The sequence below is a fragment of the Macrosteles quadrilineatus genome, unplaced genomic scaffold, assembly GCF_028750875.1.
Source record: "Macrosteles quadrilineatus isolate MER2022 unplaced genomic scaffold, UCM_ALF_1.0 Scaffold_4__1_contigs__length_99947679, whole genome shotgun sequence".
NCBI classification, from domain to species: domain Eukaryota; kingdom Metazoa; phylum Arthropoda; class Insecta; order Hemiptera; family Cicadellidae; genus Macrosteles; species Macrosteles quadrilineatus.
The window spans coordinates 83,520,594-83,581,541 of record NW_026542597.1 but is presented as its reverse complement, the minus strand read 5'-3'; the positions used below and the strand labels follow the sequence as shown (position 1 = coordinate 83,581,541).

Here is a 60,948-nt window from a genome sequence, read left to right as displayed (position 1 = left end):
GAAAAAATAGACCGCAAATTAATATTTTTGGGATAGATTTACATTGACCAAAGAATACTCTTAGAGTGTAGTGATAAAGTTTTCCGAGCAACCCCAGGTACTATTACTTTATCTATGATAGAAGCTTGTTAAAGTTAGGTTTGCACCATATTTGGTCAAACTGGATAAACATTTTGGCACAGGTATTGTTCAAAACAAAAAAGATTTATGAATGCAAATTGTTACTACATTCTATTACTTATACTTTGCTAGGGGTCAACAAAAACCTTTGATGCCATAATGAAAACTACTTTATCTGGGTTATAGACACAGAAAAAAGGAGAATGTGCCAGTTTGTGATACTTGAAACGAAAAAATCAACAGAATACAAAACACATGTGCACACTTTATTGAAATTAAACTAAAAACACATTATTTACATCAGTAAAATTTTAAACATAATATTTATCCAAAGTACAGTAGAGAGTCAAAAATCCGAACCAATTGGGGACCGTAGGAGGTTCAGATTACCGATTTGTTCGAATTTTCGAACATAGCCTAAAAATGCCTAACAGACACAAAATTAGGCCTACAGTATTAAAAATACAGTTCTAGGATACAGTGAATGAAATAAAAATAATGATTTTTGTACTTAGGTATTTTCGTTATATAACTGTAATTCATTTCTTGAAAAAAATATATATATGTAGAGCTTATACATTGGAAACGAAGAAAACACAGACTTGCTCGGCGCGTTCACTCATTTTCCTGCCAGGCGCCACAACATCTGTTGCCTCTGTGCTAATTCAATATTTTAAAACCCCCAGGAGCAGTTCGGATTTTCGACTCTCTACTGTACTGTATAAAATGTATTTACGGTATATCAAAATCCAACAGCTTCATCAAATAACAAGGTTAACTGAGATCTTAGATTTTTCAGCTTGAAGTACTAAAACCATATGAAATATTAATAAATGGTTAGGTATTTAGTTCAAACAGATTAACATGATATATCAAAGCTAAATTAACAATTACTAGTCTAAAGTAAAAGAGTTCTATTGTAAAAGTGAAAGAAATATACAAAATTAGCTCCTGGTAAAGTTTTTGAAGACATCTATGCACAATTTATTGAGATCTAATGAGAATTATAAAGATTTGAAAGGAAAACTTTAGTTTTTTTACCACCCTCCAACCTATTTCATAGCAATAACCATGTACAGTACTTAATACTCAAACATTAAGTATATTTTTTAATGATTCACATAAACTATAAAGTGTACTCTTATCCTTCACTTTTAGCAAAGTACTCGTATATCAAAATAAGTCAATACAAATAAATATTTAATAGAGAATGGTGTATTAATTTTTATATCTACTTTACTATAACTTTTTGCACTAACAAAATACTGTAGCAGTAAAAAATTTATGAGTCCATGTTTGAGTTCATTTTCATTGAATGGAAACAGAATCAAATACATCCAAATCAATATTACAAATCCATCAGCTGTTTGGGTTTAACAGATCTACCTCTGCGTTTTTCATGATTTACAAATTGGTTCATTAGTGGTCTGAGTTGGTCGCAAGTACAAATCCAAACATAGTCGTCATCTAGCTGAACTTTATACTTCAACGGGCCAACTTGCTTACTGATGTATCCTTTCACCCACCCCACCCTTGGTAGTCTATAATTCTTGGCATAAACTATTGTACCAGGAGCGAGCTTAGCAAATGTCTTGTAAAACACTAATTTATTTCCAACATTCTTAGAAGTTATTTTCCTAAACTGTTTGTAACTTTCGTCTGTTTTCTTCATCACTAGTTCAGTAGAATAGGTTATATTAAACACTCTTGGTTTTTGTGAATATCTAACTTCCTTATGACATTGTTTCTCTTTTTCTTTATTCAAGAAGATTTCCTCTTGGGTAAAGTGAAAAACGTCATTTAAAACCACAATTGGTTTCATTTTTAGCTTTTCTTGATTTATCTTTGGAATTGCATTTTTCTTAATTTTTGGCTTGAATTTTTTCTTGATCGGAACGAATTGGTGTAAGTTTTTTCTCGTTATATTGTTATCTATGATGTATTTCAATTTTGTCTCCAATTCCTTCATGTTCCTGTCATGAGGTCTCTTGTCAAGATATCTACACAATTTGAACATGAGCATTGTATTCGCAAAAATCTGTCTTGCTGAGCGATGGTTGGCATGTAGATAATTAACTATGTTAATGAGGTTGGAATGATCTGGATTAATTGGATTTTTTCTAATATTTTCTGTATTAGATTTTGGATCCCAATCCTTGTCAACACGGGATCTACTCTCAGAATATGATAAGTCAGTATCTTCACTGCTCGTAGATAAATGATTGTCAGGCGTTTGCTGACCATTGACAGGGTGTTTCACATCATTATATTCTCCATCTTGCTGACTATTGACAGGGAGTTTCACATCATTATCTTCTATATTACTTTCACACGGGGGAATCGCATCATTAATCATACGTTCTTTGTTCTCAAATTCTGGTTTTATATCTGGATTTTCATCTTGCGGCGGTTCAGGACTTGCTTTCTCTTCCTGACCAATAGATGTATGATTGCTTTCTTCTACACTTTTCTCAATTTCCAGTGACTTATCGACTTGATCTCCAAGGTTAAGTATTTCGCTGAACATCTGACCTTCACTAGTAAACTTACGAATTTTCCCAATCAATATGTAATACGCGTCACTGTGAATGTCAAGATCCAAGTTTATGCATATTAAAGCCAACAATTCATCAGTTATGTCTACCATTGAGAATTTTATCGGCAAAATCACATTCAAAGCTTCTTTCAAATCTCTGTCGCTTATGTTTGTGTAAGGATGATTTGCAAAGTCGACACTTTTTTTGTCTATTGTTTTTGCCCCTTCTATTATAATGTTGAGGTGATCCTTGACAACATTATATATGTCCTCACTATGTTCGTTCAGTTTCATGTAACGGATGACCAAAGAGACTACTTTTTCATTAGGTATCATACGTGAAAAGTCAAACTTTCCTGGCAAAATCACCTTCAAACAACTCAGAACTAGGCTAGTCGAAACTCCTGTTTGTGATACAAGTGATGCAGTTGTAGGCTTGAGATGATTGATCGGGTATTTACATTCTGAAGTTTTCTTGATGGGACATTTCTGCACCTGAGAGTCCACAGGGTTGATGGTGATGGAGGATTTATTTACGAGAGACTTCACAGGATTGATGGAGGATTTATTTACGAGAGACTTTGCAGGATTTCTGGACGATATATTCACGTGAGACTTCACAGAATTTGTGGACGATTTATTTGCGTGAGACTTCATAGGGTTGGCCACAGCTGCAGTCTTTGGTTCCGTTGGGCCTACTTGATTTGCTACTAGAGCAGTAGGTTCAGGTTGTGGTTCCAACAGTTTCTTCATATCCACTACCTTGATGCTTGCTGGGGCTTGTACTTTTTCTTGCTGGGGAGTCGTAAGATCTGTAGGATCTCTAGTGATTGATACTTGCTTTATAGTAGTGTCGTTACCGAGAATACAAGCCATAGTATTGTTGTCTTGTTTGTATTTCTAGAAAAGAAGAAATAGTTGTAAACAAGAAAATGTCAAATTACTGAGACTAAACATTATCTAGTACAGTAAAACCTTTAGCCTATAATCCAGCTTAAACGGGCAGCAGGTAGGTCCGACTTAGAAAAAGGCAAGAGAAAATTTAAATTATTGAGTTTAAGTTACAATTAGTGAATTTGAGACAGCCAATTTAAAGTTCCTGGTTTCATGGAGCAATAATAATAATAATAAATAATGAAATTGCTGTTTTATAGTGATGAGCGTTTTATAAGCAGATGGCGAAAGCATGTATGTGAATTCCGTGTTTAGTCCCCCACAGAGGCAAAGGTGAGTGTTAATACTGTTAATGGTTGAGGTGATACATCTGTTACCAATGGAGATCAGCTGGTTTTTTAATCAGGACGATACTAAAAGCCCAAAGATAAGAACAGATGGGTCCAGTTTTACACGCTCAAATAAACTGGATTACATATATTTTCCAGTATAAGTTTTTGCTGATTTCCAACCAAGGTCAGAGTATTGACAATAGACAAAACTGTTCATGAAAATGGATTTCACATCCATAGGCTACTTTTTTGATAACTGTCACATTATTTATCTAGACACGTTTTAGCCACTATAAAGTTGTAGTTTAAAATATCCAAGCATCATCTTTAACAATCACTTTGTTCTGCAGGCTTACTAGGCCTACATTACCCAAATCAAACAAAACATCTCATTATTCTATACCTTTAGTCTACAAAATGTGTAATTTACACACAAGCCCCCTTTGTAACAATATAAACCAATATTTGTCCATGTTAAAACAGCTTTTATTCAAAACATTTCACTAGGCTACTTACACCCATTGCAGTTAGTTGATTTTTGACGAGGGTTGCAGCTTCTTCCGACAACGACTTTGTTGGAACAGCGCGAGGCGTCAGGAAGCGTCTGTTGCCTTCATTTTTATATGCCTTTTCCGCAAAATGATCACTGCAGACTTTGGAACCATGGGTTGGAATGAAATCTAGTGTCCCAGTGGCTGCCACCCAAACAGTCAGTATTTCGGGATTGTTGGGAAACCTATAACATAATGAAGGATTAACATCACAAAGTAGATAAATACTTTTTGGTCACATTGCAGTAAATTTCGCTGTTTTTAAGAAATGGTAAAAAATAATCAGGTGGAGCCAATTTAGTCAGGTGTGTATTGTATAGTTATCTTTTATCAATGAGTTAAGATGAAGAAAATAGTCCGATTAAAAAATATTACGATAACCGTTATTCAAACTATGTATTTATCTTGTCACAGTTTGTGTCTCATTACAATAAGTGCCTTTTATCAATAGCATATTTAGAGTACATTACAAATGTAAAATAGTTTCAGTAGGTAAGCCTACTGTGACGTAAAATTCTACAAAACGACAGTACAAGGACGTGAGACCGAGGAAGCTCAGTCCCTGTTCGGGCGCCGGAGATGTGACGTAAAATTCTAGGGGGGGAATAAACTAGTATTCACCAAGTCAGGCTAGGCCTACCCCTGGAATTGGCCACACTCAAATTTCTTCCCCGGAGTGCTCAGAAGGAGCCGAGAAAAATCCAGGGGTCGATACGAAGTTGTCACAGCTTTGACTGATCAATTTATTTAAAATTTAATCGAAGGCTCAGAGCTCTAGAAGCGCTCAGGAAATCCTGCAGACGCCCAGTTGGAGCTATATCATCCCAGCCTTCGTAAAAGTGTTTTGGAGAATTTTGCCTAACTTTTAGAATGACTCTGTAGGGCCGACGAGTATTCAATCTGAAGCCAATGTGATTCAATTACTCGTAATGAACTTTAAAATAATTAGCTAAAGGCCTAGGTAAATAATATAATATCGAATATAATGTAAAACCCAATCCCTACAGAGTCGTCGGGGCCTAATTAATATAATTGGACGGATAATTTAACGTGAGTGGTTTAAAATAAATTTAATACTGATTTTCGTAGCTGATTATTCAACTCAGCCTGCTCCCAAGACTCGATTCTTTCACCCGCCAAAGACGGGGTTTAGAACTCAGACGACGAGTCTCGGGGTATTAAAACGTCGAATTAACTGGAATAACTTAAGTAATAATTTAATCGTGAAACGAACTGAATTAACGTAATTTAATAGCCAATTGGTTTAAAAGAGCCGAAAAATATCCACCGCTAGTCACTGGCAGGCAGGAACTGGCGGGTTTTGTACGAGTCGGCAAGAACTAAGTTAATAAAATTTAGAAAATTATAATCGAACGTAAACGGATAAAATAAATGGCAGACGAGTATGCGTATGTTGGAAAAAGAATATTTAAAAGAAAGTAGGAAAGTCTGAAAACGTAGCTAACCTGAATCGATATCGTATGACGAAGTTAGTTTCGTTGTGCGAAGAGGCTTCTCGTTAACGAGTCGACGGTCGAACAGCGAATAATTCTTGTCCGGCTCAAATCCCGATTTCCTCGGCCGCGGCTCAAGCGCTGCGGTGGCGATTTCGGAAACTAGCCAACAGCTGATCGGGGATTCGCCTGTTGAGCCGGTCTAGTTGTCGTCTGTCGTTGGTCAACAAACACCATTTTGAGGTTAAGTGATGTTGTAATCGGCGTTAAATATTCGTAAAATCGGTCGTTTTAACTTTATTATGTGAAACGGAGTGCTATTATGAATAAATATATCGTTGTGGGTGTGTTTGTGTACTTCACTGTTATTAAAAGTAGGCCTACGTTCTTTGGCCCATAGCCCAAGCTAGGGCCAACACATAGGCCTAGGATTAGGATGTTGTGGATAAAAATCGGGTAAGTTATGGTGTTTGTTGACTAGCAATACGTTTTTACCCCCCTTAAAATTTGGTACCTCACACCCCTTACCAACTTCACAAAAAAAAAGAGAAAAAAAAAGATTCCAAACGTAGGGGGGATGGTCCAAAGGCCTCGTAGAAGGGGTAGCTGAAGAAACGGCGACGTGAAGAAGAGGTCGTGTACGAGAGGGAAAAGGAAACGAAAAAAATAAAATCTTCTTGATAACAAAATAAAAAGAACTTCTTAAACGAAAATAAAAACCAACTGGTATAAAAACACCTCTCGTAAAATCGGAAAAAAGATGAACGGTAAAACAAACAAAAAATACTTCTGAATCATTGAACGTAGGGAAATGATTCTTCGGCCCTCAACGTTGGTGGTAGGGCTTCAGGTCCTTCACGTGAACTACGTGCGACGCCCCCGTGCGCACGTCTCTCACCGTGTAGAGGTTGGCCCCACGCCGCTCCTCAACCTCGCAGGGTCCGTCGAACTTCGGCGCGAGCTTCCCGACCACGGCGTCGGCTGCGGAAGACAGCGTGTGAATTCGCCGCATCACGCGATCGCCGTTATGGTACTTCACCTCCCGTCGGCGGAGGTTGTAGTACCTCGCCTGCTGCTCGTAGGCGGTCTTGAGGTTTGCGTGGACCTTCTCGTAGAGGCGTTCGAATTCTCGTGTTCGTCTGTCGTGGACTTCGGCGAGCGTCGGCTGTCCGTCAACGTCGGGTGTCGCCTCCAACGTTTTCCCTCGGACAGCTTTCGGGACTCTGAGTTCGCGGCCTAACGTTAGCATCGCCGGCGTGTAACCCGTCGAATCGTGGACGGCGGTGTTTATGGCGAACTGGAGCTCGGCGATATGGGCGTCCCATGACCTATGATTTTCTTTCACAAACTGAGAAATCATGGTCTTCACAACGCGGTTGACTCGTTCCACCGGGTTCGATTGCGGACTGTAGGGAGCTGTGTTTGTTAAAGCTATGTCCCAATCCGTCGCCAGGTCTCTAAAGAGGTTCGAAACGAACTGAGTCCCGTTGTCGGTGATTATGGACTCAGGTGCTCCGTATCGAAGGAGCATCTCCTTAGTTTTACTGACAACGTTCTTGGCCGTTGCCGACCCGATAGGACATAGCTCAACCCACTTGCTGTACGTGTCCTGGATCACCAGCAGGAAGCGGTGGCCCTTGCCAGACCTGGGTAGCGGACCCACTAGGTCGGCGGACACCGTGTACCACGGACCTTTTGGAGCCCGGAAGTACATCTTCCCTGCCGGTTTCGTCTGCGCCACCTTGTACTTTTGGCATGCATCACAGGATCTCACGTAGGCTTTCGTCTCCCGACGCCATCCAGGCCAAAAATATTCGGGCCCTACACGGCAAAGTGTTTTCTTGACACCAAGGTGTCCTGCCGTAGCGTCATCGTGGTTCTGTCGTAGTACCGCCTCTACTTGCCTTGGAGGAACGCACATTCTCCAGGACAGCCTACCACCACTCCCATGGCGTTGGGAGGTTCGGTAAAGGCGGTTCTCCACGATTTGATATCGCGGATAGCGTCGTGGGTTGGCGGTCACAGCTGCGTACAACCGGTCGTACCAATCAGTCGGAGGGACGTCGTTGGCTTCGTTGGGGCGTTCGTCGGGTTGCATCGCGTCACTCGGTTGGTTTTCCGGTCTCGTCGATTCCCTGCGTCTGGTCGTGCGTCGCTCGCGAGGCGCGTCTGTCACCTCCGATGTGAGGTGACTCACCGCGACCAGGCCCGATTGGCCCTCGTTGGTCACGGGTTGCCTCGACAAAGCGTCAGCGACGCGGTTCAGGGTGCCCTTCCGGTACTTGATCTCGAAGGTGTACTGCTGAAGTTCCATCACCCACCGCGCTAGACGTCCGCTAGGCTCGTGTAGCCTCATTAGCCATTTCAGCGCGACGTGGTCGGTTATGGCGACGAACTTGTAACCCTCGAGGTACGGCTTGAATTTTCGGGTCGCCCAAACCAACGCAAGACACTCTAACTCCGTCGTTGTATAGTTCTTCTCTTGGTCCGTAAGCAGTCGGCTAGCGTAAGCGATTACGACTTCGCCAGATTCTTGGTTCTGCGTGAGAGCGGCTCCAAGACCGATGGTCGACGCGTCGGTCTGGAGGACAAACGGGACCAAGAAGTCGGGACAGGCCAGGACAGGAGCAGAGGTGAGGCGTCGTTTTAGTTCTTCGAACGAGTCCTCCTGTTCAGGGCCCCACAGCCACCGAGCGTTCTTCTTCAACAGTTGTCGCATCGGGGCGGTTACTTGGGCAAACCTGTCCACGAAACGACGGTACCAGGACGCAAGACCGAGAAAGCTTCGAAGGGTTTTGCCGTTCGTAGGTCGTGGGAACTCGTCGATAGCACGGACCTTCTCTGGGTCGGTCGATATCCCCTCGTTGTTGACGACGTGTCCGAGATATCTGAGCTCCTTTTTGCAGAAGTTACACTTCTCTGGGTTTAAACGTAGGCCAGCCTTTCTAAGGCGTTCGAAGACCACCCGGAGGATCTGCAAGTGCTCAGTAAACGTGGCGGACACCACAACGAGGTCGTCGAGGTAGGCGAACACCTTCGGCTCAAGCTCCGGACCGATGACCTTGTCCAGGAGGCGTTGAAAGGTCGCTCCGGCGGAATGGAGTCCGAAGGGCATTACCGTAAACTGAAATAGGCCTAACCCGGGTACGGTGAACGCGGTGATCGGTCGGCTTTCCTTCGCTAACGGCACCTGCCAATAGCCTTGTTTTAAGTCCAGTGTGCTGATGTACCTCGCCGGCCGTAGTTTCTCCAGAATCGCGTTGATTCTGGGCAGCGGATACGCGTCGGGGACAGAGCACTCGTTGACTTTACGCATATCGATGCAAAACCGAAACTTTCCGTTGCTCTTCCTCGTCAGCACGACTGGCGAACTCCAAGGGCTATCCGATGGTTCGATAACACCATCGCGGAGCATCGTCGCCACCTCTTCGTCGATGATAGCTTGCATCGCGGGATTTCTGGGGTAATACCGCTGCTTGACGGGGGCGGCGTTTTCTTTGAGCCGTATCGTGTGCTCAGCCAACGCCGTCTTCCCCGAAACGTCGTCAAACAGTGGTAGTTCGCGTTCCAGGAATTCCGCGAGTCGCGTGTCTTCGTTGGAGGTCAATGTCTGGATAGCGTTGACCGAACAGGACGGGGGAACGTCGTCGTTGCGGAGGTTCTGTACAGCGGTGTGTACACTGACAAGAGCGAGGTCAGTAATACACCGAATGCCGAGTACCACCTCCACACTCAGGTTCGGGACATGCAGGGCATCCAACAAATACGTCTGGCCCGCGATTTCACCGTCCACTCTGTACCGATCCGAGACACGGCAACTCGCTCCGTTGGCCATACGTAGGTTGACGTCAGCCTGGTCGGGTTCGATGCCGCACGTCCGAAGGTGACGTACGGCGCGATCTCCAATCAGACTGACCGACGAGCCGGTATCGACGAGGGCGCTGAACGTATCACCTGAGATGACCACGTCGACGAAGGGTCGGTCATCTCTGGGGGCGCGTTCGCGGCTGACGGTTCCCGTGAATTCCGTTATGAAGCCGAGCCAGCGATTCCACTCCTCGGAGGTCGTGTGACGCTTCGTTCTACGGAGCTCAGGCGACCTCCCGCAGACTGAACCCGATGGCCGTTTCCCGAGACGCAGTTGCACCGACGCGTGGAGATGCCTACCCTCTTGCAGTGGTAGCAACGCAGGACCTTGGGCTTCGAACACTCGCGAAACAGATGTCCGGTCTCGTCGCAGTTCCAGCACACGAATTGCAGAGAGCCTGCCGCTCGTTCGTTCGTCGTACCGGGCGATCTGGTTCTCGTAGAGTCCGGTGTCCGCCTTCGCCTGTAGTCGTCTCGTGGTGAAGGGTCACGGGGGTTTGACCGCGCAAACGTCGTTCTCTTGCGGCTGTCCTCCAAGGGTTTACCAGGTCGTGACCTGGCCGTCACCTCGGATTCCTCGGCATGGTCGTCCGACCAGCGATCAATCGCCGCGCTGTTGTAGACCCGGTCGACTTTCCGATCTCGAACGTAGGCAGTTTCCGGTATCAGCGACATCGAAGGTGGTGGCGGTGGACGGAAGGTCTGTCGGCAACGTACATACGCCTCGTACCCCTCAGCTCTTTCCAGCAACTCCTCCAGAGTACAAAAATCGGTACGACGTAAGACGAGTTTGTACTCCGGGCGCATGTTGCGGTATATGAGGTCGAGTTTACCCTGCTGCGAGAACGTACCGCTCCTCCGGATCAGCGTTGAGAGCGCTACGACGTAGTCACGAATGGATTCGCGCTCGCCTTGTGTCCGTCGCCTTACCTCGTCGTCTAGATCTTGTCGATATAACGGAGGGAGGTATTGATCTTCGAACTGACGTTTGAAATCTTGATACGTCCGCCAGCTGCCGCGACAGTTCCGATACCAAAGCAATGCCGGGCCGTGAAGAAGTTCCGGCAACGCCTTCGTCACTTCGTTGAGGTCGATCGAGTAGGCTTCCGCCAACTCCTCCAGACGTTCCAGAAACGAGACCGGGTCCTTCTTGCCGTCAAACCGCAGATTCCACTTGCGGACCCGATTACACAACGACGGCGTGTCGTCTCCCACTCTCGTCCCACCCCACGGGTTAGGGTTGTCTGGACGTGAGGTTGAGAAGCCGGGTTGGAATCGCGACGTCCATGGGTCTTGATTGGGTTGTGACCACTGGTTTGTCCGGTCGCCGAAATCGTAACGAGACGTCTGGGCTTGCGACTGGAAGTCGTACGGTTGAGGCAGGGTCGTTACGTAGGTCGACGGGTAAGCTGTTGGCCGTTCGTCGGGTCTATTAATCGTAGCACGATAGTCGTGTTCCGCCAGTGGTCCGAAAAGTGTGTGACGTGACGTAATATCTTGACCAGGTGACGGGACGTTAGCCGGCAGCTTTACCAACGTCGCGAGAGTTCGTCGAACGGACTCCGAATCGGCGTTTGGTGGGAGTCTCAGTATTTCTCGAACGCTGGCCATCTCCTGGTGCGTTGAAGGAGGTGCCAGCCACTGTGGTTGAGATCGTGTATCGTAGGCTGTAGAGGCAGTAGTCGCCGTCGGGTTCATCGGCTGACCGATGCTTCCCAACGGGTTCTTCCAATAATCACAAAACCGTTTGCGAAGTTCGGCAACGCTACCCTCAGTTTCTAGATGATATTTACTCATCTCGGCTATCAGGTGCTGTTTGTTCAGCGTATGTATCCAACTGACGCGCGGGTCGTCCAACGGTGATTTCGGGATGTTCTCCATCGTCGAAGGTATTTGGGAGATCGTCGTCGTGGTCGTGGTCGTCGTTGACGTTTGAATTCCCACCGTGGATATCGTCACGTGGCCGATCGGTAGCGTATCGGGTCGGGCGATGGTCGTCGGGGTACCCGAAGTTGATGATTCCGTATCTCCAGTCATTTCGTCAAAATTTCAAAGTCAAAACCGTGTTTTTCGAGTCCAAATGTTCGGGCGCCAGAGATGTGACGTAAAATTCTACAAAACGACAGTACAAGGACGTGAGACCGAGGAAGCTCAGTCCCTGTTCGGGCGCCGGAGATGTGACGTAAAATTCTAGGGGGGGAATAAACTAGTATTCACCAAGTCAGGCTAGGCCTACCCCTGGAATTGGCCACACTCAAATTTCTTCCCCGGAGTGCTCAGAAGGAGCCGAGAAAAATCCAGGGGTCGATACGAAGTTGTCACAGCTTTGACTGATCAATTTATTTAAAATTTAATCGAAGGCTCAGAGCTCTAGAAGCGCTCAGGAAATCCTGCAGACGCCCAGTTGGAGCTATATCATCCCAGCCTTCGTAAAAGTGTTTTGGAGAATTTTGCCTAACTTTTAGAATGACTCTGTAGGGCCGACGAGTATTCAATCTGAAGCCAATGTGATTCAATTACTCGTAATGAACTTTAAAATAATTAGCTAAAGGCCTAGGTAAATAATATAATATCGAATATAATGTAAAACCCAATCCCTACAGAGTCGTCGGGGCCTAATTAATATAATTGGACGGATAATTTAACGTGAGTGGTTTAAAATAAATTTAATACTGATTTTCGTAGCTGATTATTCAACTCAGCCTGCTCCCAAGACTCAATTCTTTCACCCGCCAAAGACGGGGTTTAGAACTCAGACGACGAGTCTCGGGGTATTAAAACGTCGAATTAACTGGAATAACTTAAGTAATAATTTAATCGTGAAACGAACTGAATTAACGTAATTTAATAGCCAATTGGTTTAAAAGAGCCGAAAAATATCCACCACTAGTCACTGGCAGGCAGGAACTGGCGGGTTTTGTACGAGTCGGCAAGAACTAAGTTAATAAAATTTAGAAAATTATAATCGAACGTAAACGGATAAAATAAATGGCAGACGAGTATGCGTATGTTGGAAAAAGAATATTTAAAAGAAAGTAGGAAAGTCTGAAAACGTAGCTAACCTGAATCGATATCGTATGACGAAGTTAGTTTCGTTGTGCGAAGAGGCTTCTCGTTAACGAGTCGACGGTCGAACAGCGAATAATTCTTGTCCGGCTCAAATCCCGATTTCCTCGGCCGCGGCTCAAGCGCTGCGGTGGCGATTTCGGAAACTAGCCAACAGCTGATCGGGGATTCGCCTGTTGAGCCGGTCTAGTTGTCGTCTGTCGTTGGTCAACAAACACCATTTTGAGGTTAAGTGATGTTGTAATCGGCGTTAAATATTCGTAAAATCGGTCGTTTTAACTTTATTATGTGAAACGGAGTGCTATTATGAATAAATATATCGTTGTGGGTGTGTTTGTGTACTTCACTGTTATTAAAAGTAGGCCTACGTTCTTTGGCCCATAGCCCAAGCTAGGGCCAACACATAGGCCTAGGATTAGGATGTTGTGGATAAAAATCGGGTAAGTTATGGTGTTTGTTGACTAGCAATACGTTTTTACCCCCCTTAAAATTTGGTACCTCACACTACTTTAAAATAAAAATTCTTATTTTTTTGTGGAGTTATATCTCATGCATGTATATCTTTTTCCAAACGACTAAATAGTTTAACAGAACAGTAACAACTGTTTATATAGGGAGAGTGTACCATTCAATGACTGTTTAAGCTCGAGTTTCCACTTGTATATAGGGGTTTGCATGTAGAGGTTCCAATCCCAGGATTTCGGGATTTGTCCAAGCCGATCTCGGGATTGATCCCGGGATTATAATATTTTATGATCTTAACCTCTTGGCCAGGGCCGATTTACCGAATAGGCAAGGTAGGCACGTGCCTAGGGCGCGAGGCAATTGGCTTTTTTTGGGGGCGCCAAAAAATTGGAAAAAAGAAAAAAAATTGTGGCCGTTTTTGCATGCGATCGCGGTAAACTGATAATCCCTTGCGGCCGTGAAGACACCTTAACAGTCCCCCATAATTGCGGCAAGATGTTAATTATTTACCGCGGTTGTATATACGTCGTCATCGTCCGTCTCCCGTGATCGCGTCAAAGTTCTGACTATTTCCAGCGGATGTGTGGACATAATTATCGTCTTCCTTGATCGCGGCAATATATGAACACATCCCGCGGTCGTGATGAGACTATCACCGTCTACCGCGAATGAGGCAAAATTGTAATCTTTTCCCGGGGTCGTGTGGACATTATCATCTTCTTGCGTGATCACGATAAAATTCTTATAATCCCTCACAGCCGTGAAGACATCATCGCCTCCCATGGTCGTGAGGCATTGTCATCATCTCCCGCCATTGCGGCAAATGGTAATCATCTCCCGCGGTTGTTTGGAGATCATCATCGTCTTTCACGAATGAGGCAAATTTCTGATTTTTCCCGTGGTTGAGTGGACATTATCATCGTCTTACGCGATTGCGGTAAAATTCTGATCATCCCTCGCAGCCGTGTAGAGTAGACATCATTATTGTAACTCCCGCGATCCTGTAGACATCGCAATCGTTCCCCGCTGTCGTGAAGACATCATATAATCGTCTCCCTCGGTCGTGAAGACACCGTAATCATCTCCCGCGATCGTGAAGACATCGTAATCGTCTCCGCGCGATCGTGAAGACATTGTAATCGTCTCCGCGCGATCGTGAAGACATTGTAATCGTCTCCGCGCGATCGTGAAGACATCGTAATCGTCTCCGCGCGATCGTGAAGACATCGTAATCGTCTCCCGCGGTCGTGAAGACATCGTAATCGTCTCCAGCTGTCGTGATTCATCGTAATCGTCTCCCGCTGTCGTGAAGACATCGTAATTGTCTCCCGCGATTACGGCAAAATGTTAATAATATCCCGCAGTTATGTGGATATCATTATCGTCTTCCGCGATCGTGGCAAATTTCTGACTGTTTTCCGTGGTTGTGTGGACCATGATCATATCCCGCGGTCATTTAGTCGATATCATAGTCTCGCGCGATCGCGGTAAAATCATGATCATATCCCATGGTCGTTTAGACATTATCATCGTATCATGCGATCGCGGCAATATTCTGACTATCCTCTGTGGATCTCATTATCGTATTGCGCGATCGCGGTAAAATCATGATCATATCCCGCGGTCGTTTAGATATTATTATCATCTCATGCGATCGCGGCAAAGTTCTGATCATCCCTCGAGGCCTTTTGGAGACATATTATTGCCTCCCGTCTCCCGTGGTCACGGAAACGTCACTGTTGTAAATTGACAATTCCAGGTATAAAATTAACACATAATTCCTGGTTCAAAAAAATTCACGCTTAGTTTCCGGATTTCCCGGTTGGTGGTCACCCTGTTATATATTGCAAAGGGGCGCTACTATTAGTTGTGCCTAGGGTGCTGACATGGTCAAAAACGGGCCTGCTCTTGGCCATTTTATATGAGCGTGGAGTCTCCTTGTTACGTCCTTACATGTTTTAAACTGGCCCTGCTTGTGTTATGCTCTGGAATTTAGCTGTCTTTCCAAATAAACAAATTATATTACCTTACAGAAGTTTCATCACTCTTATTCTCATTTATTAATGTATAAATTTCTGCATTCTGAATTGTCTGATGTTTACCTGCATATCTAAACTCTCCACAAGATCACACCAGTTAGGGTTCATGTAGGCGGCACTTAATGCTCAAATGGTCCCTGAGTTAACGAACAGTTTGGTGCAGGGAATTGTTTAAACCATTTTAAAGTCAGAGAGTTTTTGAGAAATTTGTACTTACCTAGATTTTAAATTTTTTACTTTGACCATTTTCAATTGTGTTTATGACTCATAAATTAGTTTCCAAAATTAAGATAGGTAAGCTTAATTGTAGCCTATTTGATATAAAAAGCAGCTATCTTGCAAAACTGCTAAAATTTATATTTTTATACTTACTTGTGAAAAGAAACAGTGCTGTTCTTTTTGTCGTAGATATTTGGACATCCTGATATTGAACACTTCATCTTCACAGGGTTTTGAACATTCAATTAATTAACGTATAATTTGAGAAGGGAATTATCTGAAAATTTACAACAGATGATAAGGTACCGGTAAATAAGATTAGGTTCAAGGTACTGTACTGCAAAGATAGGCAAGGATTGTTTTAATAATAAAATTTGTCTGAAAGACATTCAGGGTCCAAAGTTCCACACTTGCATCTTTAGGCCATACCGTACAGTTTAGTAAGTTACCGGTACAACTAAAGTCTATTGTGAAAATCAACTGCAGTAAGTTAGCCCGGGGACTGAAATATTGACTAAATACTTGAAACTGCTGTCAGGTATTGTAAAACTCAAATTATTGAAGTAAGTTTAGACAATTTTTGTAACCATGCAAGACCTATCACGAGAGAAAGCAATCGGCTAAAATACCGACCACGTGCAGCAAAGTAGCCTCCACCTCTTACAGCCTAGAATCAGTTATTCTCCAACCCTTCCTGGGCTATGGACGGATACTTATAGGCTTATCTGTCAATCTACCTTTACATTCTGGTTGGATTATAACAATATTTGTATTGCAATTTGAGTTGTAAGCTGTAATAAATTTAATTGTTGTGAATTTATGAAAAATTCAGAAAAATGCTACCCTTAGTCGGCGTTGCGGCCAACTAGAGCATTAGCCTAGGTCCTGTCAAATCCATCCATTATTGGGGATTTCCATGACTTTCAATGACCAGAATTTTTTTCCAAGACTTTCCCTGACTTTCCAGAATGTGGACACCCTGCATAGCCTAGATTCGTAATTGTAACCTTCGTTTTACGGCCACTTATATCTCTCCGACAAAAAATGATTGCATTTTTGGATTCAGCGTGAAAAATACTGTAAGTAGACATCTAAAAATTACACGATATCGCATTGTAGATGTATCCGTGATTGAACTTCAAACAAACACATAGCCTAAATAAACAAACACACAAACTTTCTCATTTATAATATTAGTAAGTAAGATTTGCCGAATTGATTAAGAACATGTTCCAGACTAGTCATTTCATGGGGCTGTGAGGCACATACAATAAACCGGAAACCTTGGCAAGTAGCAGATCAAGAGTGGCCTAGGCCTAGGCCTGACTTACTTAATGTTGGTAAACAACAATTAATTTTGTTACTCTAGTTGACATTTCTATATAAATTTTTTAGCGGCATGTACAAATAAAAGTGTTGATGGCCTAGCCTAGATCTGACACTTTTAAGTAAAAGAGATGCAATTAATTGATAAAACGGGCCTAAGCATAACCTAATGGTTTCTGTTGATCTATCTCTTAAGCATACACACACCGGTAATGAAACCCTTCACATTCTGCTAATCATACATACCAAATGTAGTACACGCATTTGATTATCACCAATAGTTACTAAATCAATGATCGTAAGATATATTTTTAATCGTCAACATACTGATCTACAAACAACAGGAATAGGTATTCAAAGTTCAAACAAACCCAACCCCAAACCCCAACCTAACCATAACCAACAAAACGTTCACATTTCGTCATTATTCCTCCATTCCTCTGCTGTTCATTTCATTCCTTACCCTTATCTCTTCCCTTCAAACAAAATCTATCCATCCATTATTTCAGTCCAAGTCCAAGAAGAAGAAGTGTCAAGTGTCAGTCGACAGTCAGTACCAGTAGTAGTCAGACAGTGTACTCACTCTACTCAACTCAGTGCAGTGTAGTGTCGTCAGTGCAGTGCAGTGTCACCACTCTTTTCTTTTCATTCACACACAGTCAGTCCAGTCTCGTCCTCGTTTTCGTCGCAGTTATCATAGTCTAGTCCTAGTCCTATTCCCATTCCCATCCATTCTCGCTCTCGCCTGATGGCTGATCCTGATATTCGTGATGATCTACCCTAGGTTACTGTTACTAAGTTTACCGTATTATCATTACCATAAACTAAGTTATTAATTGATTTGTAGAATCGACAAATTTGTATTATTTATTTAATAATGCCCGTCGATATTAACAGACTCACTGAAGGTTGGTTGGAATTAGAAAGTGATCCAGGATTGTTCACATTGCTCTTAGAAGATTTTGGAGTTAAAGGTGTGCAAGTAGAAGAAATATACGACCTACAAAAATCCCTGGATAGTCCAGTTTATGGATTTATATTCCTTTTTCGCTGGATTGAGGAAAGAAGATCAAGGAGGAAAGTCGTTGATCAAAGTGACATTTATGTAAAAGATGAAGAAATCGTCAATAACATATTTTTTGCTCAACAAATGGTACCTAATAGTTGTGCCACTCATTCCCTCTTGTCTGTGCTTTTGAATTGCCATAACATCCATCTAGGCAGTACTTTGAGCCGACTTAAAGCTCACACTCATGGTATGTGTCCAGAAAATAAGGGATGGGCTATTGGTAATACACCCGAGCTTGCTAGAGCTCACAACTCACACGCTATGCCTCAAGCCAAACGCAGGCTTGACAAGAGCACCGGAATAAGTACAGGGAGGTGAGTTGCCTTTTCAGTAATAGCAATAGCCTAAGGCGGGTCACACCAGAGAGAGCCCTCTAGATGCTGATTCAACTAAATGAACTTGACATTTTTTTACGATCAAATTGGCGAGTTAACCTAGGTACTACTAGCTAATAAAACCTTCCATTCTTTCATGGAAGCTAAAGAAGTATTTTAAATTCATTTCATTTCTTACTATCAGGTGGCTGCACTTTAGATTTGTTTACTTCGAGTCAGGTAAAAAATGTTACTTACCTATGGGGTTGATTTATATATATTGTCGATTTTCGAGGCGAGCAGAGCCTAGCCTAGCTTGAGAGATCAAGCCCAAAGTCAGAAAATCAAGCTCGAGCTGATTTTCTCAGTTCGGTACTCAATACAATATTGCCCAATTAAAAGTAAGTTACTTAACATTTGTTATGTCCGCGAGGATCACGCTCTCGAATTTGAAAGATTAGGCCTACACTTTTGCCGTGATCGCGGATATTGACGAGAACATTTCCCTGCGAGGTCACGATGACGATGTTTACACGGCCGCAGGAGATGTACCTACAATATTTTGCCGCAATTGCGGAAGAGGATAGTAATGTTTCTTTTTCCGCAAGAGATCTATCTAGGATTTTGCCGCGATTGCGGAAAAACGATTTCCCCGTCACCACGGGTCACTCGAGATATTAGGGATTGAGCCATGAGCGCAGGAGATGATAAGTTAATGTTGTTATCTCAGCTGATGATGTCATAGGTTTGGCTGCAATCTCGGTAGACTATTATAATGTTTCTTCCATGACTATGGGAAGTAGTCACAATTTTTCCGCGATCATTTTTTTATTAATTTTTTTTTTTTACGTTATCAATCAATTAATCAATCAATCAATCACGCTAGGCACGAGCCCGGAATTGTTTTTTATATTACTTTGGCCTAGACCTATCAATTATTTAAGATGGGGACGCCACTATGTGCGTATTTTAACCCAAATATGAGTTAAGGATTAGTGGCGCGATCTTGTAGTCTTGTTAGTGACTAAGGCCGACATATTCCTTTGACACAGCTGTTAACTAATAGCCCATCTTATCTTATCTAACAGGGGCAGGTTAAGACCTTAAAGCACTTCATCCGAAAAATTGAATTATTGCGCACCCCAGACAATAGGCCATAGAGCTAATGGCAACTAAGGGACCTACAGTTTATAGTGCAATCCGAACCACATTTTCCCTTGTAATTAACGAATTGGTCTAGGGGTAATATCACTTACATAAGGTACAAGCTCTCAGAGACTAGTTCCAGGTAAATGGGTTGGTTATGAATGATGATAAAACTCAGCTTATAGAGTTTAGTTCTAATAATAGGATCAATATAAAACAGATAAAATTACAACATCAAAATCTAAAATGCCACTGCAGCAAAATGTGAATTTTTAGGTATAACTGTCAATGAAAATCTTAACTGGAAATCACAAGTTATTAATTTGATTAAACCGCTGTATTTTCTCTCATCGCGCAATCAGACAAGCTGTTAACTTCAAAGACTCAGCTTATAGTTTAGCCTATCATGCTTATTTTTCTTCAATAATGACATATGGTATTCTGGTCTGGGGAAACTCATGCCACTCCAACAAAATATTTAAATAAAGAGTATAAAACAACAAAATATTTATCAAAGTAAATGTCAAAATATTTACTTTGAACAACATTAACTCACCATCACCAACAATGAACTTCAAAATGTTTAAACTTCAACAAAAAGCAATTAGAATTATTGGGCGAGTTCCTCATAGAACTCCTTGTAAAAAGTCTTTTTCAAACATTTTATGTTCACTATATTTTAGAAATCTCAAATTGAGTTAAAGACAATCTGTCCTCATTCATGACCCAACCCTTTCATTCCCATCACACTAGATTTAAGAGTTATATTAAGCCTGAAACCCAGATTAGAGAAATTTCATTTATCTCCCCAATATACTTATAGGCCCACAAGTTTACAATAAGTTACCACTCTGCATAAAAAATATTGATAGTAGGCCTAATCCACAGTTCAGATCCACCCTAAAGACCTGGTTAAAAACAAAAAAAATGTTCTAGCCTATCGAATGTTATTTAAATAGGGACGTTAAGTTAGATTAATATTTTAGTAAGACATTTTTGTTATTTCTTAGTTTTAGTATTATCCTGTGTATGACACTATGTCCTGTCAAATGATGTAATAAATAAATAAATAAAATCCATTGGTGATTTGGCGGAGTTTGAACCCGGGACCCCAGGAACCGGAGTCCCGCGCTCTAACCATCGGACCAGATCGCTTGCCGCGATTATGGAAGACAATTATGATGCCTCGGGAGATGCCGTGCCAAGTTTAGGTGGTACGGTAATACATGATATAATACATGTGTTTTAAGAGATTATTAAGAGAGGAGGGCCCGGCGAACAAACTTGCGGGGGGCTCTTATCGCCGACACTGGCTCTGCACATGTATTGAAATATAGCCTACATTTACCCCTCTTTCTTTAAAGATACCTATTTGAAGATTTTATAGAAAATAATGAGCTACCCTATAATTATAACTTACAACCTTCCATATGCAGAGCTTCCTTGATTTTAACTGTCTATTATTTTTCAAGATGTTCATTTGAATACATTTCTAAGAAAAGACGTCATCATAATCCAAAACATTTATTTAGAAAGTGATTTTAATGTTTTATTAAAAATATGGTATGTGCGTAATGTTTTACAAAAATATTTAAGTTTCTAAGAAAAGCATGACATCCAGCATTAGTCTATAGCCATCCAACACCAAAAATGTTTAACATTTTGCAGATATATTAATGTCATGTTTTTTTTTCAGGTTCACCGGGGAGGCCTATCATTTCGTCAGCTACGTACCCATCAATGGAAGACTGTTTGAGTTGGATGGTCTCAAGCCATTTCCAATGGATCATGGTCCGTGGAATGAGAGTGAAGATTGGACGGATAAGTTTCATAGTGTGATCGCTGATCGTTTAGGTATTGCTGCCGGTGATATACGCTTCAACTTGATGGCTGTGGTTCCAGACAAGCGGTTAGCTATCACCCATAAGCTGAATATGTTAAAGACTAATAGACAAATTGTCTTGGAAGCTCTTCAGCAATTGGTAAAGCTCAATCATCCCGATTTGGCTGTTAAATCGGAAAAAGACTCAAAAGGAAAATCGGAAGATACAAAAGTTTCTCCTGGAAGCAAAAGGAAGGAGTCAAACAAAGCGATAGAAAATGGTCTCGATAGTCTTGCATCAATAGAAGATGCTCTTGATCTGGTTACACCCAATAAAATCCCAAGAAAGCAGCATTCGCCTAGAAAACACAGTAATACTGAGGTTAAAGAAGAGAAAGCAGAAACATCTGAAGAGACCGATGAAAACTTGAAAACTTCTCCTGTAAATAGCTGTGAAAGTCTAGAAAGACACAATCTCTCCAAAATATCACTCATTGTAACTTCGGACGAAAACGAACAAATAAAACCTGAGATATCGGAAACCTCCAAGGCAGGAGAGAAGATGCCAGATTATTCTACCCCTCTAACTATCCAAACATCACCTGCTCCAAGCACTTCGAGCACAGACACTTCTTCTGAAGTGGGTTCAGCGTTCAACTCTCCCACCCAAGCTTGGGGCTGGAACTCCGGACAGAGTAGTCCTAACAATGCCAAAGATTTCAAGAAGTTTGTTGTTATCAGAGTGGCTATGGCTGGCAGTGAAGAAAAAATTGATTCTCCAACTAAATCGAAGCGAGATTCTCTCGGAGTTCGCAAAGTCTGTCTGGACGCTGGAGCATTACCTAAAGGATGGGAGAAACCGTCGAGTGGAAAAGTATCTGGAATGAAAATTAGCCCTTTAGCCTTGAGTAACAAACTGAAATCGGATGAGAGTGGTAAGAAAATTGAAACTCCACATCACACGTTTGCACCGAAAGACTTGCTAGCTTTACTTAAAAATCTTGAAGGTGAAATAAGTCTTTGTGAGGGTAATTTGAGAGATGAAAACGAGAAGAGGAAGAAATACAAAGTAGATGACTGCAGGCGAACTCACAACTACGATGAGTTTATTTGTACTTTCCTATCGATGTTGGCTCAACAAGGAAAATTGGCTGATTTGGTCCAACAACACTTGATGTTCCAGAAAAAGCCAGGCATCACACCTCCTCGTCCTCCAGTCGTCAAACCGGCACCAAAGAAACACGACTCAAAGAACCACTCAGCCAAACGAAGGAAGGGTGGTTCCAAGCACCGAAAGCGGAAGTAAACCTGTGGTAATTATGTAATAGGTTGATGGTTTTTTTTAAGCATTCATGGAATTTTAGTGTAGGGTACAAACAAGCATAGTATAGATATTTTCCAGGTTGAAACACCAAGATGAAATGTTTTTCCATTCATTATCTTGCATTTAATTTTTGATAGGCCTACTTATAATATTTTAAGTTATTTAAACCATTACCTATATAGTTTTAAGTATGTTTCATGGTGTTTGAGTGCGCTGATGCTGAGTAAAAGTGTTTTCTCTTATTTTAGGCTAATTTTACAGTGTGTGCTTTTCAGTTATAATATACCGGTAATAGAACTAGTAAAATACGTAATTAATCAGATCGTAAACATCAAAACACTATGTATATTGGCCAAATTGGCCAGAACCTTTGACTATTGATGCAACTAGACATTCCATCTTCATTTCAAAGTTCACAGTTTGTTTTACAAAATCGTGTATTGGTTTGAGCCACTGTCAGATTGTGCTGATCTAAATTACTAATTTCTGTCGAATAGGAGTTGTAATACCTTGGAAAAGTTGCTAAACTGTAAGACCAAAACAGGGTAAACAAAAAAAAATTGGTAGTTTTTTTCCGTTCACGCCTGTACTCTAAAATTAATCAAAAAATAAAAAAACTCAAATTTTTCTATAATTTTAAATTTATTTATTTTTTAATATGTAATAGTTGAAAATGCCATCTGCAAGACACTAAAGACATCCAAACTGGGGGGAACTTGACTGGGAAATTTCAACCCTGTTGGAATTTTGAACAGGATCTTGAGGGTGTTTTCATGGGAGCTTTTGGAGTTCGGAAAGGGGTTGTTTTTTCCACAACTGTTCTTGTCTGGTTGAGATTTTTCGGTCTTAAAGCTCTTTGACACTCACATCTTGTTGAGTTGTGCACCATGTATTTAGATTTTTCAATATGCTCCGTTTTGTGGAGTGCTTGTGGCTGGCATTCGGTTTATCCTTGGAGTAGGTGTAGTGAGGTAGGCTCTAACTCCCACTGTGTTCTCTTCTTTTCGTACCAAAGTTGTTGACTTGGACGATGATAAAACAGCAGTTTCAATCCTCCTTGCTTTAGTTTGGTTCTGAGTTACAGGAGTCACTGCAGCTCGTCGCTTTACTCCCCCCATGGTTTGATGTCCGACTCGAGTTTTCATTAAGTTGTCAGCATTATTTGCTGCTTTTCATAGAAGTCTCTCAGTCTGTTTCGAGCTCTCTCTTTCAAGCTCCTTCATCTCAATTGTAAGCTCCAGAGGCTCACCACGGTACAAAAAGTAACTATTACATAAAAAATAAAAAACTTTATAATTTTACTATTTTTTCAAAAATTAGAATTTTTCATTTTTTGTTTAAACTTAAGAGTTGTTACACATGCGCGACCGGAAGATAACGACCGATAGTTTTGATATTTTACCCTGTTTTGGTCGTACATTTTAGCATAGACAAAAAGAATTAAATAAAGAGCTTAACATAGGTTCTGACGCACCCCACTGGCAGCGCTGTGTAGTTACGTAGCGCGAAGGCTGTAACTACATGGCGCTCCCAGTGGTGTGCGCCAGAACCTATGGTAACCGCAGCACGGCTGACGGTCTATATTTAATTATTTTTGTCTATGATTTTAACAACATTTCCAAGGTATTACAACAACAACAAAATTTCATTTTTTTCAGCCCACCCTAACAACTATACATACATTATTATGTTATTTTTTAATAAAAATAATTTGCAACAGCTGGTATATATAGATGGGATGTCTTCTTACGTATCCAATAGTCAATGCCAGCTGTTATAAGTACAAGGGGGTTGGTATAACCCATGGATCAAATGGTTATAAATTTCATGAAGTTTTCTGGGAAAAAAATATGATCAAAATCCTTAATTTAATTTCTTTTAACAACTTTCAAGACTTAAATCAGCATAATCTGTTACTGGCTCAATTCAACTATGTTCATTAAGATAAAAAAAAACCATTGGCAACCTTATTATGGTAATGGAATGTTGGTGCTATTAATAGTCAAAGATTATATATTTTCATAGACAAAAAGAATGAAATATAGACCGACAGCCGTGCTGCGGTTACCATAGGTTCTGGCACACACCGCTTGGAGCGCCATGTAGTTACAGCGTACGCACTACATAACTACTCGGCGCTTCCAGTGGTGTGCGCCAGTACCTATGGTAACCGCAGCCACAGAAAACGTACTACTATAACCCAGAATGCCAACCGCATGGTAAAAAGCATTAAGCGGTTTGAGAGAGCTTTGCCTGTCAATCCGTAGGCAGCGCCACCAGCGTTGCCATGCAATAGCATAGCAACGCTGGTGGCGCTGCCTACGGATTGACAGGCAAAGCTCTCTCAAAACACTTAATGCTTTTTACCATGCGGTTGGCATTCTGGGTTATAGAAGTTTGTTTTCTGTGCCGCAGCATGGCTGTCAGTCTATATTTAATTTTTTTGTCCATGATATTATGTACTAGCTTTTGAACCCTTACTTTGCAAAGGGATGAGAACACAAAATAGAAACATTTTGATCTTTATAACATTTTTATATATTATGTATTTGCGTTTACTTTTACTTCAAATAGTGCTAATTAATATACTATTCGTCCCATTATTAACATCTAAAGCCTGTTTTGATGTTTGTTTAGTTTTGATTACATTTTAGTCTGCTGATAATGGCTAAATGTTTATTTCTAGTTTTACAATAAATTTTACAGTAAGCAATGTTCTCTTTGGTTGCTAAAGTGGAAGACAAGCATTTTTATACAGGGTGTTTTTTTAAAAACTTGCATCTTTATTTATGTAAAAACCGCAATAGATAGAAATATGCAGTTTGCGGGAATCATCAATTGATGTAGGGGGCCCAATTGTTTTGAATTCAACGTTACATTCACATTCCCCCCCCTGCCCCCAACTTAATTTTTTAAATAGCAAGGTACCCCTTGTGACATATCAAATGAAAGAGCATGAAAAAAGAAAATGTTTGATGAAAAAAAATTGAAAATCGGTTTATAAATTTGCGAGATATTTCCCACCCGCTTCCCCGGAACTTAAATTTTTTTTAATAGCAAAGTACCCCTTGTGACATATCAAATGAAAGAGCATGAAAAAAGAAAATGTTTGGCGAAATTTATTTTTCATTTGATATGTCACATAGCGGGTACCTTGCTATTAAAAAACAAGTTATGGGTAGGGGAAAAGGGGGGGGAATATCTCACAAATTTATGAACCGATTTTCCATTTTTTTTCATCAAACATTTTCTTTTTTCATGCTCTTTTATTTAATATGTCACAAGGGGTACCTTGCTATTTAAAAACATTAAGTTGGGGGCAGGGGGGGAATGTAAATGTAACGTTGAATTCAAAACAATTGGGCCCCCTACGTCAATAGATGATTCCCGCCAACTGCATATTTCTATCTATTGCGGTTTTTACATAAATAAAGATGCAAGTTTAAAAAAAAACACCCTGTATTTGCTTACAATATATTTAAAGTTGGTTAAATAGGTAAGCTTCAATATTGTAAACAATCAAATTTTCTTTATGCTAATTGCAAAGAAACATATCTAATTGTCTGCAGCCAATCCGTTAGGTCATAAGGATTATAAATATAATGTTAGCTATGGTATTTTCCCCACATCCTAGTACAAGCAGTAGGAACCAGTTCCTTTAATTTGTTTTATAACTTATTTAACTTAAAAAAATTATACAAAATTAATTTAATGTATATAATAATTTATATTAAATTATTCCTATTGTAAATATGTTTTGTTCAATATACGTTTTCTATTTTCCAAATTGTTGACAATTTATTGAAAACACCTTTCAGAAACCTAGGTTAATTTTTTTTTAGTTTTCATATGTGTACAGTTTTGATTTTGAAAAAAAAAATTGTTGCATACTTCTCATTACTGGCAGTACTAAAGATAGAGTAGAAACTCGATAACAAGCCACCCTTGATGAGAAAATTCCCTTGAATTTATTTGACCCCTACTCACATGTTATTGCAATCCGTGATAAGAAATCAATCTTGATAACAAATCTTATTTAGTAATCCCCATGAGAGTCTTGTTATGGAGGTTCTACTGTACCAACATATCATATACTCAAATCAAATCAAATTATCTTTATTCACTTTATACATTTTATATACATGAAAAGTGTCAAAGCATATAAAAAAAATAATCATACAATTTAGTTTTGAATATCAGTAATGGAATTACCCGAAGTTTTAAGATTTATATCATCAGCACATATACTTAGCATATAATACTGCATTTAATTTGGCAATAAACAAAGAAAAATTAATGAGGAAATAAATATTTACCTAGATAATGATTAAATAATTCAAGTTGAAAATACTAAATTCCTTGGCCTTATCATCGATAGACACCTAAGTTGGGATCTAAAGTGGATAATGTCTTAAAGAAAATTAACTCTGGTATCTATACCATGAAAAGATTGTATTCTATCTGCAATACAAATGTACTAAAAAGTGCTTATTTTGCTAATGTCCAATCCCATGATTCTTACAGTGGCGGATCTAGAACAGTCACAAGGGGGGGGGGGCGAACCAGGGAATCTGGGGGTACCCGCCCAAAAAATTGGTGTAAACTAAGTCTCCAAAATGGCAGTTTTATACCATTTCTTTGTCTAAAGTAAGTGTGATGTATGCCTGAGACTGGATTCTTATGGGATCTTTGTCCACGGAAAAACATCCGCTCAAAATTTGACAAAGATACTAATAGGACAAAAAGGAAACTAAGGGCCATATTAAATTTTTAAAGCAATGAATCCGTCCTAACTTACTTTACCGAATTAACAATCTTAACTATTTGCAGATTATATATATTTTAGAATGCATAATGTTTGTAAAAAATAATATATAAATAGTTTTATTACAAACAAAGATATCCACAGTTTTAATACGAATAATAAAAATAAAGTTGTAAGGTATTACCAAATTATAATTTTTTTTAGAGAAAAACTTCATAGAATGGTACAAGTTTCTTAAATCACATAAGGAGCATGCAGGATGATAGAGGTTTCAAGGTGAAATTGACAGAATTTTGTTTACAAAGGGCAATTTATTATTTCGATGAATCTTTCAACTTAAAGCAAATGTATATCTTGAAATTCAGTGTTCCTGCACAAATATGTAATATTCTTATTGTACAGCAGTGTATTTACAGATACGAATAAAAATAATTTGTTTTGATATCAAAACTTGGTCAAAATTGCAAATCTTATTAGAACAGTGTTTGGTTATCAATCGGGAGAAAATTTAGAAATACTACAAGTTTTGTACTCTTAGCTAAGGATTTTGAGTGACAGTGAATGACACAAATTAAACACTTAAATTTGGAGCTACAGTAGAAAATTTGTGTCAATAATTTTTACTGACAACTTTCATAAACTTCATCTGATATGGAAATTAATTACACCAATTGAATGTACAGTAACTTCATTTGCAGGTTTGTTATTTAGCATTGTAAAACTGTATCAATATTTACCACAGTAAATTGAAGAAAGTATTAACAAATTAACAGTGACAAAGAAAAATATCATATTAATTTTTCTTAAGCTGCAAATGAACTTAATAACTGTGGTTTTTAGCGAATTTCCCATATAGGGAATAAGCTATTACCGTAGTACTCATGGTAAGACCTGGACGCGGGACCGATTTTTTTTTCATTTTGAGGTCCCTAGAGGCCAAAAACACCATCCGTTCAAATTCATATATATATATGTGTCCGTTAGCACGATAACTCGAGCAAAAATGAACCCGATTTTGATGAAATTTGGTACAAACGTGTAAACCTACGTTTATTCGAACGAGTTCGCGATCCAGCATGATCGGACCATGGGAACGGGGGGTTTTATGGGGTAAAAATAGGTTTTTCCCATTTTTGACCCAAAAAACATAAAATTTAGCAATTTCTTTCCAAACCATTTTGTAGAGCTTAAAAAAAACAAATAATTTAGTATATTGAAGCGTTATTATGCGCCTAATGGTTACGGAGAAAATTCCAAAAAATTGTAAATTTAAAATTCTCATGTTATTCTTATGGAGAATAAGTAAATTGTTGTAGTTTGCTTGTTTATGAACATATTTTGATCAAATTTGGAAAATGTTTTTATTTCTTACTAACTATTAACGTTTTACAAAAAAAAAACAATTTTACCCTCCCTGATGCAGCAAACCTAAGTACTAGTTAAACTAATTCTATTTAAATAGAGAATAAATGTTATATTTTTAAGTAGACATTTCAGTGTAAATCCAATCAGTCAAATGGAAATTCGCTTAGTCTGCAGGTTTGCTGCGGCGGGGGTATTGGTTTTAGTTACATTTTAAAACCTGTATCGTGGAATCATATTTTCATAAACAAATTACATTTGAGGCAGTGTAATTTGCTTGTTACCAATGGTGTAGTGTGGGACGGGAACACGTGGGAAAGGCGATCCCACTCAGCTTTTTCCAAAGAACCTGCTGGTAAGCAATCCGTATTTTTCCACGGCTATGGTCTATGGTAAACGTGGTTTAAGTTACTAACTTCTAGTATGCTATCCTTGGCCCCAACAAACACACCTTCAAATCCTTGTAATTATTGGACTCTCAAAAGTTGTTAAGTCAAAAGTCCTTTATTAAGCCAGATTAACAAATATTATGCATTGGCCAAGTCTTAACTCATAAAATTACATTTATTATGAAATTTATTAGGTACTAAATACATATATATACAGGGTTAGTAAAAAGTCTGGAGACCCCCTGTCAATTTTTTAACGGCCCATACTAGAAAACTAAACTTGGTATACATCCCCAAAATGGTTTTTGGGGGAAACTCAAAAATTTCAAATAGTAAGACCCATCGGGCGACCCCTCCTTTTAAAGGTCCTGGTAAAAGAAAACCACAGCGTAAACTAGAGGGCTCTATCTCAATCCAGCAAAAAATGGTAGCTGATTGAAATCTTTAGAAATCAGAATTAACTTGCAATTTTATATTCAATTGGCTGCTATATTTTACTGTGTTAATATATAGACTTCTAGTGTGCATTGTTATGTTCTTTTATCACGACCTTCAAAATGAGGGGTCACTCGATGGGGCTTAAGATTTAAAATTTTTGAGTTTCGCCCAAAATCCCCCATTTTGGGTTTGGGAACCAAGTGGCAATTAAGCTCAAGAAGTACTTCATATCATGCCATAAATGTGTGTAGAGTTTAGTTTTCCTAGTGTGAGCGTTACAAAATTTACAGGGGGTGTCCAGACTTGGAAAGCTGTAAGTCAAATTTAACTTCTGAGAATTTCAATTGGCTGCCATTTATTACTGGATCTAGATAGAGACCTCTAGTTTACGTTGTTGGTTTCCTTTTACCAGGACCTTCAAAATGAGGGGTCGCTCGATGGGTCTTACTATTTGAAATACCTATTTGAGTTTCCCCCAAAATCCCCCATTTTGGGGATGTACACCAAGTGGCGCGTATGCCCAAAAAGTACTTCATAACATGCCATAAAGGTGTGCCGAGTTTAGTAAAAACATAGAAGTGGAAGTTTTTCTGAAAAAAAAGAGGTTGAGCGTCGTAAATAGTACCGTAATAGTAAATAGACTAAAAAAGTAAAAATAGTAATTGTTCTAGATTGAGTTCTTTCAATTAGCAGACAATGTGGTTTCTGGTAAGGGGATAAAATCATGCATATTATTCAATTGGAAATGTTACCATGGAAAATTATTAGATATCCCAAAGGAGCAACTTTAATACTTTCAGTAGATAAGGCAGTAACGTAAAGCTCTCACAACAAATCCTGGGGCTTCAATTGCTTGTTTTTTTCTATGGATATATTTAATATATGAAAAGAAATGTTCACTATATAGAATCTAGATTGAGATTTGGGATTTGGAAGCGTTTTTAATCTCAACCAGTCACACTTCAGCATAAAGTTTTTTTTCTGTTTTAATTTGTTCAATGAGTTTTTTCATATCAATAATAGGAAAATATTAGAAGGAGGAAGTATATTTAATCTTTTACAACATGTCATACATTTAATTTTATATGTAAACCGTTATACTCTTTTGGCATATTTATTATTCAACGTCCATTCCATTCTTCATATTCAATGCTTAATGTATTGTCAATGTAGCGTTTATCGATATGGCCATGGCAATTGCTTGTGTTCTGTTTTGTTTCTTTGTTTGTGTTGTTGTTATTATGTTGGGATAGATCAAACATAACCTATAAGTTCGACGGTGATGTTTGTTGTGGTAAATGGTGTTAAACTTTTAAACTGGATGTAGAAATTACACGAATTAGATAGGCTATATTTATTTGTTAATTAAAGACTCTTTTAGTTTTTATTAATCCAAAATCATGGCACTGACTCAAGATATGGATATGGCGATATTAGCTAGATCATTAAAATTGTTGCATTCACCAGAAGAAGATTCTGCTGAGCAATTGAGAATAATTTTAGAAGATACCATTAAATGTAAATATGGAAACAGAAAACCGATTAATTTATCAGTTCTAGGTCTTAATAAAAAGACTGTTACTGTAAGTAAATATCAGTTATTGGTACAATGTAGACAGTTTCTTAGATGTTATAATGTTAAGCCTAACATTACCATATTGCTACTGATCTTTGCAAGTCATAATGCATTATAACATAAAGAGGACATCAACATTTTATTTTAAACAACTTGTTTCAATTGACAATAATAATGTTATGAATTAAGTAATAGCACCAGCCTACCCTTGAAGAAACCGAATGAATAAGAAATAAGTAGCCTATCTTATGTTTAGTTTATGATTGAGTTTCACTGTCATAATATTTCTATTCTTTTATATTGTTTTTTGAACAACTTACACTTCAAGTAAGTTTACAGTAACACCTATTTATGTGGCTATGGTTGAAAGGAGGGTACTGCAAAGAAATGTGAGTAGGTATTCCCTACAACAGACGTAACTTAAGTTTACAGTAAGTTGAAGTATGTTTACAATACCGGTACACAGGTTTATGTGGCTGGATAAAGAAGAGTACTAAACGTGTGAGTATTTCTTACTACAGACGTAAGATTACTGTACAATATATAACTAAAATCATTATTAGTTTACATCTTACTAACGTCTTTGTTCTACCACTTTCAGGTAGATGAGGTTAGAGGAAAGAGAATCAAGTTAGAAGAAGGCTCTGGTGTTTCCCCTATATACAGAGAAGATTTGGAAGAGTCTCAGACTTCGGGCTCTGATAGTGATGACGGAGTTGCTCTCGAAATCCTTGATGATGATCTTTCTTGTGTTGTTTGTCAGTAAGTTGATTGATTTGCCAATTAGGATATAATCATTTTTGTGTTATTTAAATTTATATTTTCAGAAAAATGTATTTTCACTCAGCATTTTTTAAGTAACTGTTGAAGTAGGCCTATAACTTTTTTATTTTAGGTAAAATGGACTTTTCCTACGCTAAGTGTTTTGACTATCCTACTTTTGAAAAATTAAGGGAACTCCCCTTGTTTTCAAATGACCTGAATAATTATGTTTATGGTCTACCCTAACCCTATCCAACATAACCTTCCCAGTTTTTTCCACACATTGACTCATATTAATTTGATTACATTGCCTAAAAACAATAGACAACAAAAAAAAGCCCAAAACTAAAACATCTGTAGGCCTACTTATTACTTAGTCTGAAGCCTCCAACCTAGTCTGGAAATAACCACAACACACTCACGGCACCACCACTCAAATACGCCTTACAATTACCAAATTGCGTAGGAAAAACATTAGGTGGGTAGTTTAGATTAAATGATAGTGTATTTTGGTAAATGTAATTATTAAGGTCATCTGAAAACAGGATATTCTTGATCTGGTTGATATTCATGTTACCAGAAATAAAAGGCCACAAGAATTTTTACCTAGTTCCCCTGAAGGGGGAATAAAAAACAGTTAGCTATGACCAGTAGGTTGAATAAAAGCGTATCAATAATGCAGGAAACACCTAAAATTACCTAACCCAACCACAAATGTTCATGACAAGTTTTTTTTCTGTCCGCATTGTCAGTTGCAATACCCATCAGTCGCCTGCTCTGAGAGCTCGTAGCCTACCAGATCACTGACTCGTGAGTAGATGCCAGGATTAACTTACTCTGGTAACAATCAGTAATGTGGTAGTATATAACTCATTTTAACCCTGAACAAAATTGTACATTCCCAATGCTGTAAGAATCTTGATTTAAAGGTTGTTGCAATTTTCCCCATAAAACCCCATAAGCTATGTTCTTCGGTCACCCACTATTATTATGGTTTTAATATTTTGCTCATTATAGTAGTAGGATGTTCAATTGTAATATTAAGCTACAGTAGACTCCCTCTTATCCGGACACCTTATAATCGGACATCGGTTTAACTGGACTATACTCCACGGTAATTACATCTCTTTAACTTGACAATTTTTATCAGGGCATTGGTTTAACCGGACTAAATCAGCAGGAAGTGGGCGGTACTGAAACGACTGTTCTCGTGGGAAAGATTTGAGACCAGTGATTACATGTCTAAATACAATGCTCCCCTAAATTTAAGTCGAATAACACTGTAAACGGTCTGTTTTAATGAGTTTTTGGGACGTCAGCTTAACCGGAAAACCCGTTATCCGGACTAGCCTTGGTCCCAAGGAGTCCGGATAAGAGGGAGTCTACTGTAATTAAAGAAAGCATCTCAGTTTGCTGATACCGTTAATTTCCATTAAAGCGAGTGTTGGTTACAGCGAGATGGCCGTGGGTGCCAACAACAACCTGGTGGAATGTGTTGAGTGCCATTCTCTCTACCACCAGGAGTGCCACAAACCTGCCATCACTCAAGATGTCAACGATCCTAGGTTTGTTTGGTATTGCGCAACCTGCACCAAGACTATGAACAAAGTGGTAAGCCATTTATTTGTTCGAATTAATGTTGGTTAGTGAGATAAACTAAAAAGAAAGTGGTAAGCCATTTATTTGTTTGAATCAATGTTGGTTAGTAAGATAAACTAAAATATCATTTTGGAAGTATTGGTGTAAATAACACCCCCACAGTCCGGGGGGGGGGGGGGGGGCACCGAGGTCCGACTATCACCGCTCAGCGGAAAAAGGTGACCGTGGTAGATGTTGATGATAGGTATCTTCTAATAAAGATTATGTCGTTTCCGTGGCCGCGGTAGACAAACATAATGTTTACAAGACCAAAGAAAAGAAGATGTCCAAGGTTTTGGGACTATTAAGGAAAAAGGTGTTGATTTTCCGTGATTGCGAGAGACGAGCTTCCATGACTGTGGGAGACGATGATCTACATGAACGCAGGATATATTCAGGATTTGGCTGCGATCACTGAAAACAATAACAATGTTTCCATGACAATAAACAAATGTCCATGAGAGTTTTTGGATTTTGCCGCAATCACCGGTTTCAAACGGCTTTTGCTGGGATAAACTAATACAAAATAAGTGGTGATATTTTGGTGCCCGGGGGGAGGGGCGCCATCTACATGTACTGCGGGTGGTTCCTCTCGGTGTAGGTACTGTTACACCACTGATTGGAACTCTTTATTGAATTTCTCAATAAGTGTAAGGTCACTTAAATAAGTTTGAAGAACTTATCATGGAACGTTTTTGATTATTGTTTGATACAAAATATCACTCACATCGGTAGACTGAAGAAACTGTTTTGGACTTGCAAATCCATTGTCAAATTTACCACAAGGCCACAGAGCCACAAACAAGAGCGGGTCACAGTGTTTTGTAAAAAAATAAATATTTTAGAATAAAAATTGAATTTTTATTTTTATATGATTAATAATATGCCATGATTGCGGGTAACGGTGATGAAGTCCCAGTAATCACAGAGTAGGGTGTTCACGATTTCCCCTTGACCGCAGAGAACTTTCACCTAAGGGACAAGGGCTGCTCAGGTTGGTTTGGTCTAGGGCTGTGAGTACCTTTAATCCGGCACTGTGAATATCTTGCTATATGTCAGATTACTTATTAGAGGTTATTAGAGGTTTAGAGGATCTTGATAAATTATTTACATTAGATAGAAAAGAAAACTAATTTTTGACAGTTCCCTACCCTCATAATGCTACTTCTCATAAACAGATTAAAACAACCACGGACATAACTAAAAACTATTGTTATCCCCATCTCATAAATACCCTAGTGCACAAATATCTCAAAGGCATAATTATTAATCCCCATAGTTTTATGTCATCAAGAACAAAAAGCCTTATTCGATATAATTCCAGGCTAGCAGTTCAAAAGGATCACCCAGCAGTGTTAGTCAGTCTGGAAAACCACCAAAAGCGAGCAGCAAAAGTTCTTCTTCTTCCTCCTCTTCTAGTAAATCTTTTAAAGGTAAGATCCAAGAAAAACAATAATTCAATAATGTATGAAATCTCATAGTTGAATTAGATAAATAATCAAAACAACTTATACAGTCCAATTTCTAAGAGAAATATCTTCAGTGACTTGTTACAGTAAACACTTTGACGTTAACAATTTTTTATTTCCACCATCAGAAAATTTGGTAGGTAGACATAAGCATCTAGTTTAATCTACAATGAACAACTGTAGTTTAATTAGTGATTCAAAAACAATTAAATGAACAGTAATGATTTTTGTTTGTACAAGAATATTGTGAAAAATGGTTCTTGAAGTATGGTGATTCCCCCTTATCATAGACCTTAACAGTTTTTAGGAGAAATATGAAAAATATTTTACCTACGACCGTTTTTTTAAGTAGCTGTTTCAGTACAGTGTTTAGAATTGAAAAGTATCTCATAACAGCATAGTTTTACTCATAACAACACGGGTAACGGACCAATGAGGTTCAAGGATTGAGAGAGGAGAAGTAAAGTTGTAATGATTCAAAATTCAACTAACCAGCTGTTCAGGCCAATTTAATTGTTGATTGGTGCAATTAGTGTGTTTCATCGCATCACTGTCAGTGGCAATGGGAGGTTATAAACGAAAACATAACCGCTTTTAGAAATTATAAATAGTGATTTTTAGTAATTAAAACAATGTCGTAGGTAAAGTAGTGTACGCAACTCGCGTAAATAATGTTAACACCACTCGTAGAAGTTTTTAAGGCACTCGCCTTTTAAGGCTCGTACCTTAAATTTTCTACTCGTGTTGTTAACACTATCTTTACGCAATCGTTGCGTAAACTACTATATATTAAGGTTTCTACAAATATCAAAGTTCATATCCATTTATTCAAACTTAAGTTTTTAGTTTTACTTATTACAATATGAAACAAACGTCAATAATTCATATGTTTAAACTAATAGAAAATATAAATATGCAAAGGACATTTGCTTAAAAATCCCAAATATAAAAAGATAATCCTTTATGACCCACTTAAACCAACTAAAAAGTACTTTTTTTCAAATTATAATAATTTAAAAATATTTTCTACCTATTTTAGGTCTAGTTAGTTTTATATTAATTTTACCTTTGGTTTCCTTAGCATTCGCTAGTTCCAGCTCTGGAAAGTCTTCTTCTGGTTCCTACTCAAGCAAAAGTGGAAGTAGCAGTAGCCATCAAAGCAGCAGCAAATCCAGTACTAAGGTCACAATTCCTGTACCTAAGATTAATACTATCACAGCAGACAAACGGCTTCAGATAATGAAGAAAAACGCAGCAAAAAAACAAGAAAAGAGAAAACTACCCAAATAGGTCGTACAAATTATGGGCTAGCCATATTTTATGAAACTATAACCATAAACAAGCAATCTACAACAGTTCACTTATTCTCCATGAGAATAACGTAGGAATTTTTAAGTTACAGTTTTGAACTTTCTCTGTGAGTATTTAGTGTACTACAAGGCTTCAATATAATAATATTGAAAAGATTGATTGCAAAGATTATGTTTTAAAGGTAAAAAATGGGAAAACCCATTTGACCCCGTTCTCATAGTCCGATTATGCTGGTTGCTTGAATTTGTTTGAATGTAGGTTTCCACTTTTGTACCAAATTTAATCTAAATCGGGTGATTTTTACTAGAGTTTGGTAACAATCACATATTTATGTATATGTGTGTGTGTATGAATTTGAGCGGATTGTGTTTTTGGCCTTAATGGGGACCTCAAAACAAAAGTTTATATACCGTACAAAAAACTTTTTTCCTACCACTCCATGGAAATGATCACATTACCATACCTGTAAATAGTACGCAAAATTGCTCATTGACATTGCCTCTTGCTAATCAGCTGGTTTCACAGTTGTCGTTTCTACACCAACCACAGACGCAAATCTGGTAGGTTAGTTAACAACCGGTAAGCAAATAACTTTCTGTGTTATTATATTGTATAATAATATAATAAAAAAATAACCTAAATGACATTTTATATACATCTAAAAAGTTAATCTGTGTTATTATAAGTTAATTATAGTGGTAGGAAAAATCTTGTGTGTATTATGAGCACAAACAGTCATTGCCGCTCTCGAAATGTGTGTCCGGAGTTGAGGCCATCTACAGTTCTCGACCGGTAATGATGTACTTTGCGCTCTTTTCACACAAATATTTATTACCACACAATAATCAATGACAAATCTATATTTGTGTATGTGTTTGTTAAGTTATTTAAAATTTGTTAAGTGTCCGTTTTTAATACATGTTTATATGTTACTGGGGTGTATTTAATGCCCTGAGTATGTTTGGTCCAGTATGTAAGTCCGAGTTTAGTAATTTATTAATGTTACATATTTTAAATCTTAAATTAATGTTTGCCAAATTTTAAAAATACTATTGTTTGATTGTCACTTTTGTCATTCCGTTTGGAACTTATTTGAAGTTTAGTTTATACTGCATATAATTCAAATAACGTTTGAAGGTTATAATAATGATGCTGTAAATATTTATCATATATCTTTTAATGTTATATTTTAGTATTTTACCTATATTAAACTATTGTTTGTTGTTACTTTATGTATTTCAAAACTATATATAACTCACAATTTTGTAAAAATATATAAAACACAAATAAATACTAGTTTAAATTATTTTTATAAGACTTTTTTTATTATTCATTCTGATAGCCCCTGAACTACGAATTATGACTTATATAGGCTTACCTCCGTCAGTAGTCCAAAATTGTGTCTTATTTCAACTAACGTTGTTCAAAGCTTACGGTACATGTTTCGTTGCACTGCAACATCGTCGAAGCTTTATTTCAAAAACATCAAATAATTTAAACATAGAACAAAACACGGAACACAAAACATTTAAACATGAAATAACACGATAGCGCTATCATGACACAGCACGGCAGCGGTTGTAGGTAGACTGGACACGGGTTAAGTAACTTCGTCCCGTCCTTCTCTGTTAAACATAAATGCTCCTATTTAACTCAATTGAACCAAGAAGCCTGGTGACTGCCAGCCATTGTTGTGTCACCATGCATAAAACCACCCTAATAGTGTCGGAAGTATTTAAATATTCATACACTTGTTGAATGTCCGAGAATGATCTTGTAACAATTATCTTCACTGTTTTATCTCAAGATCAGGTAACTAGTGACCAAAAGCATGACCGATGTCTGAGGTAGGCTGGCCGAGCTGTCTGCCCATGTAGACCAGTAGTTACCCCACAGTCTAGGGTCTGCTCTTGGGTCACTATTGGGACGAGGGGTAAGCACCAAACCTTCTCTGTACCCCTCTAGAGCTTTGACTAGATCACGTGCTACGTCGGAGTGAGCTACAGACAGATCTAGGGTTTCACAAGGGTCGGTTTCCAGGTTGAACAGACAGTAGTGTTGGTCACATGGGTGTGGCGTTGAGTGGTTCAATACCAGAGGACACCTAGAAAATATTGTTGTTAATTAGAGAACTTCTACAGATTTTTTACTGTTGATGTTTGGTTGAGGGTTTACCTAAATGATGTATAGATAATTGTGGAAATTTTTCCTAACGAATATAAAAAATGTATGACGTTTTGCGATATAGAATCTGACCCTTTCCTCAGGTGGGAAAATATTAAAACATTACAAAAAGTGTGCACAACCCCAGTCGAAGCTGGAAAACCCAATATAAACAGTATAAGCGTCAAAACATAAGTTCAGTACAAAAAAAAACATAAATGCACTTAAATAAAAACCTTTATGCAAAATAGGATAGTAGCACTATTGTAGAAGTACACACATACAGTGGTACTGTAGTATGAGAGTATGGGAGTAAGTAACAAATGTAAATTAGAAGACCTCACTTGGAAAAGTAAGCACAAGAACAACTTTATAAATCCATTTTGTTTTTGCTGTCCTGCAAAACCTGAACAAATTTGTTACTCTTAAGTTCTTAAAATTTGTTAAGGTGTCCTATTTAAAAGCGCATAAACATCGACTTACAATGTGTCTATTGTTGCTGAAGATCTCAAGGCTAGGATCTCATTGGTAGATTTGTGTAGAGATATAGCTTTGGCAGCTGTACTTTTAAGAACCTCTTCAACAGAGTACGGCGGAACTTCGGCCCCTTTTCCACTTTCCCCTGCATGAATGTTGAATGTAGGATTACTTGAAGCATCTGTAAATAGTCAAAACGGTCAACGTTAGTAACAAGACCAGGGTTTGGACCATTCCCTTACAAAAAAAAAAATGTTTTAAAATAATGCAAAAGTTGATAATATAAAAAGTTTAATAAAAGTGTTGAAAATGTTCACTTTTGGATTTTCACTTTATTATTTTGTCTTTATCTGAAGGTGGTTTGAGCCAATCTTAAGTTGTGAGTCCACCTATATGGAAAATAAAAAGATTAGTTTCATAAAAATAATTAAATATAGACTGTCAGCCGTGCTGCGGTTACCATGGTTACGTAGCGCTACGCCGTAACTACATGGCACTCCCAGTGGTGTGCGCCAGAACTTATGGTAACCGCAGCGCAGCTGACGGTCTATATTTAATTCTTTTTGTGTATGATTTTATGCAAAAAGATTCTCTTTTCATAGGATCTTCTTACAATTGAGGCTATGAATTGAAGACAACACACTTCTGATGTAGGATAGAGCGCAATGGGGTAGTTTAAAGATTGTTGGAACAGCAGGCATATCTCAATGGGAAAGAGCCTTTACTGGTACAAAAAATAATTATTGTGTTTAAATGTTTAAATTTTTTGTTTAGGAAACAAATGTCAACTCAGTTCTGTTGTACCTCTGTGAGACTTGGAAAGAGTCCAGTAGAAATGACTGAGCCATCCAGATCTTTGTTAACAAATGCCTCAGGTCAATTTTAGGAATAAGATAGCGTGGTCATTTCCGATGAAGAGTTAAGGGTCAGAACCAACCAAATTACACTCAAAACAAAAATTAAAGAAAGAAAGTGGAAATGGATTTGTCATACGCAAAGAAAGAGAGAGAACGAGCTAGTGAGAAAAGTCCTGGAGTGGAATCCCCAAGATCAAAGAAAAAGGAGGAAACCAAAAATAACTTGGAGGCATACAGTTTACCAAGATCTGCGGCAGGTTGGGAGGTCATGGCTGGAGATGAAGAGAATCATTCCCAACCGAGAACGCTGGAGAGGTCTGGTTGCTGCCCTATATTCTTCGGAGTAATAACAGGAAATAAGTCAAGTAAGTCAATTAGGCCTACATTTTTATGATTCTTGTTTCAATATGGATTCTTTCCCATTCCGATAAGCCTGCTTTCCCAACTTGCTACTTGTATGTACCCATTTAAAAGGGAATTTAGGAACATTTCTTACATTTGACTATTTTCCAAGGCCACTGTATAAGTGCCTCATTCCCATTGACGTTGTTGAGTTCCACCAGTATTTCTGTACGTTTGGCCGTTGATTTTCCGTCTCTTAATGTCTCCCATTGACTCACACCATCCATCTCCCCCAGATCTTCAGCTGCTCCTCCTGTACAGAACAGAGTGTTTTTTTTTTTTCAGATAGAAATAAAAAAATAACTTGTGTAAGTTCTACAATTATTTATCCATACAATATTATTGTGTTTGATATCTTATTTGGTGTTTATAGTATTAACAATATTTGAAAACACTGGTCTTGTACAATATCTATTTTTTACAGCAGACCCTTTCTTCAACCGACCCTGAAATCAATACCAGGGCCACTCTCATTAACAAGTTAGCTGCGGGCCACTCACTGGTGAGTGCTCTAGTTTTTTTCTGCCACCCTGAACGCTCATCCGTGAGTGGCGACATCGCCTACATCCCATTAAATTTCTGCGCAGCAGCACACCGGGAAGAACGGGTATTTTTATGTCTGTGTTTAGGGTATGTCTCTGTCTTTATGTGCGACATAGGGTACTTTATTGTGGTGCAGGTTGGTATTAAATTTCCCCGTAAAATCTCCTTCTGGCATGCTCAGAAATCAACTTGTCCCATCTTTCTCCCTCAAATTGGCAATGCAATGGGACAGGCTAGTTCCAGACAGAACTGCTGTGAATGATTCAGCAAACTACGTCAACTCTCGTTGTAACGCAGAATATTACCACACATCATTTGCTATTCATCAGACCGAAATATTTTAAAGCCAAATGGGTTCGTTCGACGCTGCTCCGCACTGGGGCTACGCCTGCCATTGATGGGGCCGCAGCGAACGTGTTAACCAGAGGAAACATTCAATGGTACATTTGAGTGGTATGTATGTCTTGTAGTATGTCGGCCTTAGTCACTAACAAGACTACAAGATCGCGCCACTCATCATATTTTGGTAAATACGCACATAGTGGGGTCCCCATCTTAAATAATTGATAATTGATCATTGGTGTCTAGGGTAAAATTCATCATCACACCCTTCGCCCTCATGTACTACAACACTCACGGTGGAGGGAGACCCTGTGCTATAGGAATTCCCGCACAGTGCTTGCCACTTAGGCTTTTCCTTGCTTGTCTCAAGTATATTTCCTGCACTATATACCAAAACTGAAAGCGCATGTTTTTCCATAAGCATGTTTCCTCTGTTCCTTACTTTTCTATAGTAACCGGTAAACATAGACTTTTGACAGTACTCTTTTTAAGTGGGTTATTTAACTACTGTACACTACTTTTGAATAAATAAATACTACAGCTGATCCACTATAGGATGTCTACTTCAGTATCCAATATTCAATGGTTCCATAGTACAGTATTATGTGTTATAGTTAGTTTACCAGCTGCTGTGTACAAGGTGGGTAGCCAGTCGACCATGTGTATCAGCTGATCAGAGACTCTGCCTCCAGCCACCAGGGGGCTCCACAAGACTGACGCCACACGGACTCCTCCCTCGTGACAAGACAGCTTCATCTTAGAGCAAAAGATTACACATTGACTATGTAATTAAAATATACATAATCTATGTATATAATCAAATGTGTTATGACACAAATCTTAGACCTTACGACCAGAAAAGTACCTTGGCCGTGCTCATGATATGTGATCAATAGGACTAATTAGTTTAGTGGTTTACTGGTTTTGGAAACAATAAAATGCTCTCTGTTTTAAAGTTTTGAGAATTTTCAGCCCATATGATTTCAAATGGTTTTGGCTTATGTTTCTCTCTATGAAGGTCGTACATATTTTTTATACTTAATGCGCTAAGGGATTTCAGAGTAACATATCTTTTTCATCTATCCTACTTAACTGATGTTTAAGATTGAGATATCGTTTAAAAGCTTATGACCTAGTGGAGTGACAAGTGGTAATTAAAAAGGTAATCATTTTAAGGCGTTAACCTCCATGGAATTTGATTTGTTTCTTGGTTTCCTTGCTGCTGACCAAATTTCTTTATAGGGGTTTTAAATATGAATTCTAATTCAACAGTTGATCCTCCAATTGAATGTTTGAAGGCCAAAGGGTATTGTATTATTCGTTTTGTCTCGGAAAAAAGTTATAAACCTAATTAAAATACCCAATTTGAGCATGGCGCCCTCATTAAAATATATTTCACTGTCGGTGACAACAATTTCAACCAAAAAAGGTTTTAGTTCTTCAGGAAGGACCTTAGACCTTTAAACTTCAAGAAATTCTTTTTCCTCAAACCTCCCTTGGTTGGAAATGCAGTGACAGTTAAGAGTTCTATTTTGGGTATAATAAAGTAGTGATAATTATGCTTCATGGACTCTCTCCCATTGAACAAGCCTGTTATCACAACAAAATTGCTTAACATAAATGGAATACACCTATTTAACCTAACTTACCCCTCTAAGAGGCCAGTTTGAGCCGTAGTTCGAGTAGTTCCATCGAGGGTCGAGAGTTGGAGCTCCATTGTCGGAGGTAAACAACACGATCGAGTTGTTGAGCATGTTACGCGAACCCAGAGCCTCGACTATAGCTCCGACTGCATCATCCATCCCTCTTACCATTCCTGAGAAACATGATGGTATTTTACTACTGATCTGAAGTGTAGGTAGACGTTTGATGTTTAATGGAATTGTGAGACCTCAAACAAGTATTTGTGGAGTATTATAAATGCTAAATCTCTCGTCTTTCGTACCATTCCTGAGAAGCTCGGTAGGTTACATAATTTACAAATTATGATCTTAAGTTTAGAATTTAGATGTTTAATGGAATTGTGAGAAATCGAACAAGCATTTGTGAAGTATTATTAGTACTAAAGCTCTCGTTTAATGTCCAAGTACATATTGTATACAAATTTTAATTTCAGCTGTATTTTCAAACGAGTAAAAGAAAGTGTATACAACAATGTGGATAACGAATCATAACTTTCATTTGGTCACCAAAACCTTTGAAAGTTTGACATAGTTTTTTTTTTTGTATTTTTACCATGGACGTGCATTTTTGTTCTTGGAAAATGAATCCCGTATTGTTAATAGGTACCAATGAATGTACTGTACTTCATTAGCGTGAATTTTCTTTAAATTGTAACCTGAAAAAATTTTAATTGATGGTGCTTACCTTTAATGATTAGAATGAGAAGTTAAATAAAAATGAATAGGCCTACAAATTTATATAGAATTCCCATGAACCACATAGTTGTGCTAATGATCATATAATCATAGGAGTATTAGTTAAGGTGTACTATACAGCTTATAGCTAATAAACCGGATCTGAGCTATTTGGCCAATTAAAAAAAGTTACGAAATTTAAAATGGGAAAATACCAAGTTTTAGTTACCTATCCAAGGTTAAGAGATCAACTCACACAAACATTACAGTCAAGTTTTACAACCATTGAAACAGGAAATATCATGATATAAGATTATTCCCATTATCTCCAGACAGTGGAGTTATCAACATAAGAATGCCTTAAGATAGTAGATTATCCTTTTATAATCTTTGGGGAGCGAGCTGGCGTAGTGGCTAGAGCGCGGGACTTCGGTCCGTGAGGTCCCGGGTTCGATCCCCGCCAAGTCACCAATGGATTTTATCTAAGTGATAATGCCGCAACCCCTAGGTCTAGCCTGAAGTAATGTGAAAAACAATCCCAGGCTCGTGCCTAGCGTCCTAGGAAAAAAAAAAAAAAAAGTGCGGTAATAGCAAGCAGTGGCTTGAAAATGTCAAGGACAATTTTATTTTCCTGACAGTGAATTTAAGATGAAACAACTGCTAATTTTTTTTATGTACAAAAGGGGTCTGTCTCATATTCCAAATCAAAATGTTTTTGCTCAAATATTACAGATAAATAAAATCGTCTACCTACAAAAAATTAAAATTATTTTCTGGTATGTTTACTTTTAGTCCCTACATTTCTTCAAAAATATGATCGTACCCACAGAGAAGTAAGGTACAGAGGATACAAGCATAGACTAATCAACACAAGTAGACTCCTCATCCCATTGTACATTTTGAAGCTTGTTTGTTGTGTCTAGTTCATGTACGTCCACACAGATCGCTAGTGTAGACAAAACTTTGTTTCTATTATTTTAGGGTTATTTTCATGATTTGTGCTTTACTATTTGGTTATATGACTTGAAGACCAGTTATTGTTTATGATTATACAGTTTTATTTGGTTAAATGATGTTTTAAATGACTGAAATATCAAGAAAAAAATTTTAAACAAAACATAACCTCTACAGTTGGACGTACAGAACTAACAATAAAATTGGCTTCAGCTGTTCCATAAGGATGACAAATGTACTAAGGGAGTATGTTTTATCTATGATACAAGCTTATGGGACAACCGTGCGCTATCAGCTGGTATGTTGGGGCAGAAATATACTTGTGACGAGCAAGGAAGAACCTGAACGGAGAGCACTGTGAGGAAATTCGCACAGGCTCAGGGTCTTCCTCCACCGTGAGCGTTGTAGTAGGGCACATTTGGGCGAGGGGAACAAAAGGGAGTCATTGCCCTAGACACCAGCTTTAGCGCTAGACACCACTTAAGTGTACCATTAAATATTGTCTCTGTATCATTCTTTAAGTTGTACCCAAAAAACGAATCATGTCAAAACTTTTTGACTAATCGTAATGGAATTTAGTGTAAAAATTAATTGTTAAATTCTGATTGTACTGTAATCTTTTTTGTAAAATTTTCATTGTTATAAATATATACGAGTCATGTTTTTTAAGTAAGTACCGTTTTTAAACTTCTCTGTTCCAGCGCTGCGATTGGTATTTTGGACACTTTCGCTGTATATGTGCATCTATTGGCAAGCCCTAGCCGGAAATTTGACAACAATCGGCCGTGTTTACATCCGGTATCGAGCATTCAAAATGGTGCCGCCAATTGAGACTGCCGCCGACTGTGAAGTGCGCGCTGTAATTAGATTTTTAAGTGCTAAAGGTGTGAAAGCCATTGAAATTTATCGACAGATTAGTGAGGTGTATGGCGAGAACATTTATGAGTGACGGAATGGTACAAAAGTGGGTAAGGGCATCTAAAGACGGCCCCACCAACGTTCATGATGAGCAAGGTACTGGGGACAGTAACGCTGCCCAGTGCGTTGCTCATAATGGACGTTGGTGGGGCCGTAAAAAAAAAAATCTTAATGGAAAGTATCCACAATAATCCCTTAAACATAATAAATCGTACCTGCATATAGTCTGCGATGAAGATCCTTGATGTAGTAGTGTTGACGTTCATTTTCCGCCAAATTTCGTACTTCAAACTCCGAACCTTTGTTGCCCGTGTGAGGCGCAGAAAGAGCAACTTGTAAGAACAAAGGACCATCTGTGACGTCATGGGACTTGATGATGGATGTTGCCTCCTGAAATGATTTGTTGAGATGTACTGTGATTCAAGAAAAGTTTTTAAAGGTTCGAACATTTCAACGTTCCTAAAATGTTTTGAGTTTGCTGGATGATTATATTCAGAAAATGAATTCCTTAGTTGCATTAAACTTTAAACTAATATTTTAAAATTTTTAGTTTTTATGTAAAGATACTTTGGGAGTCTGTTCTTTAAGCCAATTGTAAATTTATTAACAAAGAATATATTTTCAATGCAGTAATCAAATAATTGTATAGTTTGCTCTCTGGATCCTCAGATCTGGTGTCAATGATTCAATAAATCTCCTTCGTTCACCATCCTGGTGAGATTTAAAGCAATTATTATTATTATAATGGTTATGTTCTTCAACTATTCTTGATCTCAATTATAGATCAACAAGATGTCTACACAAATCATCAATCAATTATCTACACTATCAAGAAGGCAAATTGTACAGTTTTATCCAAGTCAGAAAAAGGCGCTCAGCTGATTTGAATTATTTGTAAATCACCACAACCATGAACTCCGAGTAGTTCTGCAGAATTAGAAGCGGGGACAACTTATCGACATAAGTAATGCAAACACGTGTACATTGATAAGACATATACTCAATTGTCAGGTAATTTGGAGTAAGCTACATAAGTTTCCATTGTTATTATATAAACAAAATGCAGTGTACCTCTGCAAAAAGATCGGTTGCATAGCGACCCACAAATTCTTCCCAAGCCCCAGCATTGTTCCGACGAGAGTCAATTCCACCAACGCCCTGAAAATCAAAACAGTTTTGTTATTTTGATCATGTACATCTATATTTTTGTTTGTTTGTTTCATGTTTGTATTCACACATTCATTAGTAAAAAGGTAATTTGGGACAAGTTCCAAACTATAAAAAAGTTTGACTTCTTTCAGGATTAAACCATCGACCTTTTGATCGTCAGGTGAGCACTTATCGTTCAGTTATACAAACTCTTTCCAGTACTCCAGGTATGTTAACTTTTTATAGGTAGAGGTAACAATAAAATTAAACTAAAATATGAACACTTAACTTAAGCCATTGATAAACTAAAAGTGACTTACGTCTAGATGGATGCCGTCAAAGTAGCCAAGGTAGCCGTTCCAAAAGCCGAAGTGAGATTGGAACCCGCGACTACAGGGAAGGTACTCAGTCTTGTGGCACCCCAGATGCCATTTGCCAACCAGGTGTGATCGGTACCCCAGTCTGGATAAGTACTGGAACCCAGTGAGGAGGCACAGTTTTACGTTTCTTGTTGAGCTACACTCACATAAATATTTTAAATTATTTATATATATTAGGGATGGTCAAGTCTCGAAATTTTCGGGAAATTTTAAATCTCGTTACACGAGACGAGATTTCTTTTTGGCCGAGATTTTTATCGAGACGAGAATTAAAAAAAAAAAAAAAAAAAAAAAAAAAAATTAAAAACGCCTGCAGAAAGTCAATGCAATACCCGCAATACAGGAGCGTGTTGTAGTTGCGTTTCCTTTGCGAAGGCGTTCTTATTTAATTAATTCTTTAAATGTAAATATTACTTTTTATTTGAATAATATTACTTTAATAACATTTGAGAAGTTTTGTTAAGTGTAAGCAGTGTAAGGAATGTTTTATTTCTATAAAAAGTCAAAACAAGTAACTATTTTATAAAAATTAATATTGCTTTTATTTTATGATTCATTTTATTTTGGGATAAGTTGAACTCTATCCTAACTGATATCACTATGTTTCCTAATCAGGCATTTTTAATAAGTTAGGCGTGATTAATAAAAAAATGTTATGCTGATGTTTTTTAATAAAAGATTGTAAATATTCTTGCCTATTATCATTATTTTTGTATTTAACAGTCATCTAACAATGTTACAAAATCAGGTAAAAATTTTCAACGTGTATTTCCCGTTGTGTATGAGAAGGGAAATCCCGTCTCGATCTCGTCTCGAAATTTTAAGAGAAATAAAAAATCTCGTCTCGTCTCGTCTCGAACTAAAAATCCAATCTCGTCCATCCCTAATATATATATATTATATATTTAAAATTTGTAAATATTTTTTGTTATGTGATTTTAAAAGTTAAACTTAATCTACTAAGGATTATCTGTGGGAATCATCTTAAACTAGATAAACTACGGATTTTTACTTGAAATAACATATTTTATATCTCAAGTTAGTTTAAAATGTTTATAATAAGCTGAAATATGAATCTCAACGTTGAGATTTAAAGTTTCTTACCTCGGGTAAAAGTGTAAAATGAAGCGGTAAAGCTGAAGTTGTCCCTGCTTTAAAAGGCATCTGTACTCCTAAAAGTCAAAAAGATTTTCAAATATTAGTTTGGTTGTCATAAATCTATAAGCATAATTACAATATAAACTAGGTTTACTCTGTAAACCGCTTTTTCTCCTGTCCCACAAAAACGATTGCTATGATTTAGTTGTCATTGACTAGCTTATGATCTAGTGCAGGGACGAATCGACGAATGGCACGTAAAGGTTCCTTTAGGGTTTCACACCCCCTAGCCTTAGATTTATTTCCTAGACTGTGCTTTCCAAAGTCCATGATGTTCTTCTAACCAACTTTCCTGATAACAGTGTTAAAATATGAATTGAAACGTAAGCTGATTACGTTCGGTCTAATTTTCAACCGCAGTCAGATTGAAAACAAGAGACGAAATAGTTTAAGAAAATGGATTTTATTTAAATAGGCTACTTATATTGATGATTGTAACCTAATTAAGGAAGGTAAATCACTCTTTATGTGTAGCTCATCAATCAACATTTGTAAATACTGTAAATTAGTAGTTGTATTCATCCCTTGTAACTGTCCAAAACAATCTATAATATTAAAACAAAACATGGTTTTTTTATTTCACGATTCTGAATCAACCACTTGACGGATTTTCATGATTTTTGTGTTGAAAGAAAGATAATTTTGAGAACTAGGGAATGTCGAAGCCATAATTTTAGTTTAGGGTCCCAGTTTTTTAGAAATTAAGTTTTAATTTTCAAAAAGTCTAGCAGCCGACGGACGAGTTAAAGTCGTTTAAGTGGTGGTTTAGCTAACAGCTGGTTTCTAACTGTCATTGAAATGATTATGTTACAAGTTGTTTGTATACAAAAATATTGATCCAGAGTTTGCCTACACACTATTTTACTTTAAAATGCAGTTTATTACCTACCGTAAAAGATCTTTGTTATCAGGAGATTGTGTAATTTTGAACTAAACATTTTAAACGTATAATCAAGTTTTGTCATAAATGCAATCCATCGAAGTATGAGTGCTTAATCCTTTAAGATATTATGTGTTGATACATCTTTTTCTAGATGTTTGAATATACTGTAAGTATGATTGCATACAGTACACATTTTATTCGTAATGAAAATATCAACCGGTGTAGTAGGTCTCCAGAAAACTGACCGCAGTAAGCTGTAGGGTGTCAGTAGAAACCAAAATCGATTCATACCATATCATAACTATCCCAGTAGTACTGTATGATTCAGAAACTTGATAAAGGGACATTCCAAAAGGCTTAGATCTCGAATGGGCTGGGCAGGCTTTGCATGGCGGAGAGAAGATAACTTTTAAAAGTGTATTCCAAGGAGTACTACAAGGTAGACGACCACTTGGAAGACCAAGTAATGAATGACGTCTTCAGACTGGTATCTTCCTTAGAAATGGCAGGGGATAGAAGAGAACGGGAGGCCAGGATCATTTTAGAGGTTTCAGTGGCCAAGGTGGTAAAATAAGGTACGGTAAGTGATAGTAGGCCTATGCAGTGGAAGGTGGTAAGTAGCTACTGTTTTCAAAGCCAGTGTGTGTGAATCGGCCACCAAGTTGTAAACTAGCTGTTCTGAATCATATACAGTTTTAATGGACTACTCGATTCCCGTACGTAGGACGGGTCAAACAGCTCGTCATATATTATTTTATATGAAGATGTTCATTTTTAATTAAACATATTTTAGCTACGAAGTAATATTTAAAAGGTAAAGTATTGCATTATTGGTTTTGCCTCGCAAACATGTTTTGAACGCTATTAAAATGCCCAATCTGTGTAGGTGCCCCTATACTAAAATTTGTAAAGTAGTTAAAAGTTAACACATCTCAAACGTATAGATCAAGAAGATGTAGTACCTGTGTACGCCGGGTATCTACCGGAGAGTAGGGCGGCTCTAGAAGGAGAACAGGATGGCTGAGCGTAGTGACGATTGAGAATCAAACCATCGTAAGCGAGAGCATCAATGTTCGGAGTCGGAATCTGACTGGAGCCGTGAAAACTCACGTCGTTCCACCCCTACACAATATACTGACTAAAAGAATTGTCGCTTCTCTTAAAAAATTGAACTCATTATTGTTAAATTAGAATAAAACTAAGTGGGTGGCGGATTTTATTTTCTTTTTGGAGATAGCTATAGCTTACATAAGAAAATAGTAGCTCGTGCCTTCAAATCTGAAGATCGCTGGTTCGATTCCAGACGATATCGTTACCAGATCCAGATGCCACTTCATTGGGCTATCAATTAATGACGTAATCTTACAAAGTCTATGTTTTAGATAGCAGCAAGAACAGAGTTTGGACCGATTCCTTACAAAAAAAAAAAAAAAAAAAAAAAAATTTTAAAATACCTCTGCCTTAGATAAACAACAGCAGAACCCAAAATATCTATTTCAGGTTGATATATAGTATAGATTTAGCAGCCATTAGTTTTCATATGCAAGGATACTGTGAAAGTGAGCTGTAACAGATTAAATGTTGACTTTGGATACTCCAATCAGACATGTAATTCTATTTATTGTAATTTTAAAGATATTTTATGTGTATTTCATATCCGTGAGTCTATTGATATAAACTAAATGTTTCGCTTATACTAGAGTGAATGTATATTACAGTCAACGCTTTACTTTCGTTATACCAGGAGGTAAACAGAGTAATTAACAAATAATATATTGTTATAGGGAAGATGATCAGCACATCAATCAAACATAATATCTTTAAATTGTCACCAGGTCTATAAGGATGATAAATACAACAAAGTTTTTCAAATTTATGACTATGATTTAGTCTCTTTGAAAATTAGAATGATTAGTGGTGAATATCAGTATTACAATAGTTCACAGATACAGAATTGCAAATTCTCTATGGTTATTTAAAAATATTTTTGTCGTGAATGACACAAATGACAGAGAGAGGATTTTTACCTATAAAAGGAGAATTCCCATGAGTGAGATCTGTTTACTGTTTTATAATGACTGTTATATTTATCTATGTGATTACCTGTATTAGTTTAAGATCCCAAAAATGATAAACAAATTTTTCTACAGATATAATTTTTTTCCAGTAGTGTGGAAAAGTGAAAAAAATACCACAATAATATGTTAGTAGCTAAGTTTTCTTTTTCTACCCTAGGAAAAATAAATTAGTAGTGAAAGGGTGTTAATTAACTTGGAAAACCCCTTTATAGCTAAAACCACTTATCCTGACAGAGTGATGGAATGTTATTTAGCATTCATTCAACAGTAAATAAAAACAAAGTACAGTTACAGTTAACTTCCCATTCTTAAAAGTTGTATAAAACTAAATATGTCTAGTTTTAATGAATATCCTGAAGAAAATGGACTGTTACATTTAAATTAGTAAACTTTAGAAAAGTCCATGAAGAGAAACTGTTGCAATAGCTTTGGGTTGTAGAGTTACATGAAAATTCCAGAAATTACAAGGGTACCAGCATTGCTGGGATATTTATTGTCTTGGCCTGATTTATGTAAAAAGTTGGACAGTTTTTAGTCGGATTTCACAATGGCTCTACTTCGTCCGATTTCCCCATTCTAATAATTAATAGACATGATGAATTAAGGTTTCTTAAGCTTATTTCTTCATGAAAAACCTTATTTTAATTTAAATAATTAAAGCGCGAACTTAAATGGTTGTATACTTTTGGTATACCTATACCATCAAATTGTAGATTTGTCACAACACATTTGTAGACTAACACATCCAAAACAATAAAACTGTAATCATTTTGGCCGGGGAAATTATATAAAACAACTCAATTCTAAAGTAAATTAAAACAAGCAAATCACTCAACAAACCCCACTTTAATAAAAAAATTTATACAGATCACTTTAATCTATTACCATACTTAAGAAAATTCCAAAAAACTGTTTTTGTAATTCAAAATATAAAATAATTTAACTGTGTTACAGCAAAAAATGTGAGTATGTAATTAATCATATTATGTTAATCTATATTATATACCACTAAAAATTACTTTGCCACTCCACTTATAAATTATTTTTATTACGAATAATTTCTTTAAATAAAATTGATTACATTTGAATCAATAAATGTGTTTTAAGACATACAAGGATTGACAACAACCTGGTTAGGCTATATTACGAAAGATTAAACCTACTCCATATTTTAATTTAATTTAGTTTACTTAATTTTAGTAACTATAATTTTAAGGTTATGTCAGTTTTCTAACGTCAATAATTTAATTTAATTTTCTAACCAATAAAAATATTTTAGCTATATATAACTATGTATAAACTTTTCGTATATGGTAACTATAAAAAAATATAAAAAATAAAGACAAATTGTAAAACAAAATAAAACCAAAATGAGAGAAAACCCTTGGCCAACGACTGCACATCAAAATAATATCCAGAAAAATTTAAAGCTTTTTTAAATTTTTCAAAATAAATACCAGCACCAGCAGGTATATTATAATAATAAACATTGAAACGTTTGGAAAATAGGATGAGAAGTCCAACGTCCTATTTAAATATTTAAACAAACAATATGTACATACAGCTAATTTTGTAAATAGATTTCCGAAGCCTTAACCAATGCCAATTTTACCATGTTCAAACAATAGATTTACCAAGTCGTCAGCAACGATGATAACAATGTTGGGGGGTTCAGCACATACGACAGCGAGGAGGAAACATGTTAGAACACGAAACATGTTTTCACTTAGCACAGTTTAGTAGTCTAAATATACACAATTTTGACACGAAATATGTTTATTTTACGTTCCGTCTTTAAATTTATTAGTTTTCGCGCACTTTTCCCAACACCCGCGCCGTGACTGAATATTCTCTGGAGGAAAATCTGAAACTTATCGACCTTCCGGGCAACCTTCGCTTCGACTGACATAGGCCTACTTCGCCTGCTGCACTCCCGCTAGGGTTATGAAATCTAAAACTACGGTCGCCTGCTTCTGCAGAAGATGATAAGAGAGTTAACTTATCTGTTAAGTCCGTGCATGTTCACTACGAAGTGAAATTTTGCTACGATAGTTACGGCGTTTCATAATCACGAATATTAGAACAGCTACGCAGTATTGGATCATATAAACAAATACGTCACTAGCCTGAAAGTTAACACTGCGACGTATTATTGGAAAAGAAATGTTTTAAAAATGTCAAAACCATAATCTTATCCATCTATCTGTCTATCTATCTATATTATTAATACGCTACATGAAACTTTGTAAACAATAAGGCTTTTTTGTTTTAAGATTTAACCTCACTTATTATATAGGCCTAGTAGGCGGTCTAGGTGTGTAGATTTGCAAACTGACCTTACATTTTTGATAAAGTCCCTTGGGCTCTACCCCAGTGGCTTTTAAGTCCCCATGTTATCCTTATGAAGAACATATTTGTTTACATTCTGATCAGCTGAAACTGGACAGTTTAATTGTTGTTAATATTTTAGTTGCAATTGAAGAAAAAGTGTGCTACAAACATTTACTGACTTGGTTGAAATGGAATATTTAAGATATTTACAAGAAATGTTGATTATATCGAACTTTTTATTTAAATCGTGAGTATTTCCATAATATTTGAGTCGACTCTAAAGTCATCGGAAATTGTGTCTGTTATTCGTTTTAAAATAACGCCTTTAACTTGTAATACTTCGCAATAATTGCTCGAATTCGAGCAACAAGTACACTAGTCCATATATGAATCCCAAAGTACCCATGAACTTTTGATAAAACTAAAAGTCACAACCCCATAAACCGTATAATGTTCGTCATGACGAGAAACCTTGCGCAAATCTATCCATTATTTCATAAATGGTCGTAATTCCATTCTAAAGGGAACTTCCCGTATACCTAACGTTAAAAATACCTCAGCTGTATTTTATTTATTTTTTGTTATTCTTTTGATTTATTACCTTATTAAAATCAGGTGTGAATATTTGTTTGTATTACTGTATTCAGTTTTGTTTATGTCAGCTTTAACTTAACCAATCAATAGTTTTATTAATACTTATGAAGTCAAACGGGCGAAGCCCGTGTGTAACAGCTAGTTATCATAAGATTATTTATTTGTTTATGTTTATGTTTCATACACTTTCTGTTTAAATATTCGTGATCATAATCGTCCTTGGGTAAAGTGCACTTATCTGGATGCCATTTATTTGAGGTATTTATATTTTTTAAGTATTTACTGAGCTGAGATATACTGTTTAAGGACAAATGTTCGTAAGTGTCTAACCATGTTTCCTTTACTTCATTGCCGATCAGCTGATATGCATTGTTGCCTAGGTGGTTTTTTCATCCTCAAGGTGATTTCACCAGCTGAACGAGTAGCACGAATACTAGAAAAATACCGGTATGGATCATTAACATAAACAAATGACGTTTTTGGCCCGAAAATAAACATGATTTAACATTGCTTAAATGGAACTGCCAAAACATATGTTCAATGCTATTAGTATAGGATTCGGGCCAACAACGTCATTTGTTTATGTTTATGATCCATACCGGTATTTTTCTAGTATTCGTGCGAGTAAGTATACATTTCGTTTTCCACAGATTTGGTTTCTCAGTATTTGCAATTTAGGTTGTGTTAAAACTCCCTGTACTATTTTAGACAAACCCTTCCTTCTTTATTTTTTATAACGTAATATTTAAGCTATTAATCCACACGATGCAAACGATGCTCCTAACGTTACTAACCCAAGGTTAGTTTTTGGAAAAAACAAAACTCAACATATTTTCTACCAAATAGATGTAACCACGGATATTAGAACCAAAATGGTATCGATCATAAACAAAAACAAATGACGTCACTGGCGCAAATATTCTACTAATAATCGTAACAGCTGGTTTGGATGATTTTTGACTGATCCATTTAAATAATAATACAGTCATGTTTACTTTCAGGCAAATTACGCTATTTGTTCATGCAGGTATTCCTGCAGATATATATAATTAGATATGTAGATATATAATTATGATCCATACAGTTTCTGTTATAATATCCATGCAAATAAATACCCCCTCCACAGCAAACCTGCAGGCTAAGCGAATTTCAACTTGTCTGATTAACATTTTACTAAAATATTTCCATAAATAAGAAAAATTTATTCCCAATTTAAATAATATTAGATTTAACGAGTGCTTAGGTTTGCTGCTATGGGGAAGGTAAAAAGTGTTTTTGACCAAACTGTAATGGCATAAGTTAAGATGAAATAAATAAATTTGACAAACTTTATCAACATATATTTACAAACAAGTAAACAACAACAGTTTTAATTTTCTCCATAAGTACAACATGAAAATTTTAAACTTACACTTTTATTAATTTTCTGTGTAACCTTTACAACAGAGCTTCAATATACTAAATTATTTCTTTTTAAGCTCTGCAAAACTGTTTAGAAAGAAATTGCAAAATTTTGTTTTTAGGGTGAAAAACGGGAAAACTCATTTTTACCCTATAAAACCCCCCATAAACCCCCGTTCTCATTTTCCAATCATGCTGGTTCGCGAACTCATTCGAATAAATTATGTAAGTTTACACGCTTATACCAAATTTCATCAAAATTGGGCCATTTTTGCTCCCGTTATCGTGCTAACGGACATATATATATGAATTTGAACGGATTGTGTTTTTGGCCTCTAGGGACATCAAAATGATAAAAGTAAATCAGTTCCGGGGTCAAATCTTACCATGAGACCTACGGTAATAGCTACTTTCCTATAGGGAAATTCGCTAAAAAGAGCTGAATGAGTACAACAACCACTTACTGTCGAATATGGAGACACATACTTTTCTTAAGAGATACTTGCACTACTCTAACTAAAATAATACACACACCACATTCGGTTGCTTTTCCCAAGTTTGAATTCTATGCGAAAATAATTCCTTGTTTGGCCTCTATAAGCTTAAATCCATCAACGGCGATCTGAGTAAACACATAGATCAATCTTGGATTACAGAGATAAAATCTAAAGATGGAACTACATGTCGGTGGCGAATATCAAACAATCTGTAGTCAATATCGCCGAGATCAGAGGCAAATATTCCAACTTACTCAACTACTGAATAACAAGCGAGAAATACTACCAATTGCCTGATGCAGATGATATTGTCAAGGTTATAGGACGAAATAAAACCCTAGGAGTGTGATAGAATGTCAACCATATTGTAGGATGCTAACATTTTGTTAAATTTTCCACTCTATGCAATCCTTCTAATATTATAAATCTGAAAGTTTGTGTGTTGCTCAATCACGCATAAACTACTGGACGGATTGGGCTGAAATTTGGCATGATGCTAGCTAACATTCCCTATTAACATTTAGGCATATTCTTATCTCAAAAATCCTTTCGGGCTCCGCCCCAGTGGGTCTGTAGTTCCCCATGTTAACCTTATGAGTATTCATATTTAAAGGGAATTAAAGAATTTAGTCAGCTGTTTCAACTTTACAAGTTGGTTCTATAATATGCAATAGCATTAAAAAGTTATAAGGTTTCCCAACAGGGTGCAGCACTATTATTATTTTGTTTGTGCATATATGACAACTAACAGCTAATTTGAACTAAGCAGCAACAAAAAGCTGTGATACACAATGAGAACTGTAAAAGTAGGATTGTTTACAGTTAGGTTTGAGTTTTTAATTTAATGAATAATTTGTGATATTGTGCGAGTGTTTGATAATTTATTTTTTTCTATTGTTTAGGTGCAATGGTAGAACATTATGGCAATGGTAGATGTGTTATACTATATCATACCGTAAATTTATGAACCGAATTTTATCAAACTGTGTCCTATCCCCATTGCAAACGCAAAGCTTGAGTATAACTGCAAAAGCATTTTATACTTTATGCTAACCCCGTACGAAGGACGGGTGCTCTGCTAGTTCGTTATAAATTCGAGTTTTTGATTGTCCACGTTTAGTAATTAAGTATTAACTGGCTACTCCGTTTCCCAGACATTATTTTTGGGGAAATAAATCATAAAACAATGGATTTTTATAAACATTTTGGAAAAAAGAAAGTCAATAATGATGAATTATGCACTTAAAAAATAAAACGCCGTATTTGCACAGTATCAAAAATTATTTATTAAATTAAAAACATAAAAATAACTGTAAACAATCCTACTTTGACAATTCTCATGTTGTATCACAGATTTTTGTTATTTGGTTCTAATTAGCTGTTGTCATAAATTTAAACAATTAATAGTGCTGCACCCTGTTGGTAAACCTTGTAACTTTTTAATGCTATTGAACATCACATAATCAATTTGTTTTGTTGAAACAGCTGTTAAGATTATTTAATTCAATTTATTAGTACGGAAAGTAAATAAAAGAAACGTCTTATAACTCTTAAAACATATATTTACGCTTATACTGCTACTCACAAGACGGTAAATATACAAAACAGATGGTAAGTGGTGATCGATTTCGATTGGACACTCCAATCATCATCAGACTCGATTCGCCTATTGAGTCTGATGATGATTGGAGTGTCCAATCGAAATCGATCACCACTTACCATCTGTTTTGTATATTTACCGTCTTGTGAGTAGCAGTATAAGCGTAAATATATGTTTTAAGTGTTATAAGACGTTTCTTTTATTTACTTTCCGTAAATTTAATAACACGTACAATGCTGATCAAGAAGTTATTTATTTATTAGTACTCATTAGGTTAAATTGGGAAACTCCAGAGCCACTGGGGCGGAGCTCTTTTGTCGGATCTGCCACAAACTTCACACAAACTATCCATGAAAAATGCTTAACAATGCCTTAAAGTTTCATTACAATCTTTCGAGCGGTTTCGAAGTCCTGTATACATACATACTTCCTCTGAAATAGATTTAAGATTGATATATACGATATGATACATGTTCCTGACTAATAACTTATCAGCTGTTTTTTAGCCAGAATAATTTAAAGCCTATTGCAACAGCTGGGTCCAGTTTCAAACCATCAAAAAGCTACTTTTATGCCTATTACTTGTCCCACATGTTGACATAAGCGAGAAAAGTCTTTACTCACGGGACTCCGTCTTGGCAGCTTGCTTTTCGCGAATGCGTTTTAAGTTTAAGTTGAAATAAAAATATTTTACCTTATCAAATTTTGACATAGGATAAACGTATTATACACTTAAAGCTGTTTAAGGATTCTTATCAAAATTTTGTTGAAAACCAATCCAAATCTAAACTCCAAGGATGCACTGGAAAGTGTTGGCTTTCATTGCAGTGGCCTTCCAAGGGATTACGAAATAAGGTCGAGTTAGAAGTCCAGTATTGCAGTCTTGAATTTATAACTATTTGCAAGATTTAACACATTAAGTATCCAAAAGGTCGCCGGTTCGATCCTGAGAAAAGGCAGTAGCTTTTTGATGGTACGAAACTGGACCCAGCTGTTCCTGATCATTGGGCTTTAAATAAATGATCCTGGCTAATGAAAGAGCTGATCTTAGTCAGTAACAAAGCTACAAAGATCATCTCACACCATTCTACACTCATCCTTCACTCATATTTGGGTTAGAATACGCACTTAGGTGGCGTCCCCATCTCAATGATTGATTGATAATTGATAATTAATTGATATCAAACAGGCCACTCATTATAAATTATTAATATTAATTGACTTTATATCATCGCCGACCTTAATTGTAGTAAATGGCATGTAATGCATTATATAGAGAAATGTAACATAAAAGCTATTGAAATATTTTGAAGCATTGTTGGTGTACCTCAGCTATGATGTAAATATTTATTTTTTTAATTTTTCTTGAACTTAGTTCATGGTTCAAATAACGCAACTTAATAATGGTAATCAAACGCAACTCACAAAGCTAAAATTATCATTGTTATATCATTGTTATATAATTATCATGTATATGAGTTTTAAAGTTAGTAAATAAAGTAACTATTTAAAATTTTCATTAGTTAATAATTTGTCTAAACAGTGAAACGTATTTTTCCGAGACACTGATAACATGTCCATTATAGAGTCATTAATGTGTCCATCGATATAGGTTAGGTCAAAAGAGAAAAGCAAACATTGTGTAATATCGTGCACATATGTTTCATGTTTGTATTATGCACGAATACTAGAAAAGACCCGATGGTTCATAAACATAAACAAATTACGTTGTTGGTCCAAATCCTATACGAACAGTATTAACATGTGTTTTGGCAGTTCCATTTAAGCAATGTTAAATAATGTTTATTTTCGGGCCAAAAACGTAATTTGTTTATGTTTATGATCCATACAGGTTCTTTTCAAGTATTTGTAGTACAATATTTTATAAACTGTCAAATTTCCTACGTCTTATAATGATTGTAATAATTAATCCTACAATTACCACAACTATTTGAACGGCCCTCAAATAACATGAAGTAATAGATTTTGTAGGATATTCTCTGTAAAAACGGGTTTAAAATAAAACCTATAAAACTTTAAGTTTAGAGCTGATCCCACCGCTTAACGGCATTATCAAATTTTTTCTGAAATCAATTTCTTTATTAGCGGGACTCGGACCCGAATCCTTAGGCCCTAAGACCATAGTCAATGATACTACCCACTACACCAGCGCCCCAAGCCGTACACTATTTACATGTAGAACAATAAAATGTTTAGTAGTCCACAAGAAGATTTGGTTGTCAACAATGCCGGGACAAATAATCTGTCACAACCCGTCAAAATCAGCTGTCAAAATTGTTTGCTCTGAAGATAAATACTTGTTGATTCACCCATTAACATCTTTGTTCTGTTGTGTTACTCGTTATGTTAATACTTGACATTTTATGTTATAGTTGTTTAACACGACTTTCATTTACTTTTGACATGAACAAAGTCGGTGTTTTGATCATTATGTCTGTTTACAATATGGATTGGTGTGGTGAGAAGAAAAACAGGATGATATATTGGATTTCTTAGCCCGAATTGAAAATGATCAGTAAGTTACAACTTAAATAAGTTTTTAGAAATTTTAGTTGTCATTTCTTAGTTTAATTGGATGTTTTTACTTGTCTATCCTACTTTAATTATTTCTCCTCTTGACATATCACCCCCGATTGGATCATCTGATGTTAGTGCCTACCAATTGAGATGGGAACGCTACCTAAAAATAGGTGCGTATACACCCAATACAGTATGAGTGGAGGATGGTGTGATATGATATGACGTGTAGCTTTGTTACTAGCTAAGATCAGCTGTTTTATCAGCCAGAGCCGTTTATTAAAAGCCCATGATCAGGAACAGCTGGGCCCAGTTTCGAGCTATCAAAAAGGTACCTACTCTACTGTCTTTTCTCAGGACAGAACTAGTGAGCTTTAGACTACTAAGCGAGCACTATAACCACTCAGCTTCCCTATCTGAAACTACTTCATATTGCTGATTTACAGATTATCGATCAATTTCCATTTCCGTCTTTTCTTGAAAAATATGTCAAAGATGAAGAAGCTTTCAATAATATGAGGGAAACTGTGGAGCTATCATAAAATATCTTAACCAATGTTAGGATATTGAGAAAATGGATTGAATTTGAAATATTGAAATTACTTGACTCTTCTTATCCAGGTGATACTTCCATTTTCGCTCTCAAAAGGTTGGTTGTAACGCGATAGCCTCTTATGGTGGGATGAATTGTTTACGTAATTAACGCTGTTTTAGGTTTTTAAAAATAATCAAAAACTTGTAGTAGTAAGTCTATTAAGTTCTCACTATGGATTTTACTACTAGATTTCATATCTGAAACTAAACTGAAAATGTGGCGACGTGAAGAATCTAGTACAATTCTTCATCATAGATAGTCAATGACGTATGTAGCCTGATAGATTTTTCAGTTAAGTGAAATTCGGAAATGTTATTTGTCGCAGGGGAAATATGGATTGGAATTTTGATACAGCTAATCTACTTTGCATCGTATTCCTTCGTCAAAATGATACACCCCTAATTATAATATTATACATTCTTAGACGTCAAACTGTTTAAGTCCTTCCACCATGCCATGAATCAAAGAGGTTAGAGG

General features: G+C 37.2%; 4 protein-coding genes across 4 annotated transcripts; 2 read left to right on the top strand and 2 right to left on the bottom strand.

Moving 5' to 3' along the window:
• Window positions 1-365: 365 nt before the first annotated feature.
• LOC128992211 (uncharacterized) lies at window positions 366-17,221 on the bottom strand. Its single transcript, XM_054415676.1, has 4 exons — window positions 17,116-17,221; window positions 15,697-15,820; window positions 4,399-4,618; window positions 366-3,556 (listed from the first exon to the last, which is right to left on the bottom strand). Exons 2-4 carry the CDS (start codon window positions 15,762-15,764, stop codon window positions 1,469-1,471), a joined length of 2,376 nt encoding a protein of 791 aa, XP_054271651.1. The 5' UTR covers window positions 15,765-15,820; window positions 17,116-17,221; the 3' UTR covers window positions 366-1,468.
• Window positions 17,222-17,665: 444 nt separating this feature from the next.
• Window positions 17,666-22,786, top strand: LOC128993519 (ubiquitin carboxyl-terminal hydrolase calypso-like). Its single transcript, XM_054417476.1, has 2 exons — window positions 17,666-18,252; window positions 21,095-22,786. Exons 1-2 carry the CDS (start codon window positions 17,747-17,749, stop codon window positions 22,524-22,526), a joined length of 1,938 nt encoding a protein of 645 aa, XP_054273451.1. The 5' UTR covers window positions 17,666-17,746; the 3' UTR covers window positions 22,527-22,786.
• Window positions 22,787-30,779: 7,993 nt separating this feature from the next.
• On the top strand, window positions 30,780-37,497 carry LOC128993563 (integrator complex subunit 12-like). Its single transcript, XM_054417537.1, has 5 exons — window positions 30,780-31,081; window positions 31,676-31,836; window positions 33,291-33,447; window positions 34,799-34,907; window positions 36,025-37,497. Exons 1-5 carry the CDS (start codon window positions 30,899-30,901, stop codon window positions 36,231-36,233), a joined length of 819 nt encoding a protein of 272 aa, XP_054273512.1. The 5' UTR covers window positions 30,780-30,898; the 3' UTR covers window positions 36,234-37,497.
• On the bottom strand, window positions 37,435-52,672 carry LOC128993562 (arylsulfatase B-like). Its single transcript, XM_054417536.1, has 11 exons — window positions 52,550-52,672; window positions 49,800-49,959; window positions 47,901-47,968; window positions 46,737-46,889; window positions 46,339-46,425; window positions 45,483-45,657; window positions 42,688-42,854; window positions 41,662-41,794; window positions 40,248-40,406; window positions 38,901-39,075; window positions 37,435-38,358 (listed from the first exon to the last, which is right to left on the bottom strand). Exons 1-11 carry the CDS (start codon window positions 52,631-52,633, stop codon window positions 38,052-38,054), a joined length of 1,668 nt encoding a protein of 555 aa, XP_054273511.1. The 5' UTR covers window positions 52,634-52,672; the 3' UTR covers window positions 37,435-38,051.
• Between the last annotated feature and the right edge of the window lie 8,276 nt (window positions 52,673-60,948).

What these genes read in the sequence shown, in the direction of transcription:
- LOC128992211 (XM_054415676.1), bottom strand. Translation starts at nt 15,764, where the DNA reads ATGAAGTGTTCAATATCAGGATGTCCAAATATCTACGACAAAAAGAAC. An exon ending in AGCACTGTTTCTTTTCACAA is followed by an intron (nt 4,619 to 15,696) that starts GTAAGTATAAAA and finishes ATTATGTTATAG; the next exon opens with GTTTCCCAACAATCCCGAAA. An exon ending in ATCAACTAACTGCAATGGGT is followed by an intron (nt 3,557 to 4,398) that starts GTAAGTAGCCTA and finishes CTTCTTTTCTAG; the next exon opens with AAATACAAACAAGACAACAA.
- LOC128993563 (XM_054417537.1), top strand. Translation starts at nt 30,899, where the DNA reads ATGGCACTGACTCAAGATATGGATATGGCGATATTAGCTAGATCATTA. An exon ending in CCAAGACTATGAACAAAGTG is followed by an intron (nt 33,448 to 34,798) that starts GTAAGCCATTTA and finishes ATATAATTCCAG; the next exon opens with GCTAGCAGTTCAAAAGGATC. An exon ending in TTCTAGTAAATCTTTTAAAG is followed by an intron (nt 34,908 to 36,024) that starts GTAAGATCCAAG and finishes TGGTTTCCTTAG; the next exon opens with CATTCGCTAGTTCCAGCTCT.
- LOC128993519 (XM_054417476.1), top strand. Translation starts at nt 17,747, where the DNA reads ATGCCCGTCGATATTAACAGACTCACTGAAGGTTGGTTGGAATTAGAA. An exon ending in ACCGGAATAAGTACAGGGAG is followed by an intron (nt 18,253 to 21,094) that starts GTGAGTTGCCTT and finishes TTTTTTTTTCAG; the next exon opens with GTTCACCGGGGAGGCCTATC.
- LOC128993562 (XM_054417536.1), bottom strand. Translation starts at nt 52,633, where the DNA reads ATGTTTCGTGTTCTAACATGTTTCCTCCTCGCTGTCGTATGTGCTGAA. An exon ending in CAACCGATCTTTTTGCAGAG is followed by an intron (nt 45,658 to 46,338) that starts GTACACTGCATT and finishes AAATCATTTCAG; the next exon opens with GAGGCAACATCCATCATCAA. An exon ending in CAAACTGGCCTCTTAGAGGG is followed by an intron (nt 41,795 to 42,687) that starts GTAAGTTAGGTT and finishes TTTTGCTCTAAG; the next exon opens with ATGAAGCTGTCTTGTCACGA.